General features: G+C 50.7%; 1 protein-coding gene and 1 pseudogene across 6 annotated transcripts; one reads left to right on the top strand and one right to left on the bottom strand.

Annotated features, from left to right (window-relative positions):
- Positions 1 to 52,991: 52,991 nt before the first annotated feature.
- On the bottom strand, positions 52,992 to 53,307 carry LOC116900006 (annotated as a pseudogene).
- Positions 53,308 to 58,206: 4,899 nt separating this feature from the next.
- Ppp1r26 (protein phosphatase 1 regulatory subunit 26) lies at positions 58,207 to 66,685 on the top strand. Of its 6 annotated transcripts, none has more exons than XM_032902973.1 (4): positions 58,207 to 58,433; positions 59,778 to 59,874; positions 60,558 to 60,758; positions 61,639 to 66,685. In XM_032902973.1, exon 4 carries the CDS (start codon positions 61,697 to 61,699, stop codon positions 65,180 to 65,182), a length of 3,486 nt encoding a protein of 1,161 aa, XP_032758864.1. In that variant the 5' UTR covers positions 58,207 to 58,433; positions 59,778 to 59,874; positions 60,558 to 60,758; positions 61,639 to 61,696; the 3' UTR covers positions 65,183 to 66,685. The 6 variants fall into 6 exon arrangements, with proteins under 6 accessions (XP_032758864.1, XP_032758863.1, XP_032758860.1 ...); XM_032902972.1 differs by lacking the exon at positions 58,207 to 58,433 and adding an exon at positions 58,740 to 58,824; XM_032902969.1 differs by lacking the exon at positions 58,207 to 58,433 and adding an exon at positions 58,992 to 59,217.
- Positions 66,686 to 71,131: the final 4,446 nt, after the last annotated feature.

The following is a 71,131-nucleotide window of genomic DNA, read 5'->3' as shown; positions in this document are numbered from 1 at the left end:
TGTCCCACTTGTTGCCAGCTGTTGTGGATCCAATAGCACCCCCCAAAAGTATGTCCCCACACTGCTGCTCCGGAACCTAAGACTAGAACACCATTTGAAATAAGTCTGTGCAGATGTGACCAAGAATCTCAAAACCCTAATGCCTATGGCTCAGGGAGGGAGAGAATGGAAGTGAAGAAAGGGGAGGAGGGGAGGGATAGAGATCAGAGAGGGCAGGACAGGAGACACTGAGGATGAGGGGGAAGTTAGAGAGATAAAGTCTCAAGTCAGGTTTCCTGGCTCAGGAGTTGTACATACAGAAGGGACATCTTCCCCAGGGCTCTTAGAGGGCACACTGCTCAGCCAAGAGCTTAATTTTGGACCTCTGGCCTCCAGAACCAGAAGGAAATTCCCTCCTATCTCTTTGGGTCCTCTGGTCTAGAGTGTTTGTTCCCATGGGGAAGCTGGGCACAGGATGGACATGTCTCTTTCCGGGACCTGAGTTCGGTCTTGGCCCTACCCTATTCCCAGCTGTCCTTCAATCTGTTATATCACATCTCTGAGCCCGCTTTTACAGCTTAAAATGGGGACAAGTACCACAAGCTCCAGGAGATCAGAGTGATGTCATGAAGTGACACGCTATTAAAAGAATTGCTGTCCTTCCAGCCCCATGCCACAGAGGTCCTACCTATGCCATCCATGCCCGAGGACACAGCCTCTACCTATGCCACCAAAGGCTGCTGGAGACCCATGTGGATAATTCTGGGGCTCCCCGTTTGTGAGCACCACTGCCACCCATGTCAAAAAGAAAGGCAGATCTGTCTGGGACCATGCCCAACCTCCCAAACCATGGTCTCAGGGGGACCTTGAAGGTGGTGACAAAGCAGGGATAACCTGTGCCATTGGTGGAGAGGGACATGAGGAGAAGCATCTGCTGGTCTCCGGGGAGTAGGCAGCAGACACGGCAGGAGTAGGTACAGTCTGGCCCAATGAGCCCTACCACCACTCAGTTTAGGGAGGGGAAGAACCCTTTCGACTGACAACTGACAAAGCAGCAGGGTGTTCTTCCGTTGAGCCTTGGTTCCCCTCACCACGCTGAGGACCAGACCCATAGAGACCAGCTGAACAGCTGAGGAGGGGCAGCCTGTGTTGTCCCAGGTGAGCTCTGCAGCATCAAGTGACTGTCAGGAGTTCCTCCTACTCTTTTGTCCTCTGGTCCAGCTCTCAGTGCCTGTTTCCAAGCCAACCTTCCCAGCCCTACCTACACTTCCTGATCCTACTCCCTCACACCCTGGTCTGTCTGACATCCCTAGCTAAAAAGGGATGTCACTCCCTGCCCCAGTCAGGCCAGCCTCTCACTGTCCCTCCCACAGCTCCACAGCATCCTTTCACAGACCCCATAACAAGAGCACCAATGACAGTCATCCCTGTGAGCTTCTCACACTCACAAGCGTATTGATGCCTCAGAGAAGGGAGTAGGGTTGATGCTGTTGTTTGCTGTTCCTAGTTTACAGGTGAGTAAACTGAGGTACTTTCTCAGAGTGCTCAATGGGTCAACTGAGTCTTTATCAATGTCAACTGGATCCATGAGGTTGCCTCTCATCTTGAGACCTCTCAGGTTGTGCTGGCCTCATTATCTATTGGCAAAAATGATTTTTTTGTCTAATGTTGCAGGAGTGAGCAAGTGAATAAGTGACCCCATTCATTCATGGATGGATGAATGGGTGATGAGCAATTAATGAATGGATAGATGGACAACTGTATAAATAAAAGGATAGATGGTATATGAATAGGTGGATAGTTTGGCAGATACCTGGATGGATGGATGGATGGATGGATGGATGGATGGATGAGTGGATAAATGGATGGGTTATAGATTAATGAATAGATGGGAAGGTGGATGCATGAATGGATTATACATGGATTGGTGGATACATGAATGATTACATAGATAAGTAGATGGACAGATAGATGAAAGATGAATGAGTGGGCAGATGAGTAGGTTATGAATTAATGACTAGAAAGTCAATGAGTGGATGGGTGGGTAGATCTTTAGGCAGATGGATTGGTAGGTACATAAGTGAATGGAGAGGTGAGTGGGTGGATGGATGGGAAGATTGGCCCATGAGTAAATAAGTAGATGAACAAGCAGGTTGATAAGGGGATGGACAGATGAATGGGTGGGCAGATGGATGGGTGGGTGGGTGGATGGATGGGTGGATGGATGGATAGATGGATGGATGGATGGGTGGATGGATGGATGGATGGATGGATGGATGGATGGATGGATGGATGGATGGATGGGTGGAGGATGGATGAATGGGTGGGTGGGTGGATGGATGGATGGATGGATGGATGGATGGATGGATGGATGATATGTGGGTAGATGGATAGATGGATAGATGGATGGACAGATAGATAGATGGATGGATAGGCAGTGCATGAGTGAGCAGTGGTGAGGAGTAGAGGACTGGAGGATCAGGCCTACAATGGAAGGTGCTGGATTGTCAAGTTACACACTCATGTCAAAGGAATGGAGATAGATTTGGAGTTTGAGGCCTGGGTCCTGCCAAACCCAGTCACCCTCTCAGAGTGAGCTGTTGGACTGCCTCATATGTTCTGATACTAAGCCTGTGACCAAAGGCTCAAGTTCCAGTTTCTTCCTGTGTACACATAGCCATCCACAAATCTCAGCTTGTGTTTGATGAGATCTTCTCCGTGGAAGAACTTAATCAAGTCTGGGGCCCAGCAGTTCTCCTCGGTTCATCAGTCAGGGATCTCAGGGGAGAGGCCCGCTTGCCCAAGATACACAGACAGTACAGTATAGTGTGGGCCTTGGAACTAAACAGCCTCTGCACCCCCAAGAGCAGATTCCTTCTACATGCGACAGCCACATTGGAAGCTGCACCGGTTCTGAAATACAGGTTCCACTCTGTCCCTTTACAATCACCAGCTGGACATCAATGGATAAGCAGACCTCTAGGAAGCAAACCGAGATGCTAATGTTTTGTTTATTGTTTGTTTGTTTGTTTTCTAGACAAAGCTTTTTATGTAACCCTGGTTGACCTAGAACTCGCTCTGTAGACCACGTTGGCCTAGAACTCAGAGACCCACCTCCCTCTACCCACCTCCCCACCTCCCCGAGTACTGGGATTAAAGGTGTGCACACCATACCCGGCTCCACAGTGCTTTCAGGTCTTTAGCAAGTGAATACAAGGAAGGGGAACAGCACGCATGCCAGCAAGCTTTTTACCATGCTGACTGCAATGCTGGCACAGTGCTGGCTCATGAACCATCCCTCTCTTCGGGAAGAAGTTCCCTGTGCTCCCTACAGCTCAGGGCTAGACCCCTATTTCCAAGCAGGGCCTGAACATCACTGGGAATCATAGAAGCAGCCTCAAGGGCTACACAGCCAAGGAGGGAGGCACCCTCCCTTGGGCAGCTTCTCAGTGCATGCCTACAGCCGTGTGGCAGCAGAGTGGGCAGCGCCCCCATCAGATCCTTATGCACATGAACTCTCTCTTGACCATGTGCATGTATTCTCTAGGGCCAGAGAAGTCCCTGGCTTTAGCTGCACAGCCATCACAGGAGTGTAATGAAAAGGAGCTCAGAAATGACCTTCTAATCGCCCAGGCCCTCCTGGGTGGACCGCCGGCTTCTGCTAATTGGAGAGAGCTGCCACCAGGCACAAGAAGTTGCAGCCGCTGGGGTGGGGAGGGAGGCAGCCCTGGACCCACCCTTGCCTTCAGCTTTCTCCACTGGGCTCCTTTTGAGAAGATGAAGTGACTCCCAACCGACAGTCCCCCTCGGGGGCAGAACAGCACAGCAGGGGTCCAGGCAAGCGAGGTGCCATCTGAGCTCTTTGCAGTGAATCAAAGCACTGTGCGCCCCTCTTCACAGAGGCAGCACGGTGCACCCTTTGCCCAGTGTGGAGGACTGGACCCTCTTAAAATGAGGCAGCCCTGAGGAAATTTGAGTGAGGAGAGGAGGCCTCAGAGAGCTGTCAAGCAGCTTGGTCTCCTTCGTTCTTGTAAGGGAGCGGGGGGGGGGAGGGTGGAGGGGGTAAGGGGTTGGGGTGGGGGATGGGGGGTGGGGGGGGGGGGGGGGGGGGGGGGGGGGGGGGGGGGGGGGGGGGGGGGGGGGGGGGGGGGGGGGGGGGGGGGGGGGGGGGGGGGGGGGGGGGGGGGTGGGTGGGGGGGGGGGGGGGGGGGGGGGGGGGGGGGGGGGGGGGGGGGGGGGGGGGGGGGGGGAGGGGTAGGGTGGTTAGGGAGTGTGGGGAAGGGGTAGGAATTTGGGGTCTGGATCACTCTGTTGTTGGGTCCAGGGCAGAGGAGCATCCACAAAACCAGACAGCAGGCTTTGTGAGCCTGGCCCCCCTGGACTCTAGCAGAGACGGAGTCAGAATAGGTGAAGCCTGACGCTCAGCAGCTGGCAGCAGGACAGCCACGCTGCTTATACCTCTAACTTCGGCCTGCGGCCTGCGTCAGATGGTAACTCTTAACATAAAAAACCAGGGGGGAGGATGGGGAGGGGAACACCCATAGAGAAGGGGAGGGGGAGGGGTTAGGGGGATGTTGACCCGAAAACCGGGAAAGGGAATAACAATCGAAATGTAAATAAGAAATACCTAAGTTAATAAAGATGAAAAAAAAAATCTGATCAGGAGAAAAAAAAAAAAACAGACATGGAAGGCCATGTGAATTTAGGTCTGAAAGACCCAGGGAGACCTGAAGGGCGTAGGCTAGATCTAAGGGCCCTAGGGTAGTCCTGGAGTCAGGGCCCCAGGTGACTGTGAGTATCCAGGCTTCCAGAAACTCCAGGAGTTTGATCTTTCCCACTCTAACCACAGCAACCTAAGCCTTGACATGGCATTGACTATTTGCCTGCTGGAGTAGAGTCTCCCTCCACCCTGAAAAGCTGGTTCCTGATCCTGCTCCAGCCCTCAAACTCCACCCCCATACACACATACAGTTCTTTAGCTGTGTATCCAGTCCCCCTGGATCTTTCCCTTCACCGTGGAGTTTCCAAGGATCGAACTCAGGTTGTCAGGCTTGGTGGCAAGCACTTATATCCACTGAGCTCTCTCACTGACCCCTCAGTGCCCCCAGATCTTATAAGCACAGGTAAAACATGACGACTAAGCAGGTCGAGAAGATCCCTACCCCCAAGTGGCTGCTGGGAATACCTGCAGCGTCCTGGTCCTGACCACTTAAGGCCAGAGCCCAGCCAGCCTCCGCTGATGGCTAATGCTATCCACAGCTCCAGACACCATCCAGAGCAAACCCGAGACCCCTGAACACCACCTACCAGCAGTCCAAGCCCATGAAAATACGCTCCAGGAAATTCTGATAGAGCTATGGTTCCAGGGACACCCTATCCGAGTGCAGTCAGTGAAAAGTACTTTTCAGAGCATGGAGCAGCCCTTGTGTTCTAGAACATGGGATCACTTCTGCAGTGAGTTTCTACTGGTCTGTCTCCCAGGAAAGCACTCAAGTACAGCCTTGACCCTTTCTTTACCAGCACCCTGACAATTTATCTGTCTACCAACTTCACTGAGATAGCTCCTCCTCCAGGAAGCCCTCCAGACCCGCAGACAGGCTCACTCCCCACATCATATCCCTTCCTTTCCCAGTACCCAGAGTCAACCACTCCCCCTAGAGGGAGAGGCTGGACTTGACCCCTTGAGCCTACAAACTCAGGAGGTGGGCCTGTCCACCCCACTGAGATGCCTGCCCTGTGGATAACGGGGACAGAGAAAAGGCTATGTGATGTCATGTCACTAGTGGAGCCTCCGCCCCAGCCTAACTTCCTCCATCCCTCCATCCACCTCATAGAAGCCAGCAGCCCCTCAAGAGGCAGAAGAGAACAGCACCATCATGTCAAACGGTCTGGAAAGTGAGTAGATTAAAATTCTCAGAGCCAAGGGTGCATTTGTTTGTTTATTGTGGTGCTAGGGATAGAGTCCAGGGCTTCATACATGCTAAGCACGTGGTCTACCACTGACTTACATGCCCAGACACACTCTCATGCTTGCCTCTGTGTGTGTGTGTGTGTGTGTGTGTGTGTGTGCGTGTTCGTGTGTGCAAGCATGGGCATGCACTAGGGAATGTACATGTGGGTACAGGCACCACTGGAAGTCAAAAGAGAGAGTTGGACCCTCCTGGAGCTGGAGTTACAATTAATTATCAATGCTAGGAACCAAACTTGGATCCTCTGCAAAAGTCGTATGTGTTCTTAACCCATCTCTCCAGCCGCAACAATGAATATCTTCTGAAGATGTTTCGTTTTGTTTTATTGTTTTATTTTAGGGAAGGGGACTAGAGAGAAGGCTCAGAGGTTAAGAACACTGGCTACTCTCTAGAAAATCTGGGTCCAATTCTAGCATTCACATGGTGGCTCACAACTATCTGTAACCCCCGCTGCCCAGGACCCAACACTCTTTTCTTCCAGGTGCACCAGATATGATCTTAGTGCACAGACGTACAGGCAGACAGAACACCCATACACTAAAGTAAAATAAAATAAAATAAAATAAAATAATAAAATAAAATAGAGGGTCAGGGACAAGGGCCAGCAAGATGGCTCAGCCGATGAAGGCATTTACCAACAAACTTGACGGTCTCGGGGTCCCACACTGGGGAAGGAGAGAACCAACTCCTGCAAGTTGTCCTCTGACCTCCATGTGTGTACCAAGTCATATGCCACACACACAGACACATATGTAAATGAGACAACTCCTCCAGGTAGCCACCCTCAAGCAAGAAGAAACCTCTGACCAAAACAAGCAGCAGAGAGCAGAGTCTGAGGTGCTGTGGGTCTGCACCTCACTTCAATGACATATGGCTGAAACAGACCCAGGGACTCCCTCTTTCTTAAGCTTCTAATCACCTTCCAATCTCTGCAGCCTCCTAGACCATCTTCTCTCTGCCTTTGGCTTCTAGGGCCAACCAACACCGTCTTTTGTGGTTAGCTCCACACTGTGGATCATCCAAGGCCACCCAGATTCATCAGAATTATTCTCCTCACGTGTAAGCTGCCGTCAAACGCCTGGTCAAGCCATACCTCCTGGCCTCCTCTACCTACCTCTCCCTGGCTTGTATTTGACACTCTAGAGGGCATAGCCAACTTTTCCCTAGAATCAGTTGAGGAAAAACTCCGTGGTGCCAAGCTTCTTAAATTGCAAAGCCAGAGGCAGGGCTCTTCCAAGATGAGCAGAAGTCATCTCAAGCCATCCCAAGCCTCTGACGAAGCTGAATAAAGCTTCTTATACAGGAAAACAGAGGCAATGGAATTGGGGATCAGGAGAGAGCTGCCAAGCAAGCAGCCTGCGAGAGGGGACTCTCCTCACATCCCTCAGCACAGCAGCCACCCCCAGGGTGGTTCCATGGGAACAAGGACACCACATTGAGAAGTCAAGGCAGGACATTGCTGCTGGGAAACAGCTTGACCAATAGAGACATTGGTGACCCAGCAGCAAGACAGATCACCACCCTGGACGTGAAACATGTGGCCAGGACTTTGTCAGGTGTTTACCGGTACAGCTCTCCTCAAAGAGAACACCCCGGTGCAGATCTGCATTTTAACTCACTAATTCATATTTGTCTTCCTGTTCTTTTCAGCCATTCATGAGCATTTTCCTGTGTTCAGGGACCGCACACTGAATGCCAAGAGAGCCAGTGTGCGGATAGATTCCAGCTTCTGCTGACCACAGGGGTGCGTATGCACACTTAAGCCTGGCTATTGATCCTGATTTGTAGGGACAGACCTTCCGATGGGACTAGGAGCCTCTGGGATGAATAGAAGTGCTTTCTACAGAGAAGAGTCTTCCTCCTTGTACATGCCTGTCTGTCAGTCTGTGTACGGCTCAGAACTGCTCCTGGCCAAGGAGAGAGCAGCCTCTGCTACAGGACGCAAACATGCTAGGCCTCAAGGCGCCTGAGATCTTGTTGCCCAGAGGTCCATTGGAAGTGTCCTGGCTGCCATGCCTGTTACGGATCCCCAGACTCCATCAGTTAATCAGGCCCTTACCTAGCATGGCCTCTGCGACTAGAGACATACAGACGCAAGCACGAGCTCACTTTCAGATGATATACACACAGCCGCTGGCAAACGCCATTTAGAGACAGAAAGGAGTTCCAGGCATTTAATAGTCATGTTAACAATGCATTATTGGAAAGTGAATTCAGTCTGACAGCATCCCAGCCAGCAAGAAGCAGGGCTCTATGGCCATAGAGCTATCACTCATCTCATGGCTGAAGGAGACAGGCTTGCCAAGGGGCGGCACTCGTGAACACAGCACGGCCCTGGCTCAGGGCTCTGGACAACAGGCCTCCACCAAGGGGAGCCCATGAAAATTTAAAGACATCCTGCTGTCTGCCAAAGAGCATCGTTTTAAGGCGGGCAAGCAGGGGCTGCTCTTCCTCCAACTTCCTTCCTCTCATGACTGGGAACTCCTGTCACTACCCTCCAAGGTGAGAAGATGTCAGGGGGCATCTCCCAAACCTGGACTTCTCAAGCCTCTTTTTCTCATATCCAGCCTTCAGGCTCCCCCCACTGTGTTCTTCCCCGGAGCCAAGAAGAGGGCACTGCTCCTCAGCCCAGGACTTCTCCACCGGTGGCCTTCAAGGCAAAGTGCTTGGCCACCGGTCCAGTGACCAGAACCCTCCAGAAAAGGCTGCCTCACACCTCCGTGCCCTTCCAAGTCGCTTTCCAGAAGTAATTTGCATGTAATGAGAACACAGGGAAACCTCACTATTTCAGACACCGCTAATTAGGGCTTTGTGATTAGCCTGCCTAAGCCAGCAGAGACTGACATTTGCTTTCTCTACAGACACCACAAATGAGCAGCCAGACAAGATCACCGGGACCTTTTAAAGAGCCACAAGCAGCTCAACCAACGGCCATCAGCTGTCATTACACACCGTCCTCACAAAGCATGCTAATTGCTGCTCTGTCCTTTAGAGAAGCTCCCCCGCCCCAAGAGTGGGGGCATCCAGTGCAGCCAAAGGTACCTTACCCAAAGAGGTCCCGGACACCCACATGAGGATTATCCCCATCCCTCAGAAGGGAAACTGAGGCTTAGAGTGAGGGCTTACCCCGAATCACCCTCCTTGATATGCTTATAGCCGCCTGGCCCAGCTTCCTCTTTGCTAGCTCCAAGCTATCAAATGGCACTGTCTGGAGGTTCCATGCAGATAGGGCCAAAGGCATCTTCTCCCTTATAAACTATAGAGCTTCTAGAGGCCCCCAAGTGGGACAGCAAGGGCATGGGGGCTTCCTGTGAGCAAAGAACCTGTGGCTGGAGATGTCCCCAAAGGTCATACATCTGATACCCCAGTGGTCACAGTGGGGGCTAGGCCATGGAGGGCTACAGAGCAGCAGTCAGTTCTGAGCCTGTGGAGCCCAGGCCATACTATTCCTAAGCTTCCCATGCCACTGAATGTGAAGAGAGTGAGAAAGGAGAAGTGTGGGGTCAATTTTGCCCTGAGAGCGTCCAGGCTGCAGGAGGGGCATGCACTGGGCTGCAGCTCACGAGCTCCTTGCACCCCAAAGCCTCTCCTCTCCTTGTGGAGGCTAGTCCTCTGCCAGGGGATCCCTGCAGCGCTCTTCCCATCCCATCCCTTAACCCTGTCCAGTGCTCACTCCTGCCTCCATGGAGAGATGGGAAATGCAGCCCTGCTTACACTCATGAACACATTAGGGTCGGGACCCCTGGGGTCTAGACGGTCTGATCCATCCCAAGAGGGTCCACTCTGAAAGAGTCATGTGAGGGTGATGGACAACCTGGTGAGGGGCTCCATGAACCCCCTAGAGAATCCCACATACATCATCCTGCTCCCTCTGACAAGTGTACCTGATGCTCCCAGGGTATCTAAAGAGACAATTCAGGATATCACAGGTAAGGGTGGGACAGAGTAGGGCTTGATAGGACAGGACAGAGGAGGGTAAGGTGTGACAGAGTCAGACAGATAGAGTGGGCATCCTGGAAGTGAAGAACATCATGTGCCCTGAGGCAGCCTGTATCCCCCAAAGCTTGACCTTTCTGTGCCCTCAGTCCTAAATTCTTATGCAAGACTTGGCAGGGCTGGCATAGAGTTGAGCTTGGAGCATTTGGGGACCAGAACTGAGTCTGTGGGTTTTCCTTTATCAAATATCTGTCTCTTTTTTGTTTGGTTTGGTTGGGCTGAGGATTTTGTTGTTGTTGTTGTTGTTGTGGTGGTGGTGGTGGTGGTGGTGGTGGTGGTGGTGGTGGTGGTGGTGGAGGAGGAGGTGGTGGAGGTGGTGGAGGTGGTGGTGGTGGAGGTGGTGGTGGTTGTAATTTTGGTTGCAGTTGGTTGGTTGAGGTTTTTTGTTTTGTTTTGTTTTGTTTTGTTTTTTTGTTTTTGAGACAGTGTGTCTGTCTTAGGGTTTCCATTTCTGAGAAGAGAAAACTTGACCAAGGCAACACCTATAAGGAATAACATTTAATTGGGGCTGGCTTGCAGGTTGAGAGGTTCAGTCCATTGTCATCATGGCAGGAAGCATGGCAGTGTCCAGGCAGACACAGTGCTGGAGAAGGAGCTATGAGTTCTACGTTTTCATCCAAAGACAGGCAAATCTGTCTTCCAGGCAGCTAGGAGGAGGGTCTCAAAACCCATCCTCACAGTGACAACTTCCTCCAACAAGGCCACACCCACTAATAATACCACTCCCTGAGCCAACCATATTCAAGCCACCACAGTGTCTTAGGGTTTTATTGCTGTGAAGAGACACCATGACCAAGGCAACTCTTACAAAGGAAAACATTTACTTAAGGCTGGCTCACAGTTGCAGAGGGTTAGTCTATTTCCGGCATGCTGGGAAACATGACCTCATGCAGACAGACCTGGTGCTGGAGAAGGAGCTGAGAGTTCTACATCTTGATCCTCAAGCAACAGCAAGGAACTGCCCCACTGGGTGTGGCTTGAGCATATATGAGACCTCGGAGTCTGCCTCCACAGTGACACACTTCCTCCGAGGCCACACCTACTCCAACAAGGACACACCTACTCCAACAAGGACACACCTACTCCAACAAGGACACGCCTCCTAATAGTGCCATTACCTATAGGCCAACCAGTCAAACATATGAGTCTATAGGGTCCATTCCCATTCAAACCACCATACAGTTGTTTTACTGTGTAGCTCTGGATGTCCTGCTACTATGTAAACCAGGCTGGCCTCAAACTCACAGAGATCTGCCTTCAGCGTGCTAGGATTAAGGTCATGTGACACTATGGCCATCTAGGTATCTACTTCTTGTATACCTGCTATGCTGCACATCCAGTGTAGGTCTCATGGCTCTCTGCATCCAGTGGTTCCCGGTTTTCAGGTTCCTGAGAACCCTGGCAATGAGTTCTGAATGTGATGATTAAAGTGGCCAGTAGGGACAGCAGGGCTGACTGAGGCTTGAGCCTCACCAAGATGGGCTTTAGCAAGAAGAAAAGTGCCCCTGAAGAAGAGAGGAAGGGCACGGAAACAGGGATGGAGAAGCAGCAAGGTCAGAAGAAGGCAGTTTATGATGTCAGCCACAGTGGGGAGCCCGAGTGTGGGAGACCTTGGAGAAAGGCCTTCCTGGAGCGGGTTTGGACCAGTACTGACTTCCTGAGACCCAGCTTGCCTCTCCTCTAGGACTCCTCAGCCACCACATCAGCTCCAGCGTGCCCTGCCCACAAGTCCTCCCCTCACTCCAAGATCGGGACCTCATCTTCTCTCTCCCCTGCCCTACCCTGACTACCTCTAATCTGAGAAACTATTCAGGTTGAATCTATTTGAGCCCCCAGTTCTGGACACACATACTCTCCATTGCTGGGAAGATTCCTCCCTCACAAATATCAGGACACAGTGTGACAGCTCTTTAGCAGAAGCCAGGTCTGAAGACAGATGAGGACAGCGGTGGCCTTTTCAACCAGCTATCTCTACCAGAAAAGGGAAAAGTCAGCTGAGCTCCCACTGGAGAAGCACACATGGCCTGCCTACCCTATAGGGCTACCTGTCCTCATGTACTACAGGGGCAAGGCCCCTAGTGCTTACTGTTACAGACTCTAGGTTTGTCCTCCACCTATATGTTTGGTTCTTTGCAGTGAGCAGACTTGTCTGTGTCTCTACAGCTGTCTTGGTTTCTTTCCCTGTTGCTGTGATAAACAAAAACACTCCGGCAAAAACAACTTAGGGGGGGAAAGGTTTCTTTTCACTTATAGTTGTAGGGTACATCTCATCGTGGAAGGGAAGCCAAAGCAAGCAGAAGCTTGAAGAAGCTGGTCATACGACATCCACAGTCAGAAGAAAGCGATGGATTAATACATCCAAGTGCTCAGCTCCCTTTCTCCACTCCTATACTGTCTACTAACTAGGGAATGATGCCACCCATAGTAGGCAGCTCTTCCAAGCTCAAAGAAATTACATTAATCTCCCACAGACATGCACAGAGACCTTTCTCTCAGGTGATTCTAAATTTGGGCAAGTTGACAATTTGTATTAACCACCACAGGACCTTTAGATAGTCTTTACCTGAGAGAGGCTCATGTTTCCCCAGTACCCTGCAGGGTGTGGCCCTTCAGATGCCCACACACCCTGGTGGTAGATGGGACTCTGGTGGGAAAGCAAACCAGGTAGCTCCTAGGCCAGCAGCCTACGAACCACCTGGACACCCCAACTGCCTGCCAGCCAGGTGAAGCAGGGCTAAAGGGCCACCTGGGTTCTCTTTATCACTAGCATCCAAGATGGCAAAGTCCTCCTGGCCTAGGGACTGCCAGTCTTAAGTCCTATGCTGCTTCCATTTTTTCTCATTTCAATAATTCTTGCATCTCTGTTGTGTAAATAAAATTATTCTCCCCCCCAAAAAAACCATTAGCATTGCCCGACATTAATTCCCCTACAGTCTGTGTAATTAACTGCATGTTACACAGGGCATCGGAGGATCCGCCCGCTAATCACCACTCCCCCGCTCCACGTTCCTAATTAAATCTCCTTCCTGTTTACCCACTTACAGGATCCTCTGCGAGGATGGGAGCTGCCGGGGAAAGCAACCGCAATAAATCATCGCGGGGTAATTTTCAGAGGTTGCAGTTCCACGTGGCGCGCTCACTTCCCGTTCCCACTGCCGACGTCTCCCCACGCACAGCCCACTGCAGGCTGGATCTCTATGGCTGTAGAACACGCAGGGAAGATTTGCTCACTGCGAAAGGCCCAGCCCTCTGCTTCCTAGAGAGACAAGCTGGTCCTCCTGACACACCCAAACCCCAGTGACCCTGAGGAGTAACATCTTTCCAGGCTCCTATCTCCTTGGTTACTAGAGGGACCGATTCTGTCTAGGGCAATCCTGGGAAGAAAGAGAGGTGCCGACTGTGGTGGCTGGCATGCAGTAGGTGCTCACTAAACGGCATTAGCAGGACGATGGGCAGAGGTGGGAAGCACTGGGCTGAGGTGAAGATGACTGTGGCCTTTGCAGACTCTGAACATCTTTCTAAGTCAGTTCCTATGCCGGACGTCAAGAGGAATTCAAAGCCCCCATCTGGTTGAGGATTTAGCTCAGAGGTAGAGCGCTTGCCTAGCAAGCGCAAGGCCCTGGGTTCGGTCCTCAGCTCCAGAAAAAAAAGAAAAAAAAAAAAGAAAGAAAGAAAGCCCCCATCCTAGGACTCCACCTGCCAAAAAAAGGAAGTGACACCCTGTGCTGCTGCACAGCGGTCCAAGTGGGCAAGCTCAGGGGAAGTCAACCGTACCGTTTGCTCAAGGCCACAGGGCCACTGGCACAGAGACAAGCCTCAGCCAAAAGTGGTAGGTAGCCAAAAACCAGGTTGGTAGGGTTAGGAGGACACTGCCCAGGACTTCTGGCCAGCGCAGGTTTCTTCTGCCAGGGTGGAGGCTGTCTTGGCACCAGGCAGGTGTGAGTAACCAGCTATGAATAGACCCAAGGTTCCCAAATGGTACGCTCAGGCTGTGTGGACCCAGGGCTGTGACATACTTCACACAAGTCTGAGCCACGACACTGGACCTGAAGCACCTGATCTCCTTTCACTTCAGAATGCCAGGCTCCTTCCTCCTCAGCGGCTGGGATGTGTCGGGAGGAGCAGCTTGTCTCTCCAAGCAGCAGAGGCCTTCACCAGTGCAAACCCTCCCTGCATCTCCATAGCCGTGGAGATCCAGCCTGCAGTGAGCCAGGCACGGGGAGACGTCGGCAGTGGGAACAGGAAGTGAGCACATCATGTGGAACTGCAATCTCTGAAATTACCCTGTGATGACTTGTTGTTGCTGTAAATATTATTCAGGGGTTTCTACCCCACCTTGGATCATTTGGTTCCCAAATAAAAGACGTGAACTTTTTAAGGCATATTTATAATATAGATATAAAAGCACCGGAGCTGGGCAGATAGGAACCCTCTGTGCTATTTGGTCTACTTCCTTGTCAACAACCCCAAGATATCACTTGCTATGTTCTGGCTGGACCACTCCTACTCCATTAGGCTGGCCCTCATGACTATGCGCTCACAATCCACCTACCCATGGTGACTTCTTTCTCTCTCTCTCTCTTCTCTCTACTCTCTCTATTCTCTCTCTCTCTCTCTCTCTCTCTCTCTCTCTCTCTCTCTCTCTCTCTCTCTCTCTCTCTCTCTCTCTCCCTCCCTCATGGTCCCCTTGCCTCAGATCCCAAGCCCGGAACTGCAGCCCCTGCCTACCTCTCTTCTGCCCAGCTACAAGCTGTAGGCATCTTTATTACCCAATCTCAGATAACTTGGTGGACAAGGTTTGGGCAATAAAAGTTGGTACAGGTGAGAATCTGCTCATTTTGCAACAACCATACCTTGAAATACATAGAATTTAGCATTGAAAACCAGCAGCAGGGGTTGGGGATTTAGCTCAGTGCTAGCCCTGGGTTCGGTACCCAGCTCCGGAAAAAAAAAAAGAAGAAGAAAACCAGCAGCATCAGACCAACCCACTACAATGTATTGTGGTGGCTTTCCTGGCAGCTCTCATCTTCACAGAGGATCCTGTCAGTGGAGTGACTAGAGGCTAGCAGATGCAAGCGGCCCTTAGTGACCGCATGGGAGACTTGTGTCTCTATGGGCAGACTCTTCAGGATGAAAAGAGGCAGGATCTTTGAAGGTTCTGGGATGTGCCATCCAACCAAGACCCTCTTAGGCTTCCTTCCATCCCGGGGAGTAGAGACTACAGCTTTGAGTCCTCTGCCCATCCCCAGCAGTGAGAAAACCCAAGGCCTGCAAGCCCAAAGCCCTCGGGGAAGCTTCTAAAGTTGTATGTCCAGGCGAGGGGCTTCTATACAGACCAGCATGATCTGTAGACCAGCCCTGTGCCGCCATCCTCTTGTCCGAGGTGGAGGTACTAATCCAAACCAGGGCTCCTATGATCAGCTGTACAACAGACCCCAAGGCCATCGCGCCCTAATCCCTGGCACCTGTGAATGTGACCCCCTGTGAAAGGAGTCTTTACCAATATGAGGGGGATTGAGCCAGGATGGTCACCTTGGGCTAGGCAGTAGAAACTGTGTAGTTGCTGTGTGCTGAGCAGTTGACCAGAGGGACATTCAGCACCAAAGAAAGCCATGCAAAGATGGAGCTAGGAGGAAGGGACACTGGAGCCAGCCAGAGCCAGAAAAGACACCAATCTCCCCAATCCACTCCTCCACTGCTCCCCACTTCCACCCCTGCCACCCCTACCACACCCATTGTCCCTGCTCCCCTGGGCCCAGTCCAATCTCTACGTTGAGTTTGGACCTTAGCTGCTGAATCTGAATAACTGTGACAAGACTCTGGGTTTGGTACAGAAAAGCAGGAGGGCCTCCTGGCACAGCACGACGGGAGTCTGAACTCACCAGCAGCAATGGTACAGCCACCTCGGTGGTAGACTTGCAGGTGCCAGCCCTGTTCCCTACACTGTGCATGCATGAGCATGCGCGCGTGTGTGTGTGTGTGTGTGTGTGTGTGTGTGTGTGTGTGTGTGTGTGTGTGTGTGTGTGGTACACTGCTTCTGACCTCCATGGGCATCGGGGGGGTGTGTGTGTGTGTGTGTGTGTACACCCAACATTGTCTTGTTAATCTTTGCCCTACTATTCACAAGAACCAGGCCATCATTTCAACCCGGGAAACTGAGACGGCAAAGCAAATCACTTGGCACAGCATTGCCTGCTGAGGTACTGAGCCGAGACTCAGACTCAGGGACTCTAGAACCGCAGGATCAAACCTCCAACCCTCGGCACCCCCTCGCACATAGGGCCAAGGAGAAAGGCTGCCCGGTCCCCAAAGCATACTTCCCACCCTCCCATCATGGATGAGGGTTAAATCAAAATGTTTACAAGACTCCCGTGAGGAGATGCAGGAAATGAGCCACCAAAGAGTGTGCAGACAAATTTTATTCCCATATTTGGTCAGAATGGAGCCAGCAATGTGGATGAAGGGTCCATGGGTAGCTTCAGTGCCACCACTAGCCTCAGGCAATCTTAGGACATAGGGTCCCATGGTAGGAGTGGAGATTCAAGTCCTGGGTCTTGCCCTCAAGTTCCCCCAGACACCTCTTGAAGCTGCTCAGGGCTAATCCCCATGGAAGACTCTGGATGGCTTGGTATCCCGTGGCGATGGTCCTCTGAAGGTGTCTCTGACATGGAGATAGGGGATGAAGAGGTCTCCCAGGAGCCTCTGGGATGATGGCTACTGTGTTGAGCTGACTGGGGTGGTGGGGAATGAAGAAGTAATTCACACACATACAGAGAAGCTGGGACTGGGTGGGCCACGCTCTCTGGTGGAGACGTAACAGTGGCAACCCCAGTACTCAGTTTATTATCTACAGCAGGAACAGGGAAGAGACGTCTACACAGAAGCAGGAATCCCAGAGCAGGAAGCTTATAGTTTATAGAGTTCTGCACACATTGTCCATATTTGGATCAGGGAAAGGCTTTGTCATTCCCATGAGTCTAAGGCGTTGGGTCCTTGACATGACTCTGCTCATGTCAATATTACTCATATTCGCAGGGCTGTGTCTGCTTCCTCACAAAACCCTGTAAGGAATAAAAGAGAATCGGTGGGGAAGAGGCTGGGCTGCCTAGAAGCTGGGGCTTGCATCCTCGTGTTCAACCTTGTCCCAAATTGGGACCAGGAACCATGACACTAGAAACCCCATATCACCCACTTGCAGGTCCTGATGTCCTCAGAAGATGCATGAGATTGACCTAGGATGTTTTCTTTGGTCAAGGGCAGGTCTCAATAGAGTCAGGCTCAGAGATATTACTGGCTACCCGAACTCTGAATACAGGCTTCTCTTGGATGGAAAACCAAGCAGTGGACCCAGCACCTGCCAGCCATGCCCCTGTGCTAACCAGTTTGCATTCCAGCCCAGCAGCTCACTTCTACTGAGTCCTCTTCCTCACCCTCTTCTGGATCACCAACACAGGAAAGCCCTCTCTTGGTTGTCACAGGGATGTGGGGTACCACCGTGGGGCAGGTCACCGGTGTCTCCTGTTACTGTCATCAGCCCAGCCACAGAGCTGGCACAGCCAGCCTCTCCTTGCCCATCACTTCTACGTTTAATTATAACCAAATGCGGGCTGTTGAGTAATTTGATGCATTTTTGATGTCTGCAGAGATTTCGTTCTAATAATGCAAACACGAGGCTCTAATGGAGCTTAACAGGAGTCATTACTGCAGTGCAGGGAGGCCTCCAAAGTTAATACTCCACACAATAGCAGGTCAGGTACTGCCGAGCTGAGACTAGACAGTCATCGTCCAGGTCTGGGCTTCTCGGACCCTAGAGGGGAGCCTGAGAAGACGCCCGGTAGGATTTCCCAGCTGCAGTAACTGACTCCAGAGGGTGACCCCAAGCAACTGTGATGCTTGCAACTGAACATCAAATGACACATAGAATAGTTCCCACTCACTGCTGCCACAGACAAAGATGCTCCTTGCTGGGACAGAGAAGACCCATGGCATCCTCCCCTGCATAGTCCTCTTTCCTCAGAGAATGGTGGACATGGAGAAAGGAGCCGTGGGTCCAGTGAGCCTGAACATACATGAAGTCTTTCTGAAGCTCGCTGCTGTCAGTCTACTTCTTGTTAGTATAAGAACTAACCTGAAACTTCACACACTTTAGCTCCTGGATCTTGAGGTCCCTCTGGTGATGATCTCTTACAGGTAAGTATCCAGGCCTCACAGATAGCTCACGGCAAGGACTACAGAGGCTGTGCACACGTCTCTTTTGTTCCAGACTAACCTATGGACTCTACTCTGATGACTTCACCCAATCCTAATGTCACTGAGACTACCCTCTGCAGTCTACAGCTGGGTCAAGTTCCTACCCTCCTCTTTCCTTACAAGGTCATGAACAGTGTGTGTGATGTTCAGTTTGAATGTCAATGTGCCACAATCTAGAACCACCTGGGAAGAGGGTGTCAATGACAAATTATCTAGATTAAATTAGTCTGTGGGTGATTGTGTTGGTTATGTTAATTGATGTGGGAAGACCCAACCCACTGTGGGCAGTGCCATTCCTTACGCAGGAGATCCTGGACATGAAAGTGTAGAGGTGGGGCTAACCATTCACAAGCATGGACTTATTTAGCTGTGGATGTGACTACCTGCCTCAAGTTGCAGCCTTGACTTCCCCTCAATGGTGGACTGAAACCTAGAATTGTGAGATGAATAAATCTTTTCTCTCTCAAAGATGCTTCTTTCAGGGCATTTCACCCCCACAACAGGGAAGGGAACGAGGACAGTTCTGCTGGAAAGGCCCTGCGAGCTCAGGGGCAGAGCGTGCACGTCCCAGCTCAGGGACGGGATGCACCCATTCCAGCACGAGTGGCTCCAGAGGCCTCTTCAAAGAGATCGTTCCCTCCCTCTGGATGGAACGATGGGTCTACTAAGGCCTCGTGGTGCCTGCCACCCCTCCATGTGACCCTGGCATCTTCACAGCCTGTTACAGCAGGGGGCTGAAGAGCTAACACAGGCCTAGGGAAGATGGAAGTCAGTGTCGTCCACTCATGTACAGTAGTCCTCAACCCCCTTGCCCCATCGTGAGCTTCCACTGCCGTCCCCTGAAGAGCTGGCCCTCTAAGACGCTCCAAGAGCTCCAGGTCTGCTCCAGGCGTGTTGTCTGTTCCAGGCGTGCTGTCTGTTCCAGGCGTGTTGTCTGTTCCAGGCGTGTTGTCAGTCAGGCAGTCTCGAAAAAGGGCTTTTTTTTTTTTTTGCAATAATTTTTTTATACACTTTACATCCCAATCACAGCCCCCTCCTCATCTCCTCCCAGTCTCACCCTTACAAATTCCTCCACCCCCATGGCTCCCTCTCCTTCTTCTCAGAGAAGAGGACCCCCTCTTGGGTACCACCCTGGGACATCTAATCCCACCAGGGCTAGGCACATCCTCTTCCACTGAGGCCCGACTAGGCAGCCCAGGTAAGGGGAATGCTCCAGCGGTAGGGAACAGAGACTGAGACAGCCCCAACCCACTTGTTAGGGGACCCACATGGAGACCAAGCTGCACGTTTGCTACAAATGTGTAGGGGTCTAGGTCCAGCTCCTGCATGCTCCCTGGTTGGTGGGCCAGGCTTTATGATGCCCCATGGTCCCAGATAAGTGACTCTGTAGGTCTTCATGTGGTGTGCTTGACCCCTCCGACTTGCCCACGTCTGTCCCCTAGTCTTCCACAAGACTCCCCAAGCTCTTCCTGATGTTTGATGGGGAAGACTTTATCCACATATGCTGCTCTAACGAAACGCCCAAGGCTGGGTGGCTCACCAAACAAGTTTCTCGGAGCTCTATAACTGCAGGGCCACAAGCAAGGTGCCTGCAGGCCGGGAGTCCTTCAGGGGCTGTTCCCTGCTTCCCAGGAACCGCTACACCGCTATGTCCTCCAGAAGGTGATCTCAACATATATCAAATATCTTTCAGAAGGATTCTAGGCTTCATGGTGTGTGTGTGCCTATGTGTCTCTCTCTGTGTGTGTGTGTGTGTGTGTGTGTGTGTGTGTGTGTGTGTGTGTATCTATGTGTGTGTCTGTGTATCTGTATGTCTATGTGTCTGTGTGTCTGCCTGTGTGTGTTTCTGGGTGTGTCTGTGTGTGTGTCTCTATGTGCGTCTGTGTGTGTGTGTGTCTGTCTGTGTGTCTGTATGTCTATGTGTCTGTGTCTGTCTGTACGTCTCTGTGTGTTTCTGTCTGTGTGTGTCTGTGTGTCTGTCTGTCTTTATGTCTGTATCTGTGAGTCCGTGTCTGTTTGCCTGTCTTACTGTGTCTGTCTATCCGTGTCTGTGTGTCTGTCAGTCTGTCTTCATATCTGTGTGCATGCCTGTGTCTGTGTGTGTTTTGTCTACGTACATCTGTGTCTGTCTGTGTGTCTGTGTGTATGTCTGTATGTCTGCATGTCTGTATCTGTCTGTCTATGTGTTTGTGCAAAGGCATATGGAGAAAGGATTAAAAGAAAGAGAAGAGGGAAGAGGAGGGGGTGGGAAGGGAAGTGGAAGGAAGAAAACAGCATGGGACAGAGCAAACCTGTGCTTGTTTTGGTTTGGAATTTTTGTTTCTGATTTGTTTTGCAGTCCTAGGCACGGAACCCAGAGTCTTGTGCTTTCTAGATGCAAGAAACAAATCAAGTGGTTCATTTTCAAAATAAAAGTCCCTTGAGTCAGGTCCTGTTATAGATAAGCAGGGAACCCCGGGAGCCTAAGTAAACTAGGTACCCCCACTCAAATGCTGCTAGTCCACCCAGTCCCACCCAAAACTATGGGTTCAGAGTAGAAAATCATGAAGAGCCAAGTTTGTCTAGTTGTCTGCAGACAGGACAAGGTCATGCATCTGATAAACTGTTAAAATATACAGAAGAGCCACTTAGGAGGCAGAGTCAGGTAGACCAGGCCGGCCCTGGTCTATGTAATTCCAGGCCAGAGCTGCTGTCTAGTGAGACCCAGTCTCCAAAGACAAATAATTTTTTAATTAAAATAAAATAAACTGGATGTGAAATTTAGAGTTGAGGGCTTGAGAGATGGCTCAGAGGTTAAGAGCACTGACTGCTCTTCTCGAGGTCCTGAGTTCAATTCCCAGCAACCACATGGTGGCTCACAACCATCTGTAATGAGATCTGATGCCCTCTTCTGGTGTGTCTGAAGACAGCTACAGTGTACTCACATACATAAAATTAATTAATTAAAAATAAACCGCAAAAAATTAAACAGCAGTGGTGAATTTATACACATCTTTTGTTGAAAAGCAAATGTAAGTAGCAGAAGGAAAGATGAGACTCGGGTTACATGTAAGACTATGCCCTTCTGACTACCCAGTCATGAGGAAGGGAGGAAGGGACCTGTGTCCAAGCCCACGAAACTGTTCTCTGTACTCAAGGCCCAGTCATTCTGGGGTGGCACCAGGCTTTGCGAAGTCACAGAGCAAGCTTCCTCTCTCTCTCTCTCTCTCTCTCTCTCTCTCTCTCTCTCTCTCTCTCTCTCTCTCTCGCTGCTCTGGGGCTCCAGTGTTCTTATTATGGAGTGGGGATCTGCATTTCCCACACTCTGCAGCCACACCTGAGCTGCAGCTCCTTCAGTGCCGAGCCCAGTGCAGACCCACATACCCGTTGATGATGGGTAAATAAAACAGCTCATTGCACAGTGGATGAAACATTGACAAGCTAGGTGGTCAGGACATGAGTTCCAGTGTAACCAAAGCTGAGGCTAAGGGCTAGGCTGCAGGCTGGTCCCCAAACAACGAACGCATAGCGGTCACTCATGGCCCCTAGAGTCATAAGCACTGCAGAGACAGAAGGCTTTGGAATGGGGATTCCAGAAAGTGTGGAAGGGTGGAGCATCAGGGTTCAATGGGGGACAGTTTCCCTTTGGGAGATGGGAGAGTTCTGTGGGTGGATAAGGTGATGGCTAAGCGGTGATACAGCAAGTTATACACACTGGTGTGTGAGACTGGAAGGGGTAAGGAGGGGTTGGGAGTGTAGCTCGGTTGGTAGGACGTATCCAGTACACGCCCAAGGCCCTGGCTCCCACCCCTGACACATCATAAAAGGGGGGAGGGGAGGGTAGTGTAGTACACTAGGCTTCAAGTCAGCGGCGTTTTGCCTTAAGAGCACACATTGGTTATAAATGTCCTTGGGCACAGCTCACTCTAACAAGCTCAGTGCTGTCCTGCCTGCCGTAGTAACCGCCAGCTATAGCAACCCTTTCCAGGATCTGCTGATAAGTTTTCCACAGAGACACCACACAAGTCGGGAACACATGCAAGCAGGCAGATCAACCTGTATGGTGGAATGAGGCTTGCAGGACCTGGGGAAAGGAGGTCAGGAGGTCAGCTGCAGGTCAGCATCAGGTCTGCTTTGAGCACGTGACTAAGCACTTGGGAAGGAAGCAGAAAGATGACTTCTGTCCTAAAGAACAGTAAAGGATGCTATGCAGGGTCACAGGACCTCTGCTGGGCCCCTGACCTTCTACACCCCAACCTTGGGTGTAGCAGAGAGGAACCAGCAAATCACTCTCGGTTGTAAGACCAAGTGGGCTCTCTGGCCATCCATAAATGATGAATGGTTGCCACAGCAACAGCCCCGGCCCATATTTCATCTCTTGGAGACTCAGACAAGCTCTAGCAAGACTGTAAAAAGTCAAGCTGGAAGGGAAGGGGCGTCAATCACCCGCCTGGTGCCGGAGAGACCCTCGGGGCTCAGAGTGTGGGGCCAACATGATTCTAGTGAGACCTGAGTCAGGAGGGAGCACAGGGACGCAGATTCAGGACAGGAGCACAGTTTGGGAGTAATAGTAACTGAATTCAACTCTAGACTTTGGCTTCTTCAGGTGTGTTCTATTGTCCAGGTCACATGGTCCCCCTCCACTCTCCTGGCACAGCCTGGGGGCTCTGGGCATTTTGGTGTTGCACTCCGAGCCTCTGCCAGGATCCCTGCCCAGCCCACACTTTCCTTACCTGCAATGTAGAGAGGGAAACTGAACCACATTAGTCTTTTAAAAAAAGATTTGGGAGTTATATTTATGTATTAAGTGTGTGTGTGTGTGTGTGTGTGTGTGTGTGTGTGTGTGTATGTGTGTGTGTGTGTGCATGCATGCACATGCAGACCATAACACATATGTGAAGGTCAGAGGACAGCCTGTAGGAGTCAGTTCTCTCCTTCCACCGTGTGGGTCCCACTATGCTGCTAGTTTCTTGTTTTTTGTTTTGTTGGGTTTTTTGTTTCGTTTCTTTCTTTCTTTTTTTTTTAAATCAATCTGACACAATCTGAGTTCCTCTGAGAAAAGATAACCTCATTTTTAAAATGCCTCCATCAGATTCATCTGTAGGCAAGCCTGTGGGAATTTTCTCGATTAATAATTGATGTTGGATGGCCCAGCCCACTGTGGGTGATTCACTGCTGGGCAGGCTCTGTGTTGTTTAAAAAAGCAGGTAGCCAGCCAATGAGCAGCTTTCTCCATGCCCTCTGCCTCAGTTCCTGCCTCTAAGTTCCTGCCTTCAGTTCCTTCCCAGACTTCACTTCGTGGTTGACTATAAGCTGTAAAATGAAATAAATGCTTTTCTCCCAGAACTGCTTTCAGCCATGGTCTTTGGGACAGCTAAAGGAACCTAAGCTGCATCAGCCCTTACTTGCTGTCTTATTGGGGTTTCACTGCAGTGAATGACCAAGGCAACTCTTAAAAAGGACAGCATTGAATTGGGGCTGGCTTATGGTTTCAGAGGTTCAGTCCATTATCAAGATGGCGGGAAGCACGGCAACATGCAGGCGGACATGGTACCGGAGAAGGAGCTGAGAGTTCTGGTAAAGGTAACCAGGAGACCCTATCCTTAGAAGGCAGACAGGAGAAGGAACTCTCCCACACTGAGTGGAGCTTGAGCATAGGACCTCAAAGCCCATTCTCACAGTGACAAACTCCCAACAAGGCCACACCTCCTAATAGTGGGCCAAGCATTCTAATCTATGAGTCTATGGGGACCAAACCTATCCAAACCACCACACCTGAGGAGCCCTCTCAACAGCCTGCAATGTGATAGGATTTGTCCAGGGATGGGTATATACAAGTATTCACAATGTCAGTCTCCCTCTCCTCCCCAGCGGGCCTGCATCTGCAGGATACCATAGTAGCTATTATGGTCATAGGGCTAGGTCGCTTCTTCCCAGCCTGCTTCCCATGATCTCCCCAGTGACCATGAGCCCCAATAGAGACAAGCCACCAACCTGTAGCCCATGGGACTCCTCGATTAAAAAAAAAAAAAGTACCTCGAGGCCATGAAATGTTTAAACACCATATTTCACTACTAATGAGAAGGCAGAAGCCAGCACCTTCTGAGAAAGAGTTTCTTGGGCATTTTATAGATCAAATGTTTTATAGAATAAAATAAGTAGGACCAAAGATGGCTGTGAAGAGATGTTCTGTCCAGGAAAACACCCAGAGAAGAAGGTAGAGGAAGCGAGGGCTCAGAAGCATTAAAGCGCTCCCACCCTCAGTCAGCCAACATCTAGGGTAAGCAGGGAGGGAAAGAGGGCCCCAGACTGGTTCTTCCCACTCAGCTGGTGAGAACTGCAGTCTACCAGGAACATGCCATCCTCCTATCCATTCCTTAGAATGGAAGAAACCAGGTCCCTGGATCCCTTATGACAGAGCAAGTTAGGGGACCAGCTTGCTGAGGCCAGGCCTAAGTCTCTGTGAATCCAAACCCACCTCCAGCATCAGAGCAGTGGCCGCTCACTGGATGACAACCGGGCAGTGAGGTCTGGCGTCCATGTTCTCTGAAATAAACTTCATCCACGTGTGCTAGGCGTGGAGTTCCAGAAAAATGTGGAACATTCTGACCACAACCCCCACCCCCGCCTCCTCCTTCTCCTTGTTCTCCTCCTCCTCAAAGCCACCAGGTGAGCTGAGGACAGGTCCCCAAAATGGCAGCTTTATTATGTGAGGCAGTCCCAAAGCTGCCTCCAGCCAAGGCCAGACACAGAGTTGAGCTCCAGAGAAGCTCGCACGGAGCCATGGGCCTCCCAAAGGGCAAGTGTGAGAACACACAGGAGAACATTCTGCAAAAGAAGGTAAGGGAGAGTGCAAAGGTCACTGCTCCCCCTAGAGCACTTCACCGCTGTATCCTCCTCTGAGCCCCAGACACCACACTACACAAGCCTAAGCCACACCCACGTGTGGCCACTTTCCATACTGTGTAGCACTTACCCTCCCCAGCTCCCTGCAGGACCAGGCTGAAGCTAACCTGCTGTGGGCACTATCTCAGCCCTTCCCTTGTCCATAAGTCTGAGCCACATTGGAGTGGCCACCGCTGGGCCTCAGTTTCTACTTCCCAGAAGCATCAATGAGCCCCAAAGTTCCGTCTCCAAAACAGCCCCAAGAACTGACTACTGTACTGAACATACAGACATCTTAACTGTAAAGCTCTGTGCCTTGGGAGCACCACAACGGTCGTGCCAAAGCCCCCAGGCAGATCCTGTTCCAACCAGTCCGTGAGAGCAAGTGCTGGGCACAGCACAGGGCAGGAATCCAGGCCCACATGTGCAGCTGGCGACTGTGCTAGGAGCTATGCAGCCCGTGGGCTGCAGCAAGCTTGGGGAAGGAAAGGACGAGGCAGATGGCTCGTGGGAAGGCTGGTGGCACCACCCCCATGTGGGCGGCAGACGCAGACTTCTCCTGGTGCTGTCTCCTCCGCACCAGATCAGGAGATGCCATGGGAGAGCGGGTTTGGCACAGGAGATGAGCCTCCAGCCTCTCAGTGCCGCCCTGGCCTCTAGGAAGATTATATACATTCTTGCACTCCACACAGTCCCACTGACTCCTAACACCCTGTCCTACCCTCCGTCCATCCTTCCTCACATGGATCACCCTAGCCATTTTCTTATCTGTCACTCAGCAGACTGTTCCCATGGGAGAGCTGAAGCTACTGGGCTCTTCACCCTTAGGATCTTTTCCCAACCAGCCCGTCTTAGAAAGTGGTTCTAAAATAAGATGGATGGAGGGATGGATGGATGGATGGATGGATGGATGGATGGATGGATGGATGGATGGATGGATGGACAGATAAATAGATGGATGGATGGACGGATGGACAGATGGACGGACGGACGGATGGATGGATGGATGGATGAATAGATGGATGGGTGGGTGGGTGGATGGATGGATGGATGGACAGATGGACAGATGAATAGATGGATGGACGGATGGATGGATGGATGGATGGATGGATGGATGGATGGATGGATGGATGGATAGATGGATTGCTAAATATGTGGATATTAGGTGAATGGACAATGGACAGAGTGGATGGGTAGACCCATGAATGGAGCTGAGTGGATGAACCCCCCAAGTAGCATGAATGGATGGATGGACAGAGGATGATGCAGGATTAGATAGTCGGGTAGACATCGATTATGTACTTGGCACACAAATGGAAGGACAATGGATGAAGAGGAGGACAGAGACAGGGTGGGACCTGAGCTTAGACCCAAGGCTGGAGGTGTGAGGACAGGAAGCCCAGGGAGGCGGGACTGTTTACCAAGCAGAGCGGGAGCAGGAGTAATTAAGCTCATGTGCACTTCCCAGAAGCCCCAGCAGCCCTGGCTTCATTAAGGCGCGGCCAGGGAAATCTCGTCAGAAATAGAAATTGAGGTTTGAGCTGCTTCCAGCGGCACTCGCTCCAATTCCAACCAACCACAGCCCAGGATGGCCCGGCCCACAGAGTCCAGAAGCAGAGAAGCCGTGGACACCACAGCAGGGAGTGTCCCTACCTGGATGACACCCATGCCCTTCTGAGGCCCCACTGCCCTCTCCTTCCGGAAAACCCAACAACTCAAATGCCAAGCGTTTCTCGCAGCGCCCAGCTCAGGCTGCTCAGGATCACCTTCTGTGACCTCAGCCCACCACCGGGGCCCACACATATCTGTCTGTCCTTCCTCACATCCAGATGGATTTGATAGCCAGACATATCTGCTCTCCACATGTCCTCACTTATGTGAGTCCCACGCAAGACTTTGAATCAGGTTATCAAGGCTTCAACTTCCACATGGAGAAACTGAGGCGTCCCGGCAGTGCCTTACCCAGGCAGGATATGGAGTCCCAGGTGTCTTGGCTGGTCAGACTCAGGGTCACCAGAAGCATCTGGACAGCACACATGCATGGCCAGCATCAACCTTTCCCATCATCTGCAGAGGTGGCACACGCTGACTCAGAGGGACCCAAATGTTCACTACCCAAGGAGGCCGAGTGGTCTAGGTCTTGACCTTGAGTGCTCCTGGCATCTCAGACCTGCAGTACCAAAAACCTACCCTAAAAACCTGTGGCATCTGGACACATGTCCCCCTTCCACGCACCTTGTGCTCACCTCGTTTTATAGGTAAGAGAGGCCTCTGTGTATAGCTGAGTAAAGCCTAGGCCACATGACTGAGGTGGGACCCAGCAGCCTTCCTATTGCCCAATGCATCAATATTCAGCAGGACACAGGCCTGCTGCTGCTGCTGCTGCTGCTGCTGCTGCTGCTGCTGCTGCTGCTGCTGCTGCTGCTGCTACTGCTGCTGCTGCTGCTGCTGCTGCTGCTGCTGCTACTGCTGCTGCTGTTGCTACTGCTGTTGCTGCTGCTGCTGCTGCTGCTGCTGCTGCTGTTCCTGCTGCTGCTGTTTCGTGACCCAGAGGCACCCCCTTCCCCTCCCTCGGCCCTCCCATCACCTTCTCTAGAGGAGGAATGGAGAGGAACCCTTCTGAGCCCGCTCAGCACGATCTAGTCTGTTCAGCGTACCCAACATTTCTGGACCTCTCCGGGTTCACGCCCACATGTCTAAAGAGACAGCCCCAGAGCCTTCCCCGTATTGCAAAAGGAACAAAAGTTGTTCCGTGAGCAAGTCTTGGAGCCAGCTATAGAATTCTCTGCCTAGTGACCCAGTTTCTCAAGGGGGCAGGGGGGAGGGGGTCCGTGTCAAGTTAGAACAAATTAAAATACATTTGTCTTTCATTCGGAAGGAGTCCAGCGCAGCAGGAGAGCCAGGCACGGCCTCATTCCAGCATGCCTGGTGCCAAGTCAATTTGCAAAGAGAAGCACATGCATGGCTTGAGGACAGTGTGGTAGGCCCTGGGGGCGGGACAATGGCTCATCCCAAGGCCACTGGCGGTTTGCCATACTCTGTCCAATGTGATGCTGACCAATGCCTGTGTGTGACGTTCCCCACCTCCCCAGAGTGCCTCTTCTGGGCTGACAGAGATGATAGCCTACTCTGGTCAGCACACTGCATCAGAGTCCCAAGTGTCACAGTAATCACAGGAATAACAACAGTATCACTCACATTCACTGGCTGCTATGTGTAGGCACCGGGGGACACACCAAGAGCTGGGGCATCAACGTCATCCAGTCAGTCAACAAACATATCTCTTCCTCTAAAATCTTTTTCATACAATCTATGTTGATGTTTTCCCTCTCTTAGCTCCTCCCCGATCCCCCCCGCCCATCTTTATATTCTCTCTCTCTCTCTCTCTCTCTCTCTCTCTCTCTCTCTCTCTCAACGAAGGAAGGCAAAGCAAAAGCACAAAACCAAACCAAAATAAAACAAAAAAAAAAAAAATACCAAAAAAAAACAAAAATGAGAAACAAAATATAAAGAAAAAACCCTGTGCCCAGGCCTGCCCTAGAGTGTGGTTGATATACCCAGTAACACTCCACTGGGAAAAACTGATTTTCCCTTTTCCAGTAGGTATCAATTGCAGAGAACTTCTTGATTAGGGCTGGGAGTCTGTGGGCCTCTCGGTGCTGGGACCCCATCTAGCTTGAACCTGAGTAGGCCTTGTGTGCAGTCTCTGTGTGTCCGGATGTACGTCAGTCCTGTTGTGTCTGAAAGACAGTTTCCGTGGAGTCGTCAGCCGCCTCTGGTTGGCTTTTACAATCTCTCCAACTCCTCTTCCACTTAGACTCCAGTTCCGTGCCCCGTTATCACAATAAATCTGGGCCCCAACAGACAAAGGGCAAAGCTGCTCCCCCGGGCTGCCCCGTGGCAATGGAAAACACAAGGTATGTGCAATGAGCTCTGTAACCAGAATGAGGCCACAGGACGGGGCCCTGCCTGGTGAAGCAGAGGTACCAGGAGAGGCCATCAGACGGGGATGAAACAGGAAGGCACATGGGGTCCTGAGAGCCCTCCAGATAGACATGCCATGGTGTGCCTTGAAGGCCAAGTCAGGTCTCAGAGTGCCTGAAGCCATGAGTTCCTAGGACACGATGGGCCAAGCACCCAATGTTCGCAGAGTCCTCATACTGACTGTGTAGAGAGGAAAGGAGGGCCAAGATAGTGTGTGTGTGTGTGTGTGTGTGTGTGTGTGTTTTGCATGTTCATGTGTGTGTATCTGTGTACATGCATCTGTGTATGTCTATATGTCTGTGTATGTGTGTGTGTGCATCGTGTGTATGTCTGTGTATCTGTGTACATGCATCTGTGTATGTGTCTGTGTGTGTGTGTTGTATGTTCATGTGTGTGCGTATCTCTGTGTATCTGTACACATTCATCTGTGTATGTGTTTCTTTGTGTGTGTGTGCATATGCACATACATGCACATATGCATATGTGAGTCTCAGTCTCTCTCTGTCACTCTTTGCCCTCCCCCGTCCTCTCTGCTCATTCAGTCAAGGCCCTCCGACCTCTCCAGACCTGATTCTTATGTCAGGAAAAGCTGTGAACGGCCACAGTGTGATGGAGACCCCTGCTCTAGGCCTGTCCTGTGGGTGTGCCCTCATCCTGGCCTACGCTGACCTGTCTCAGGAGGAACCCACTGCCAGCCTCGTCCACGGCGCTCCATCTACCCCTCCAAGCTGCAGATCATCTCCTGCCTTTCTTGTGCCCTTGAATTCTACATGCTCTTCCTCCAAGTTGTCAGACTCCGTATGGAGACCCTTGTCCTCCTCTCTGGCCTGACCTGCACTGAACCCCTTCTGGCTTGGATCTCACGAGACTACTCTCAGCCCCATCCGAGCTGAACTGTACCTCAGGCTGCCCCATGCAATACAAAGACTGCTGAGGGACCCGCCGAGTACAGTGGGACAAGCAAGGTGACTTCTGCAGCTCCCAAGCAGCCCATAGTGACCACGAAAGCTTCCCAACTAAGAGCATGGAGCCTTACTACAGGGCAGTGTAGAGGCCAGGACACCAGACCAGAAGGCAGAAGAACCCACCAAAGCCATTCAATGGACAGCACTGGGCTGGACCTCTGTCTCCAGGTTGCAGGCCCCTGTTCCATGCCCAATGGTTATTCAATACACATCCTTGTCCACCCCAAACTGCACCAGAAGTACCCAGGCCTGACACAGGCTGAGGCCTGTGAAGCTCCTTATCCCTCTGACACTGAATAGCACTGCAGTCCCAGAGCCCTGTAACCTGCCTCCCTAAGTCACTAGCCACCAGCCACCAGCCACCAGCCACCAGCCACCAGCCACCAGCCACCAGCCACCAGCCACCAGCCATAACTAGCAAGTCTTCGGACACCAGTCACTAGGCACTAAGCGTCATAGGTAAGCTCACAGCACCCCCTGGTGGATGACTGCAGGCTGACAAGCACTTTCTGTCCATCCTGGCACACCCTCTCCAGTCAGCCAGGGGCCCAGAGGAAAAAAGGCAAGAGACTGAAAATGGAAGCCTGGTGCTGTGCCTAAGGAAACATGGAAAAATTCCAGCCTTACAAAGACAGTCTTCAGACTCCTCCTGGCTGTGAGTGTCCATGGCTCTAACATCATGGAGCGTGAGGCCCTAGATTCACCTTTCACATACTCGGTCTGACGAAAGAGACACTGGGTTTTGCTTTGTGCTAAGACTTTCCTGGGGCAGCCTGTGCTACTCTGGAGAGATCCACACACAGGGCTCTGGCTGAGCTTCCCTCCTCAGCTAGGCAGGACAGAGGGCCACTCTCCTGAAACTGCCCCTGAGGAGAGGTCTCAGTAGCCAGACTGAAGAGCTAGGGACGGTTGCGGCTGACTTAGGCAGCCTAGAGTTGGATACAAGCTGGGATGGGGTGGAGGAGAAAGGAGGCAAGGAGACTAGAAGTTATTAAATCCCTCCATCTTGGCAAGTTGGTGCGAGACTACGGGAGCCAGGGTGGGGACCCCAGGAGCAAGATTGAAAGGATCAGGAGTCTGACAGTCTCTCTAAACTGGAGGCAGAGGGCAATGGCCAACAGGCACTCTGCAGGGCTCCGTAGTTGTGGGGCCACTGTGGTCACCAATTCACAAGGCCACAGGAAGGCAGAGGGTGTGCCAGGCTAGGGTGTGGGTATAACCTGGTGAGAGTCCAGCCAGGAGGAGGGAGCAGAGGTGGTATGGAACAGAGAGGGTATGAGGAACAAGATGGAGCCCTGGCGTTAGGTCCACAGCTGAGGGACCAGGATGTCACTTAGCAGAGAGGTCTTGTCGTCTTTGTGACATGACAGCAGCCTGAAGCACCTGGCCTGCCTCGGTTTCCCTCCAGGAGGAGAACTTTGCCTGTCCAGAGCAGAACCCAGTGAGTGACCACGGCCTGGCTTTGGCCAGCAGCCTCAGTGACAGGTGACCCATGCAGTGACCCCCGAAACAAGACTTCCACCTCCGGAGCAGAGGTCTGGGAGAAAGTTCTGCCTCTGACCATCTGGGACAATGTTGAGACGCATACCCCTTCTCCCTTCTCGTACCACAGCATCAAGAGCTGCTCCCAAGCAGACCATGGGGCGGGAAGCAGAGTGGTCAGGAAAACAAGGTGTGTCCCAAGCCAGCAGGAGCACCCATGGGAACCACTGCGAGTGCCTTGCTGTCCCTTGGGGATCCTGGGCATCCAACATTGCAGGACAGACAGGGATGACCTTTGCAAACCTGGTTCTCTGGGTGTGACTGTCCTCTAACACCGTACCCAGCACACTTCAGAAGGCGAAAGGAGCCCGGAAAACTCATTCTACTAATACAGTTCTGGAACCAGGCCATCTACGGCACTGTCCCCCCCGTGGCCAACAGGAAACTTACTCTGTTGGTTGTTTGCAGTTGCTGTTGTTGCTGTTGTTGTTGTTGTTGTTGTTGTTGTTGTTGTTGTTGTTTATTCTAACCACTCGGAACCAAGCACAAACTGTACATCGAAACAACCATCTTGATTCCAACCAGCCTCCCTTCCCCTACCCCCCATATTCTAGAGTAATATATGAGTTCATATATTACTATGGCTACAACAGGACTTGGACATCTCCCTTCATTTACCAGAGCCAGATAATGGAAGCCAGGGAATCTCGATGAACTCAAGTTTGAAGGAGAAGCAGGACCAAAGCAAAGACCATCAGGGAGGGACAGTGCGACACCCCCCCTCCCCCACTGCCCTCCTGGGCTCACCCTGCTGGGCTCCCAAGGGCTGGTGGGATGTCTGATTGTTTTTCAAATGTTTGAGCAGTCCAAGGAAGCACTCTCCTGCCCCCTGCTGGTCACTCTCCTTCCTATACCCAGTAGCAAACTAGCATTCCAGCAAGGGCCTGTTCCTGGAGCCTGCTCGGAAGGCCTGGATCCACTGGGATCAGGTTTACCAAAACATCAGAAGTAGGACGGACAGGGACCACTGTGAGGCGAGACAATGGTCTCAAGTAGAGGGCAGGCGCAGGAGAAGCTAGAGAGTCACCAAGATATAAAGTAGGTAACAGTTGACGGATCAGACTGGACCGGGTAGTGCAAGCTTATGATCTCAGATACTCAAGGTGGGGCAGAAAGATCACAAATTCTGGTCCTGCTTGGACTACAGAAGAAGTTGAAAGCCAGCCTTGGGGTTTTAGTGAGACTCTGTTTCGAAATGAAAGGTAAACTTGAGCCTAGCTCAGCGGAAGATCGTTTGCCTATCATGAACAAGGTCCTGGAAAAGCCAGCCTGGAGATGAGACTAGGGGTGAGAGCGCTTGCCAAGCATGCATAAAATACATGGCTTAGATTCCATCCCAGCACCTCATAAACAGTTGGGGTGCACGTCTAGAATCCCCACGTTTGGGAAGTAAAGGCAGGAGGTCAGAAATTCAAGGCTAGCTTAGGCTACTTGAGACCTTAGCCCCCTCTCCGCACGATTATCATGTGCATGGGAGGGCACATTAGAGACAGCCTGTGACCTTGCCTAACTCTCCCCCAGTCCTGGAATAAGTCTGAGGACTTGACTCGGATCCCTAGGACTATATAGAAAAAGAAAACCAGTTCCCAAAGGTTGTCCTTTGACCTTCACACACTACGGCACAAAACACACACACACACACACACACACACACACACACACACACACACACACACACACACAATAAATAGATAGAACAGAGATAGAACAAAGATAAAAAAGCTAGCCAGGTGGGGGCTGGAGAGATGGCTGAACGGATCAGGAGTGCTTACAGCCAAACCTGACAACCTGAGTTCAGTCCTCAGAACCCAACTAAAAAGGAGAGCCGACCCTTGAGAGCTATCCTCTGCCTCCCCGTGTATCCTGCAACAAACACTTTCACAAGCACATGAGCGCACGCACACAAAATGAATTTTAAAATGTAATTTTTCTGATCTGCTTCTTTAAAGAGATGGCTAATTTTATATTACATAAAGGTTTGTTTATTAATGAGAGGGCGCGTGCATATGAGTGCGGGTCCTCCGAGGAGACCAGAGGCCCAGACTCTTCCGCAGCTGGAGCTCCAGCTGATGTGCACTGCCCCGTGTCGATGCTGAGAATCAAGCTTGGGTCTTCTGGAAGAGTTTGTGCTCTTAACCACTGAGCCATCTCTCCAGCCTCTTATTATGTGGGTTTTTACTTTGATTTTTTTTTTAAGAGTTTTCTACCGTGTGCAACATCCAGTGACTCGGGGAGTAAAAGAACTTACCAAATTTACCAAATTCATGAAAAGATAAAGTGAATCTATTGAAACACACATTTTAAGGGCACGTAGCAGGGAGTCCACAGAGAGAGAACTCTGGGGGGAGGAGGGAGAAGTCCTTTTTTAATGTGAGGAGAGACATTGTGTGTTCTTGTCTCCTGGGCCGCCTGTGCACAGAGGTGCAAGCATCTGACTGTCTTATTGAGCTGTAAATTTCTCCATGCACATTGTCTGCCTGGAGAGTGGCCGTTTGGGTTAAGGCTCTGCGATAGTTTGGATGAGACGTACACCCTACAGGCTTGTGTCTTTAACACTTGGTCCTTGGTGGGTGGAGATGTTTGGGGGAAGTTATGGAACCTTTAGGATGTGGAGCCTTGCGGGGAGAAACATGTCACTGGGCGTAGGCTTTGAGAGTTTAGAGCCTCACCCCACTTGCGGTTCACGCTCTCTGCTTCCCGTGTGCTTCTGAGATTTCGTTTCTCAGCTTCCTGCTCCTGCCGCCACGCCTTTCCCGTCGTCATATACATCCAACCTTCTGGAACCAGAGGCCAAACCATGCTCTCCCTTAAGCTGCCTTCCCCCAAGGTGCTTTAACACGGCAACGGAGAAGTCACCGGCACGGGCCCCGAGGGAGTTAGGAGTTAGATTCCGCACATTTGTATTAGACTTAAGTCACTGGGGTCAGGCACCGTGGTGTCAAGGCCTAGTTGGTAAGGTATGGGATTTCCGGCTTGTTTCTTAGTCCTTTCCACCACCACCCCTTCCCCCAATTCTTCCACCCTTGCAAAACGTAGGGGTTCATTCAAGAGGACTTTGGTTCTCATCACTCAGAGTTGTCCCCTGAGCAGCCTGAGAAACGAGCAAAGTGTTTCTTCCCTAAAGATATTAGCATGAGGGGCTGGGAAGATGGCTCAGTCAGTAAAGGGCTTGCTTTGGAGCTGGAGGACATGAGTTTGGTGGTGGAATAAAAAGTCTGATCCATGGGCTGGAGAGATGGCTCAGCGGTTAAGAGCACTGACTGCTCTACCAGAGGTCCTGAGTTCAATTCCCAGCAACTACATGGTGGCTCACAACCATCTGTAATGAGATCTGATGCCCTCTTCTGGTGTCTGAAGACAGCTACAGTGTACTTATATAATAAATGAATAAATCTTTAAAAAAAAAAAAAAAAAGTCCAATCCAGCGGCACATACCTGTATCCTGGGGCTGGGAGGACCAGAGACAGGAGAGACCCTGGAGCCTGCTGGCCAGCCTGGAAATGCAGCTAAAAGCATTTGGTCTCACAGGCACCCAGGATCTGTCCCCAGCAACTTAATAGTGGCTCGCAACAACGTAACACCAGTTCCAGGGTATCTGGCGCCCTCTTCTGGCCTCCACAGGCACCAGGCATGCCTGTGCCACATCTACACAGATGCAGGCAAACACTCGTACACAAAACAATAAAATAAAATAAACCTAAATGTTTAAATGTAATAAGGTGGGGCCTGGCACAATGGCATATGCCTTTAATCCCAACACCCTGGGGTGATAGAAACACCATATCTCTATGAGTTGGAGACTAGCCACATCTATATAATTATTGCAGGCAGTAAGACTCTGGCTCAAACTAAATCATACAATGGAGAGTGATTGAGGGTGACAACCAGTGCTGACCTCTAGCCTACACACACACACACACACACACACACACACACACACACACACACACACACACGAAGAATTTGCGTGAAGCCATGCCCCAGTGGGGATGGTGAAGCTGAGGATCCCGACATCTCTGGCCTTCTGCCCACTCTGTAGCGGTGTCTGTCCCTCCCCCTAGTGAGCTGAGACTGCTTCCACCAGCGGGACGATGAGGCCGTGTGTGTTTGGAGGTAGACAACAAAGGCCAGACCATTTCACTGGGCTCCCAGAGGTGGACCCAGGTAAGCACAAGCCACATGGGGGAACTTGAGCAGGTCCACCAGTCAACAGCTGCCACTCAGCTTCCTCCTCCATCACATCAGCGACACAAGCTGGACCATGAACCTTGACAGGCACCCATCCCCGTTAGGGGAGCCTCCAGCCTCCTCCCTGGTTCATCCCCGTGGTAGGAAAAAACTAATAAGAAACCTATTCAAAGCCCAACAAACGACCAGAGGCTGGAGAGAGAGTTCTGCAGTTAAGAACACTGGCTGCTCTTCCAGAAGACCCATCCATGTTCAATCCTCAGCAACCACACACCTTGTCCAAGAGGACAAGAAAATTTGGTGCCACCTTCTGGCCACTTCAGGCACTGCACATATATGGTACAGGGACATACACGCAGGCAAAACATTCATTCACATAAAATAAAAATAAAAAGTCTACTGCAAGATTCCACCACACCCTGGCATTGCATCCTCTCTAGGATCCAGGCCTTCTTCATGTGCTTACTTCCAGAACCTCCCATGGTGTGCTGCTCTGACTTTAAGCTCCTAATTCCATATTCCCATGTGTGACACTATACCCCGAAGCCAGGTTTGGCCACCCATTCTTGAGAAGCCAGCTAAGACTTCTCAGTGATCTCCTTCAGTCTTTTGTTCTGACATGAGGCTCATACATACATGGAAGGACAGGGTCGAACACATCCAAACAGCCCAGTCAAGGTGTGACCCTGCCCACTCCACTGCCAACACCTCCTTGTCTCTGTAATGCTATGAATTCCTCTCTGCTGGAGAGAAAAGATCCCCTTCTGGCTAGGAGGCTGTCTTTCTTCCAGCATAAGATTCGGGGGTATTGTTCCCATTTCTTGGGGTCATTGTTTTAACAGTCTGAGAGCTGACGTGTCTCTTTAGAATATACTCATGTCTGACATTCCTGTTAAATACCTCCTTCATTTTACCCAGAGCTTGGGACTGGTTAGGATTTGGGTGGGAGGAGCCTTCTCCTTCCCAAACGGTAACAGGAACGTTGTGAGGGAAGTCTTCTCTGATGAGCTGCCTGATTGATGGAGGCACTGCCCTTCTACTCCCTCTCCTGGGGGCTGTGGGGTGAGGAGGCAACTCCGGAGGTCTGGTGGATATCACAAGCCAACCCAGTGAAGATGGATGCCACCTCTGGAGTTCATCGTGGCTCTACATCTTCTGTCAGAAACAGATGGAGGCCTTTGTCCTAAAATTCCTGAATCCTACAGCCCTAGTGTCAAGGCCACGACCCTGCAATGTAAGGGGTGGGGAGGCTTCCCTGTGTGCACTAATTTCTGGTGCAAGCCCACTCTGACTCTTCCTATACCTTGGCCCTGGCTCCAGTTGCCCATACCCACCCCTGTTAGTTTTTATGGTTTTGCTTTTATTTTATTTTCCTTTGGTTGGTTGACTGATTAGATGATTGATTGATTGATTGATTGATTGATTTCTGCAGATGATGGAGCCCAGGGTTTCCTGTAAGCAGAGCCCAGAGTTTCAGCTCTGCCCCTCTCATTATCTCTTTCTTGAGGTATTTTCTGTGAGGAAGGCAGGCAGAGTCTTTTAAAGAAGACATTGGAATCGAGGGAAGTATTTGCAATGAGAGCTAAAATTGCTTCTCCAAAGAGCATTTTTAATGACCCCTCTGAGGCTGGGAAGCATCCTGAGAGTCTGGGAAATGGAGGAGGCTTTTTCTAACTCTAGTTACGCTGTCCTCTGTGCCAACCTGGTTTATTCTCCATCTGCTGGCCCTGTGTGGTCCTTCCTGAATGCCCTGGCCTGTGACCTCAGGCTGTCCCCTGGGGGCTCCCACCTCCCCTCCCTGCCCTAGCAGCCCCTCACTCCTGTGTACCCTGCAAATGTCTATTGATTGTCGTCTGTGCACCAGGCTCACGTGTCCATCACGGGGACTTGCCTTCAGGTTGGAACACTTAAACCAATTAATTCGCTGGCCGCCTTAAATCAATCACAATGAAAGAGCAGGGGACGGATGTGTGTGTGTGAGTCACAGGATGCACCGAGAGACTGCCATTTCCACAGGGGTTGACGGAGTCTTTTCTCTTTATAATAAACATATTTTCCACACAAATAGAAAATAGAAAAACGCCTGCGTTCTTTTCTGCCAAAAGCCAGATTTGTCTCTCTTTCCTAAAAGGCCCATTTAAGGCAAAGGTTTCTGACAATAAATGGCTGGCCTTGCAGCTGGATAAATTGCTAGTCTTGGGGACCAACTTAACCCCACCTTGGGACCACATCCCTCGCCTCCACTTCCAAGTGCCAATAGCCCCACACCCCAGAGTGAGCACTGCAAATACATGGTGTAATAGAACATTTTTATTTTGCTGTTATTGTTTCTTTGGGGTTTTGGCTCTTTTATGCAGGGTCTCGTGTAGCCCAGGCTGGCCTCCAGTTCACTGTGTAGCCAAGGGGCCCCCACTTCCGGTGCTGAGAGTATAAGGGGCCCCCACTTCCGGTGCTGAGATTATAAGGTGTCCACACTCCTTATTTTGTTTGAGACAGGCGTGGAACTCACAGACGTCCTCTGACACCAGGCTACCAAGCGTGCCCACCCAGCGCGGATGACCTGAGTTCTCACAGACCACGCCTGGGTCCTGTTGAAGCCCTGCCTCGCTCCTAGATCAGAAGCATCAGTTCCGGTTGCTGCATTGGGCTGAGTTTGTATTCGCCACACATATTCAGCAGTCTCTTCCACTAAACACGGTATGAATGAATTTCCTGGGAGGCGAATTTTAACCCCGAGCCTTTCATCTAGACTATAACAGGAACGGATGGCTGCTATCAGAGGGAGCCGCTGAGAAAAGAGGCCGCATGTAATTGCTTCAAAAGGAGAAGGCCCTGGAGGCCACATGGGAGCAGGTCCCCTCTGACACTCTGCTTGGATCTGACTCAGCCCTGGGTTAGCTCCTCTCGGTGAGTTCTAGTCCCTCGTGGCCTCTCAACCTCCCACTCAGCCACAGTGGGATTTCCTCACACTCCCTTCACCAGGGTAGACAGCGCCTGACACAGGGCCCAGACTCTCAGTGGGGTGGGCAACCTCCACACCTTTCCAATTTGAAGGATCAGAAACCAAAAGGACACTTTCCCCTGTTGGCTGCCCAAGGAGCAGCAGGACACCAGGTGGGGAGGGGAAGGGGAACAGAGCCAGGTTAGGTCGGGTTTTTTCCTTTTTAAAGAGAGATCCTGATAAAAGTTGTCCTTAGTTCCTTCTACTGACAGGGCTACATCAATCATTGACCTTAGTAATTCACAAAATGTACTTAGTCCCCCCCGTAACAACTGGGTACAGCGAGTGAGCATACGATATGGTGACTCAGTCTCCATATACTCTGTGAAACAATGACCACAATCCAGGACTAATTTACCCAGCCCTCTGGCTGTGCGCAAGTGTCAGCATATACGTGTATACACGTTCGTGAGAGTATGAGTATGTATGCATGTGTGTACACACATGCATTGTGTAAGCTTACATGTGTGCATTTATATACATGTCCAAGCATATATGCATGACGCTTGTGAGTGTATGTGTTAGCGCTCCTTCTAGACTCCGCCCTACAGTTACCTGGCAACAGCCAGGCGTGCCTAACTCGCTATTAAAAACAGGGCTGCTTGCCCCCTCCTCTCTCTCTCTCTTGCTCTTTCCCCGCCCCGCTTCTCTCCCCTCTCTCTCCATTTGTTCATGACTGACTCTCTCTCTTTCTCTCTCTCTCTACTACCCCCTCAACTCTCCTCCCCATGCCCTAAATAAACTCTATTCTACTATACTGTCATATAGCAGGGGAGAATAGTCAGCATGGGCCCACAGAGACACCTATACCCTGCCTCCACCAAACAAAGAAGTCCCTGGCTTCTTTTTCTTTTTTATAAAACACAGCAGTGTGACGCACGTGTAAGCGTATATGTGTGCTTGTATGCAGATGTGTACATGTGCATGTGTGTACACGTGCTGGTGTGCACACATGTGTAAGACTGTGAGCATGTGTGCACGTATGTTCTCATATACATGTGCAAATGTGTGTGCTAGTGTTGCAAGCACAGTTAGGGAGTCAAAATCTACTACTCTACAAAATTCAAGTGAGCCTCTCTACTGTCAAACACACGCATGCAGTGCACGGTAGCTCCCCCCCCCCAAAAAAAAACTAGTACCTGTGAAACTCGTTAGTCAAAATGGAATCATTCATGTCAACCCTCACCAATAAATTAATAAATGACACTTGTCTGGTCTGCACAAGACCCTAGATTCTATCCCCAGCACTGAAGGAAAAGGAAGGAAGGAAGGAAGGAAGGAAGGAAGGAAGGAAGGAAGGAAGGAAGGAGACCTGTGTTTGTTTACACATGACCACTATAAAAGACTAGCACAAAAAGTCCATCTGTGAGAACATCTGTCCAACAGCTGCCTGTATAACAAGAGTTGAGACAGGCTGCACAGAAAATGCTGTTTTGAAAAAAACTACTATTACTAATACTAATACTAATAATATTATTGTTATTGTTGGTTTTAAATCTCGGCCCATGACGGGACAGAACACACCCAAACACCACGGTTCCACGTGGAGAGGTTTAATGAGAGAAGAGTAGAAGAGTGGAAAGGCGGCCAGCCAAGGGCACATGGGGGGGTTCGGAGGCGGCAAGAGCAGCGAAAAACAAAGAGCAAGAGGGGGTAAGAGGGGAGGAAGAGAAGGGGGCAAGCAGCCCTTTATATAGTCAGGCACAGCTGGCTGTTGCCAGGCAACCATGGGGCGGAGCCTACCTGGCTGTTCCCAGGTAGCAGAGGGGGTGGAGCTTAGAATACCAACAAGTATAGTAATATTTACATAGTAATTATAATTATATCCTATATACAGATTTTTATTTTAGTATCAGCCCTTTTATTACAAGTTTTTTGGGGGGTTGGTTGGTTTTCTTGGGGGACCGGTGCAGCCTGTCCTAAAACTCCCTGGCTGTCCTATAACTCGCTCTGTGGACCAGGCTGGCCTTAAACTCAGAGATCTGCCTGCCTCTGCCTCTCCAGTGCTGGGAGTAAAGGTGTGCAGTAAAGAGAGATAAGAGATTTTCAAAAATGGAAAGTAGGAACACGTAGAACTAGAGACTCGTGTGCTGGCAGAAGCTGTCACAATCAACTGAATTTGAAACTAAGTGTTCTGTGTTGCGGCCATTGAGCTGAACTGAGTCTAAGCCCTATGCAGGATATATAGGCTCAATGGACTCAATCCAAAGAGAAAAGGAGATTAGAGAAGGAGGAAAAGGGTCTCAAACAGGACCTCCACCAGTGGGAGGATTCCAAGGCAGAGTCCCAGGAGAACTAAGAAAGCCGTCCGATGTATCTCCAGGACTTAAAAAGCAGACTCCAGCAAGCCAAGGAGGTCACAGAGAGCAGGCAGCTCCTGGGATAGGGGGTGGAGAAGCATTAGGAGGGAGCTGGGAGCAGTCAGGAGCAGGGGATCCACATGAGACAGTTCCAGCTCTGGGGAGGAGCTGAGAACGTGCAGGTGGGAGAAAGGGATGGGGAGAAGAGTAAGTGTCCTGGGGACAAGACTTCCAATCTGGGGTGCTCCTAAGCAGATGGAGAGACTTGTCAGAGAGAAATGTCCCAAATCACAGGTGTCCCTTTCCACCGGTAACACAGGTAGCACAAGAGGAGCTTCCCGGCACACTGGTGTGACTTTATAATATAGTTGGCTCCAGGAGCTAACAGAGTCAAAGGAGGCAGCTCTGAGGTGGCTCAATAAATGAGGAGAGAGGGCTGGAGGGATAGTCGGGGAGAGACAGAGCCTTTCCACTTGACGGATGCCCAGGAGGGTATAACCGGCATCCAAAGAGCATGAGAGCTACCCAGAATCCCAGTGGAGAAGCATAGCAGGTGGAGAGGCAGACTCTAAAACTTGGAGTAGAATATGGTGGGCAGCAGATGCCAGCAGAAACAAATGGTCCACACATACCTTAGGAGAGTCAGATCAGCTGCTTGATTAAGCTAGGAGGATTAAGCCCAGGACACTTGGAAAGGGGCCTGTTTATGCCCCACCTGGAGGTTTTCAACACCAGATCTGTAAACTGGCAGCATGACTGCTCCATGGTCTGGTTAGGAGGAATGTGTTTGTTGCAGATTGGAGGGAGAATGAAGCCAGAAGCATCCAGAAAAGTTCAGAGCAGAGACAGATGGACAGAAAGACAGACAGACAGATGGACGGACAGACAGACGGACAAGACAGGACTTGGCCATGGAGGGGCAGGGTGACCAAAAAATGAAGGCAAAGAGAGGACCATGGGGTTGGGGATTTAGCTCAGTGGTAGAGCGCTTGCCTAGCAAGCGCGAGGCCCTGGGTTCGGTCCCCAGCTCCAAAAAAAAGAAAAAAAAAAAAAAAAAAGAAAGTGGGAGACCAGGGGAGAGAATAGCCAAATTATCAGGGTTATATAGAGAAATGAGTAGCTGTGGGGGGAGGGGTCTTGTGGAGAAAGTTTGGCAGAGGGGGTAGGAGGAGGGGGGAGAAGAGTCAAAGTATCAGCGTGAGCTCTACAAAGTGTAACAAGTTCTGTGATAGTCAGAGAGCCCGGAGGCCAGCATGAGCTTTGGTATGCTAGTTCGCACGCAGATAAGCAGATAACCATTTGTCCCCGCAGTCAGTGATAGGGAAATGACTTCTTTTGGTTGAAGGGAACCGGCTTCTCAAGTTCCTGAAGAATGCTGGCTTCTATCTAACCTGCAGAACGTCTCCCAAAGTCCAGGCTGTGAATACTTGGAGTGCCTTTTGGAGTGTTTGGAACTGGGATTTCCTTTAGACCTAGCAGAGGTGATCCCTCCTTCTTAGCTGGCTGCAGGGTGGGAGAACCAGTTCCAGACCTGAGAACTCCCCTACCTTGAACACCCTCCAATCAGGTGTGATGGATGGAGCTTTTAATCCCAGTACTTGGGAGTTCCAGAATAGCCAGGGCAGAAAGAAAGAAAGAAAGAAAGAAAGAAAGAAAGAAAGAAAGAAAGAAAGAAAGAAAGAAAGAAAGAGAGAAAGAGAGAAAGAGAGAAAGAGAGAAAGAGAGAAAGAGAGAAAGAGAGAAAGAGAGAAAGAGAGAAAGAGAGAAAGAGAGAAAGAGAGAAAGAGAGAAAGAGAGAAAGAGAGAAAGAAGAGAGAGAGAGACAGAGACAGAGACAGAGACAGAGACAAGAAACACAGAGGGAGACAGAGACAAAGACAGGCAGACAAGCAGACAAGCAGACAGGCAGACAAACAGACAGACGCTCCCCTGGCCCCTATAACTAGGCTCTTGAGTACATACTGTTGTATCTTTTGAGTCTTCACTTGTGTAGGTTAGAAAACTAAGAGGTATTATTGGGTTGACACTGTAGTGAACTGTCAACATTTTTACAACTTTTATTAAAACAGTATAGCCTTAGGCTCAGGGTGGGCATCTGGAGTAACTTCTCTCTGTCACCAGCAAGGTCTGCTCCTGGCAGAGGCAATCGAGCTTCCGTCTGGCTTTACACGTTCCTCCAGAAGGTACCTCCCCTCCACACTACAGTCTCAGTTCTTGGTTGACTTTTCAGTATCCTTGCAGGAGCATGGAGTCCACAACCAAGGAAGGGGCCTTGGGGTTCCAGCAGCTGCCCCTCCCTTCTAAGGACCCAGGCTCTTGGCCAGCTGGCAGGAGTTCTGCGCCTGTGAGGTGAGGACTCCCTGGGTGCCCTTGACTCTGTTACAAAGGGATGTTCTCTCCCTTCACTGAGCGGTAAAGGCCAAGACCTTGAACTGTCAGCTCTGGATTCTCCACCGTGTTCTCTAAGGATCCCCTCCTCTATCTGTCACAAAGATTCTTTCCACAGACCAGTTATGGGCTAGGAAAATCCTGCAGAGCCAGGTATAGGGCTGCACCTCTTTTGGTTTGGTTTGGTTTTGCTGTGTTGTTTCTGTTTTTCAAGGCAGGGTTTCTCTCTGTAGCCCTGGCTGTCCTGAAACTCACTTTGTAGATCAGTCTGGCCTCCAACTCCGAGATCCACCTGCCTCCTTGGGAGACAGAGGAGATTTGCAGGCCATAGTCAGGGTGTGGCGAGATCTTGTCTCAAAATAGGGCATGGAGAGAAGAATGAGAAGAAGGAAAAGGGGAAGGGAGGAGAAGGAAGAACAAGAGAGGAAGTGGGAAGAAGAAGATGAGGATGAAGGGAGGGGGGAGGAAGAGGAGGAAGGGGAGGAGGAAGAGTCCTGGCAGGCTCACAGCAGGAAGTGCTCTTTTTCCCTGGCTCCTAAATGGTGGAGTTTAAACAAAGCTTCGCTGTCCCAGCTTGGTCAGGTCGAGGGGATCCCAGGGCAAGCATTAGATATGAAACTGGCTTCTCTCTTTGTTGTTATTTTCAAAGGCCCAGCTTTCTTGCTTTGTGATTTTGGATAAAGCAACTGCTTCTTCAACAGGTCAAGGGTAGAGGGTGGCTCAGGCCTGGAGGGGAGCAGTGGTAACAGGCCCAGCAACACTCCAATAGCCCGTGGGCCAGGACATTCTCTCTCTCTCTCTCTCTCTCTCTCTCTCTCTCTCTCTCTCTCTCTCTCTCTCTCTCTCTCTCTCTCTGAGACAGAGTTTCTCTGTGTAGCTCTGGCTGTCCTGGAACTCATTCTGTAGACTAGGTTGGCCTTGAACTCACAAAGATCCACCTGCCTCTGCCTCCCAAGTTCTGGAGGACATTCTGTCTTAAAAGCAAGAGTATCTTTTAGAGATTTTAGACATCCTTGTCCCTTTATGGCAGAGATTACAAGCACTGTCAGTGACAGGGGACACACGAAGGTCTGAGCAGTGGGCGCCTCTTCCTCATCCCCATCTCCATGCTTCGGAGCCCTTGGGTGTTAAAACTCATTTCGCTGAAGAGCCCCTTGGGTGCAGAGTTAAGCAGAAAGTTTCTGCTGTGCTAGACAATCTGGGAAACCCACAGCATCAGAAGTTAACTATGAGTGGACCAGGCAGAACTCAGCAAGCCACACCTCTGTTGGTGGGACTCGGGGTCCTAATGGCTTCCCCACTAATGGAGACCACTAGAATACTCTGGTTTGCTCGGTACCTGCATTTTGCTTTGAGTAATGCCTGGGGAGTCTTCTTGGTTGGGTTCAGAACAAGGCTGTGAAATGCAGCAGTTGCCACCACTTCAACCACTCAGATGTCCCCATTCAGTGAGCTTCCCAAAGCCCTGCCAACATCTCCATGGTTATCGGCCGGCAGCATCCTGTCTCTGCCCTCCTCCCACATCCTGGGTGCCTAGGCAGCTTGGATATCTATAGATCTACACAGTACCACCTAGTCTAAAAACCCACATGTCCCTTGGTCTCCCTTACGACAGGACACAAGACACTGTGGAGCAAAACCTAAACATATACCTGGGTGTGGTGGTGCGCACCTGTAATCCCAGCGATCAGGAAGTGAAGTCAGAAAGGGAGGTGTTCAAGGCCTGTCTCAGCTACGTGGTGAATGGAGGCCAGCCTGAGCGACGTGAAACTCTGCCCCAAGAAACAAGTCAGGGGAAGCGGGGGTCGGGGATGTAAGGAAAGGGAAAGGAATAAAAGGAAAATGGGAGGCCGAGGCTAGCCCACTCGTTTCACTTGGCATGAAATCCCTGTACCATGTTACAGGACGGCAAGAGGGCTCTCACTGGATGCTCTCAGGCTTCCTGGCTTCCAGACCTTGAGCTGAATAAGCTCCCTCTCTCTATCGATCACCCCATGCCAGATACTGTATTATAAGAATCTACAGCCTTCCACCTGCCCTCCATTGGCCTCAAACTAATCGCTACAAACTTCAGTTTACCAGCCCATGTCTCAAGCACACACACACACACACACACACACACACACACACACACACACACGTGTCCTAGTGTCCTATGTTGTCTTTCCCAATCGTCTCCCTGTTGAAGGGCTGTGGAAATAGGATAATCTTCAAGGGAGGCTTGGGAGAAGTGTATACTTCCTGCTTTCCTCCCTGCACCTCACTTGCTCTCTGTGAGTGGGGACGGTGCCTGTGGTAACTTCCTCAGTCACATCTGCCGTGGGCATAATCCTGCTAGTTAAAATTCTATTTTAGGTTCTCATACGTAAGTCATACAATCTTAGAATGCCTGACACATTTTCCACAGCCTCTTCCACTGCGTGTAGTTTCAGCAATGCGCCTCAGAGTTCTACAAAATTAACGAAACCTTAGCCTAAAATAGAGATGGCGCCAGCTCCTGCCAGAGACTCGGAAGTCGAAGATCCAACACCTGCTTCACAGGCTGGGAGGGTCATGGGGGACACAGGCTGGCTGCCCGGAGCCCCTCAAAGGCTCGGCAGTCGTCAGTGGCCAGCGTTTAGCTTGTCACTAGTGACAGCACACCCTTGGGCCTGCTCATTCTGACAGTCCAGGGAGAGGGTCACTCACTGTGCCTGCTGTAAAGGGCAAGTAGCACCTTCAGTGGGGGCTCTTTAAGGGGCTGCCACTGTTCCGGAGTGCCAGGCATCTTCGCTGAGGCCTCCAGAGTGTGAGCATGACAACAGAGCTGTGGGACTGCTCACTTTTGCCTGAGGGTACTTCTGGGAGTGGAGTGGGGAGTGGGAAGTGGGGCTCACCCTTCTCTCTGTGTGGAGACCTGTTATGTGGGATTCCTGTCCCAGAGGTTTGCTTGGTCTCAGAAGTACTACTTCCTCAGACCTTCCCCACATTTACTTTGCCTCCCCAAACTCTCATGCCTTTGCAGAGGGGCCACCCCTCCCTATTCTGGTCCCTTTAGGCCCCTCTGAGCCACCTTGCACTTAGGTCTCCAAGGCCTCGCTGTGAGGGGAAGGAATGAATTGTCCAAAAATCAGTTCATAAGAAGCAAGGTCTAGAGGCTAGAGAGATGCTCAGTGGTTAAGAGGGCTTGCTGCTCTTCCAGCTCGGCTTCCTGTCAGACAGCTCTTTACTGCCTGTAGTTCCAGGGGATGTGATGCCCTCTTCTGGCCTCCAAGGGCATCTGCCCTCACACGCAAACACAAACACACATAGACATACACAAATTCACACAATTACATTTTTAAAATAATTTTTTAAGAAGGAGAAGCAACAACAGGGCCTTCCGCCAATTTATTTTCTTCAAAGAGTCAATGAGGAAATAACTCTCCCACACCGTGTCTTGGAAAGCACGCCACCCATGAAATAATCTGGTCAAGTATCCTGCTTTTCCCTGTGTGCTGCACGCTGCTCACCCGAACAATTCTCCCTCAGGAATCTTGCTTTCTTCAGTAGCTTGAAATGCTATTTAGAAATCGACCTTCTAAGGGTCAAGTTGTCTCCCGAAATTATAAGAAATGAGTTGAGTAAAAGGCTAGCAATAAATGAATAAACAAATAAATAAATAAATAAATAAATAAATAAATAAATAAATAAATAAATATATCATCTAAAATCCCAGCTATTTTAGTTAGGCTGTGAGCAGACATCATCGCCAAGGCAACTCTTGTCCTTATGACATTTCATTGGGGCTGGGATACAGGTTCAGAGGTTCAGTCCATTATCATGAAGGCAGGAGCATGGCAGCATCCAGGCAGGCATGGGGCAGGCAGAGCTGAGAGTTCTTCATGTTCATCTGAAGGCTGCTAGCAGAATACTGACTTCCAGGCAGCTAGGGTCAGGGTCTTAAGCCCACATCCACAGAGACACACCTACTCCAACAAGGCCACACCTCCAAATAGTGCCACTCCCTGGGCCAAGCGTATTCAAACCACCACACCAGCATTAAGCAATGCTTTGAAGACTAGGGAAACAGCCCAGTAGGTAAAGTGTTTGCCTTGCAAGCAAAGGGACCTGAGTTCAAGCCCCAGAACCCATGTAAAAAAAGCAGGGCATTGGACTAGAGAGATGGCTCAGTAGTTAGAAGTATTGGCTGCTCTTCTGGATTTGATCCCCAGCACCCACATGGTGACTCATAACTTTCTGTAACTCAGTTCCAGAGGATTCAGTGGTCTCTGGCATCCTCAGGCGCTGTGCACATATAGTGCACAGACAGACATGCAGGCAAAGTAACCATACAGATAAAATAATTAAAATAAATTTTTGCTTTAATGGCACATGTGCAATCCAAGTACTGAGGCAGCAGAAAAGGGAGGATCCCTGGGGCTCACTGGCCCTCTCAACACCCCCTCTCCCTCTCTCTCAAGACTGATTGATTGATTGATTGATTGATTATAAGTACACTGTAGCTGTCTTCAGACACTCCAGAAGAGGGCATCAGATCTCATTCTAGATGGTCATAAGCCACCATGTGGTTGCTGGGATTTGAACTCAGGACCTCTGGAAGAACAGTCGGGTGCTCTTAACCACTGAGCCATCTCTCCAGCCCAAGAAATGCTCTCCCCCTTCTGTGGCCTCCGAGGAAGCAAGTGCCACCACTTACTAGTTTTCAATTCAGAGATGGGTACACCTGTACGAATGACTTTGTTTTCCTATGATTGCAGAATTGTTTACTAAGAATTTAAATAAAAAATGGTAGGAAAAATATTTCTTTGCAAAATCTTTTTTTTAAGATATATACATATATATATGTGTGTGTATATATATATATATATATATATATATATATATATATATATATATATATATATATATATTGTAGCTGTCTTCAGACACCAGAAGAGGGCATCGGATCCCATTACAGATGGTTGCTGGGAATTGAACTCAGGCCCTCTGGAAGAGCAGTCAGTGAGATATCTCTCCAGCCCCACTAAATCTCTATTTAAAAAAAAATAAAGAAGTATATAAGCTGTGTGTCACTGAGCACCCCTATAATCCTCTGGAGGCAGAAGCAGGAGTGTTCTGACAAGTTCAAGGTCAGCCTATTTGACCTAGTGAGCCCAGGGCTATACAGTGAGACTATCGAAAAAGAAAGAAAGAAAGAAAGAAAGAAAGAAAGAAAGAAAGAAAGAAAGAAAGAAAGAAAGGAAAAGAAAAGAAAGGAGATGTTGTAGGAAGAAGAAAAGAAAGAAGATGTTGTAGGAAGAATCTTGGCTTCTTTAAAAGCTCAGTTATATTATATAAACATTTTCTGTTTTAATCCCAGGCTTGGGATTTTGGGGCTGCTCCAGACTCTCCACAGCCACTATGATTGTCTTGTGCTCTAGGAAGGGTGTCATTTTGCCAGCTACAGATAGATTAATTCTGGGGACTCTGGAAAGAAATAAATGGGAGGTCCCCGAGAGGGACTGTGGTACTGCTGCTCCCTGCTGCTGCTGCTGGTTCCTGACGCTGTGTCTGACATTGCTGGATGGACATATTCTGACAACTGAAATTGCCCTAAGGAACTTGATACCCTAGTCAGCAGGAAGTAGTCTAAACAGGTCAATGCCCCCTTTCCTCTCTAACCTTCTTTCTCTCCTACCAAGTGTTAGAGGGTTGGGCGGTAGATATAAGAACCCAGTAAAGTAAAAAAAAGTCAGACCTAAGGACATTCAGTGAGTTTTTCTCTAAAACTCTTGTTTGGGGGTTCAGGGAGCAAGCAAGATGGTTCAGCAGATAGGGGCGCTTGCCACCAAACACAATAACCTGGGACCTGCATGGTGGAAGGAGAGAGCCTTTTTTTTCTATTTCTTGAGAACTGACTCTCAAAAGTTTTCTCCTGACCTCTGCAGGAGTTCAAATGAATGAATGAATGAATGAATGAATGAATGTCACTCTTTTTTTGAGACAGGGTCTCACTACACAGCCCTATCTGTAAGGGAACTCAGAGATCTGCCTGCCTTCAAATAAATACATATAAATGTAATTGCTTATCATTAATGAGGGAATGAAAAAAGAGGGGATGGACAGATGTCTCAGTAGTTAAGAGAACTAGAGTTTGCCTCCCAGTGCCATCAGGTGACTTACAACTGCTTGTGACTCTGGGTATGGAAATGCTGACACCCTCTTCTGGCCTCTGCCAGGACCTGCCTGCCATGGGGGTATTCAGAGACATGGCGCACTGGGCTGGACTGGAGGGAATGAAGCTTAACCTGGGTGGGTGGTTCAGGCAGGATCCCGGTTGGTGTGAGTGCTGAAGAAACAGCCTCTCTGGAAACTGTTTGCTGTGAAACAGCTCTTTTTATTGGGAGTGAACAAGCGATATGCAAGCCTTGCTGGGTAGGTAGAGGTTTAGGAGCAGATGCTCACCATTGGCTGGGGCTGAGGGGCTAGGAATGCTTCATTTGCATGGAGAGGAAGTCCAGCTGTGAGATAGCCAAGATCTTATAAGGAGAGGAAGTTTAACCAGAAACCTAACCACCAGGCACTTCAAGTGCGTGTGGCAGAGGCAGAGGTTGTAAGCTTTATGTGCACCAGGACATGCTGGGCCAGAGCAGGGTGGAAGCAGTTCTCCTGCCAGTCTCAGAACAAGATTTTTGGGGTTTGGACACATCTCGACCTCACTCTTGCTCCCTTGTGGTCATATGGCTTTCCAACCCCACACACGCACACGTGTACAGACACACACACACACACACACACACACACACACACACACACACTGTAAGACTCAAAGTGAGTCTTAACTTCCAGGAGACACACATCACACTCCCCCCAAGTGAGACAAGAGAACAGAGGTTGATTTTTCCTGTGCGTCAGGGTTGACCCTGAATCAGCCCCTCATGGTGAGTGACTAGGAGATCCCAAATATCTATAACAAGCAGTTTTTATACTTTTTGGGGGTACAGGTTACATCAGCAAGATTTCAGTTTAAACTTATTGGCTAAGCATATTGACCTTTGAATCTATTGGCTAGCAAGCATGGGCAGTTTATGACATGCATTCTAACTCCATCTGGGACCAGAGGGTCCGGTGACCACCAGTCAGGACATTCTGTGGTTTTTCAAGAATGTTCCTGCTCCTCTCAAGAACTGTGGGTGGAGAATGGAACCTGGTCTAGCCTTGACCAGAGGCAGGTGGGTGTAAGGCTGGAGAAAGCCCCTAGGGTCCTTCAACACACACACAGGCGAACGCACGCGCGCGCACACACACACACACACACACACACACACACACACACGCACGCACGCACACACACACACACAAACCTTTTTCCCAAGGTCTCACTATGTAGCCCAGGCTGTCCTTGAACCTCGGATTCACAGAGATCTGCCTGCCTCTGCTTCCTAAGCACTGACACTAGGATTAAAAGCATATACCACTGGGGCTGGAGAGATGGCTCAGTGGTTAAGAGCACCAACTGCTCTTCCAGAGGTCCTGAGTTCAAATCCCAGCAACCACATGGTGGTTTCCAACCATCTGTAATGAGATCTGATGCCCTCTTCTGGTGTGTCTTATGACAGCTACAGTGTACTTATATACGATAAATAAATAAATCTAAAAAAAAAAAAAAAAGCATATACATACCACGCTCCTTTAATTTTTTTTAAATAGAGCATTCTTTGTGTTTATGGAAGTAATAGTGATCATGAAAAATTACAAAATGTAGAGAGAGAGAGAGAGAGAGAGAGAGAGAGAGAGAGAGAAATCACTTACGCCACAGCTTAAGTACCTCTGGTATAGACATGGTCGTGGCTGAGATAGTTGTTTTGGATCTTTTCCTGACATGTTTTAACACGCCAAATCTAGAGAATGTCAGGGGCCTTTCAAAGCACAGCCCACATATAGTCTGTTAGGATTTCCATTCCAGAAGTTTGGATCCACGATCAATTGGATCCATGTAAGCATTCCTCTGGCGAGGTAGAGCGTCGCTGTGAAACAACATGGCAAAGCAAAACTGTGAGAAAAGGCGGCCAAGGCTCAGCGGTAAGAGTGCATTCTGCTGAGCCTGACCACCTGAGTTCAGTCTCTGACAGAACCAACCCCTGAAAGGTGCCCTCTGACCTCCATTTGCATGTCATGGCGCATTCATGCACACAGAATGGGGGCAGGGAGGACCGGAGAGATGTCTCATGGAGGTATTCTTACTTTTTGAGCATGAAGACTGACACATGAGTCTCCCCATGCGTGGAAAGGCCAAGTGGATGTGGATCTCCTGTAATCTCAGCACTTGGGAGCAGGATCCAGGGGCAAATCTGCTACCTAAACTAACTGAATAGGCAAGTTCTGGGTTCGCCCAGAGTCCCTGCCTCAGTAAATAGAGAGCAGTAATCTAGGAAGATGTCAGATGTCAACCTCTGGCCTCCACACATATGCATACACATATCCACATACCTACACATACATGTTCCCACACATGTGAACATGCACACAGATACACATTACATTCTGTTGCACAAAAAAGTATTGAGAGCATGGATATTCTTTATTTGACAAGGGTCTTGTTATGTGCTTTGAACTGGCAATCCCCCTGCTTTGGTTTCTCAAACCAAGTATAAGCTAGTAGAAGCCACCGTGTCCATCTTGCATACATGAATACTTATGTACTTGCCTTAAGTATTTTCAGCACTTAAGTTATCCAGATGTGAGATCACTGCTCATGATTATAAGCGTTCGTACAGCATAAAAGACAACACAGCAGGGTGCAGAGGCACGCGCCTTAATCTCTAGCAGGCAGATCTCTGTGAATTCAAAGCCAGCCTGGTCTACATGCAGAGAAACCCTGTCTTAAAATACAAAATAAAACAAAAAGCAACACGAACACGAGCAGGATTCCTATCTTCACCCCACGCTCCACTGCAGGGCACTGTCCAGGATCCATCCCACCATTCGCAGCAGGATGCACCGCCAGCAGCTGTGGGTGGCCACGCCCACCTTCCTCGCCTGGACTCCTGCCTGATGCTGCTTCCTTTTTTCTGCCACACAGGTTTGTTGTTGTTTGTTTGTTTATTTGTTTGTTTGTTGCATATGTCTATGACCCTGGAATTGCTCCTCTTGCCAGGGCCCAAGACAACCCTTCTTTAAAACAGTCACTGCCACCAGGGCGAGTGCCAACGTTTACTACTTCCTTCCTGCCAGTCGTCTGTTAGGGATATTTATGTTGACGAGCAAACATATTTATGTTTGCAGCTGTGCACTTGGTCAGCGCTGTGCTCCTGGACAGTGCTGGGGGCCTAATTTCAGGACAGTGTTCACACCTCGCAGACCCACACAACTTGAACGTGAGTGCATCTTGTGACACACACAGTCGAGGCGGCATCCCAAACACAGTTCTTATTTGTCCTCTCAAACGGGGTCTTCTCACTGTCACATCTTCTCAGATTGGGGGGGGAGAGGGGATGAATTGGAGGAAAGGTGTTAGTGGTAACTATATTTTTCAAGTTTCAGAGTTTTACTCATCAGTGAGATAAACTCAAAAAAAAAAAGAAATCAACATGATTGCATGCATTCAGAGACGTATTTCCCGCGTAAAAGGAACTGTGTACGGCTTCGGAAAGGCTTTCATTACCAGCAGTATGGCGGTGAACTTCATCGGTGAGAAGTCTGGGCCTTCTTTCTTCAGATTACGGTTGTCCACACTCACTGAGTAGAACTCTTATTGTTCATTGGGATCCAGTTGGTTCCAAGCTCAGGGTTATTCTTCTGACCTCTGGATTGAACAACGCCAAGCGCATCACATACAGCGCTGCTCCAGAACCCCTGCTCCAATAGACACGAAGAAGAATCAAGCTGGGATGCTTCTGGGCTTGCGCAAGGATGGCAGAGCAAGCGTGTTTGGCGCATCAGGGCTAACTGTGTTCCGGTGAGTTCTTTCATAACGTAGGACCCCTAGAGTTTACCATTAGGGCCCCACCCAGGTCCCTATCCTTCTTTATGTTTAATGGCCCAAAGAAGGTTCCAAGAGGGGCAAGCTCAGTGAGTAAAGACACTTGACGCCAACCCCAATGACCTGAGTTCAGTTCTGAGATGCTTATGGGGAAGGAGAGAGCCTCAAGTTGTCCTCTGACCACCATATCCACATGACAACATGCATGCATGCAAACGCGTGTTTGGTTTCAGACCCCAGGAAAAGGGACTGAGGTTCATACTTTACATATCAAAGCAGACTTTCTCAGTATTCTGTCTAAGCTCCACCCCCACAGCTACCTGGGAACAGCCAGGTAGGCCCCGCCCCACAGTTGCCTGGCAACAGCCAGCTGTGCCTGACACTATAAAAGGGGCTGCTTGCCCTCTCTTACCCTCTCTTCCTCCCCTCTTTACCCCTTCTTGTTCTTCGATGTTCTTGCCCCCTTCCTCCCCCACCACGTGCCCATGGCCCGCCACCTTCCTGCTCTTCTATTTAAAACCTAACATTGGTGCCAAAACCCGGGACTGAACTAGGAACCCTAACAGACCTGGCCTCCAGGTTCTTCCAGCATCCCTGGTCCCTCCTACCTGGCACACCCTGCTCCCAACCCCGAAGGTTCCAGTCCCAGGGGCTGGGCTGCCCTTCCTCCTGAGGCTCTTCCCTGTATAATCCAGACATTTTGCTATCTCCCTCTCTACTCCTTCTCCCGGTCTTCCCCTCTTCCCCTTCTTTCTTCTCTCTCTTCCCCTCTCTCTCTTCTCACCTTCCCATGGTGACTTCCCTGGCCTCCTTCCTTGAGCCCTGAGAACTGCTGGAGAGCAGCTTCCCACTAAACCTGCATTTTATCTAATCTAATCCGGTTTGAACTGGCTCACTTCACTGGCAGAGAAATAACCTATCAACATGCACATGTAGAGAGTGGGGGCACCAAATAAAGAAGCAAAGAAATGTCATTTTAAGAAGTTTAGAGGTCCCGAGAGGGTCTCTTCTATCTTGCCAGGGGCCAAGAGAAGGCTTTGAGTGGCATTCTACCCCGAACTTGCCCAGGGGCCTCCACATGCAGTGTCTAGACCCTTTTCCTACCTCTGTTACCTGCAGAACAGAGAACTGCAGGATAAAATTGCATGCACATACATACACACAGGAAAAACGCTCAACTATATGAAAAATAAACCATTTACTAATTAATAAAGTAAGAAGGGATATGGCAGTTCACATCTGTAATCCCAGCACTCAGGGAGCTGAGGCAGAAGGATCACACATTTAAGACTAACCTGGGCTACAGAATAAGTCCAGGGCTAACCTGAGCAACCTAGGAGAGTCTCTGAATGTGTAAACACTAAACAAAGCGCTAGACACATGGGTTAGTGGTATACGCCAAACAAGGGTGGACCCTAGGTATAACCAGGACAAAGGGGCAATGGGTCTAGAGACAGAAACTGACATCAGCAGGGGAAAGGAGCCCAGCCCCCTCCTCTCACGCTATTTCCAGGCTGCTGTTAGGTGAACAACTGTCTCCACCACACCGTTCTGCCATGGTCTACTTTGCCACAGGATTAAGAAATGGGGCCAAGCAAGCAAGAAGGGCAACTTCCAAAACCCTGAGTCGAAATAAATCTTTCCTGCTTTTTAAAGATTGATTATTTTAATTATTTGTGAAAGTGCATGTGTGTGAGAGAGTGTAGGTGCCTATGGCAGCCAGAAGAGGTTATCAGATACCCTGGAGCCAGAATCAGCAGCTGGTCCTGAGCCACCCACCATGGGAGCTAGGAACAGAATTGGATCCTCTACAGGTGTAGTAAGCGCTCTTAACAGCTAAGCCGTCTCTCCAGACCTGTTTTTCCTTTCAAAGTTGTTCAGCTCACGTATTCTGCCACAATAATGAAAAACTAACTAATAAGCACATCATGGTCAACGCTATTGTGGGCTCATGCAAGCCCAGCTATCAATCATCTGACAAATTAAACTACAAAAAAAGAAAAAAAACTGCATAGCAAACAAATAGATGGAAACAGTAAACAAATAGATGGAAACAGTAAACAAACAGATGGAAACAGTAACCCTTGGCTGTGGGTGGGACCCAGTGGTAGAGCTCGGCCCAGCATATGTGAGGCCCTGGGTTCAATCCCCCATACCACAGAGGAAGAAAGATGGGGAGGACGAGGAGGAAGAGCAACTCCAAAGTAATGTCAGCTCTCCAGAGGCCGAGGCAGAAGAACTGCAAGTTCAAGGGTAGCCAAGGCTACAGAACAAGATAAGCATGGAAGGGAAGGAGGAAGAGAGGGACAAGGAGATGACAACATGAGAAACTAAGTTTCTACTACAACGTACTATGCAAGCCCATGGAAGAGACAGGATGGGATTCCTAATATTTAAGACGACTAGAATCCCGGCTGGTGAGAGGGTTGAGTAGTTAAAGGCCTGGCCACTTCAGTGACATACACACACACACACACCACAGCGCTCACACGCACACACACACACACACACACACAGACACACACACCACGGCACACACACCACAGCACACAGACACACACAGACACACACAGACACACACACAAATAACCCTTCTAGAATCAATAAGGCAGAAAACATAGCCCAACAGAAAACTTTAAAAAAAAAAAAAAAAAGGCAAGGAACATAAACAGGCAATTTTCCATTAGCCAATAAAAGAGAGGGATACTCAGTATCATCAACAGTTAAGAGATTAGCATTAGGGTGACAAAGACTCATTGGTATGGTAGCTTTACAGGCTGGCAAGAAGTGGGAAATGGGACTGCAGAGATGGCTCAGTGGTTAAGAGCACCGGCTGCTCTTCCAGAGGTCCTGAGTTCAAATCCCAGCAACCACATGGTGGCTCACAACCATCTGTAATGAGATCTGATACCTTCTGGTGTGTCTGAAGACAGCTACAGTGTACTTATAGAATAAATAAATCTTTTTTTTTTTAAAGTGGAAAATGGCATGTCTGCAGGCCCCAAAGACAGTGAGGTAGATTCCTGTGGTAACCGAAATGAAAATGGCCCCCCACAGGTTCATAGGTTTGAATGCTTGGTCCTTGATTGGTAGAACTGTTTGGGAAGGATTAAAGTGTGGCCTTATTGAAGGTGATTCACTGGGGGTGGGCTTTGAGGTTTCAAAAGCCCAAGCCATTGCTAGTTTGCTGTCTGTGTTACACTTGTGGATCGAGATGTGAGCTCTCAGCCACTGCTCCAGCACCATGGCTGCCTGCCTGCTGCCGTGCTCCCTGCTGCGATGGTAATGAACTCACCCTTTGAAACCATAAGCTTAATAAACTTTCTTCTATAATCTGCCTTGGTCGTGGTATCTCTTCACAGCAATAGAAAATAACTTAACAGTCCCCATCTCTGAGGAGCACCTGCCAAGTGTCAGCATCTCTGCCAAGCAGACTGCTGGCTTGTAGGCATTAGTCCAGAAGACATGCTCAGAGTGGCTCCAGGGACACCCAAAGATGTTTCTCACAACACTAAGAGCATGCCAAAATAGGCCTACAGCCACATCTTGTTGATGGCATTATTGGTTGGGTAATTCTCTCCAAATACTGTTAATATTTCTTCATAGTAACAATAACTCAGGCCTTTATTCCCACAGCTCAGTAGACAGAGGCAAGTGGATCTGTGTTAGTTTGAGGTCAGCTTCATTTAAATAATGCCCCCAGTGGGGGTGTCACACAGTGAAAGAAAAGGAAGTGGGGGCTGGACACTGGTTCAATAGCTAACTGCTATTCTGCTCTTGCAGAGGACCTGGGTTCAATTTCCAGCACCACATGGTGGCCCACCTGAAACTCCAGTTCCTGAGGACCCAATAACCTCTTCTGGTAGTTCTTGGGTACCAGGCAAGCAAGTTGGGCTTGCGTACATGCCGGTCCAACAATCATGCCCATAAAATAAAGTAAATGGATCATTTTGTTTCCAGTCAAGGTTTCTCTGTGTAGCCCTGGCTGTCCTGGAACACTCTCTGTAGACCAGGCTGCCTTCAAACTCAGAGATCTGCCTGCCTCTGCCACTTGAGTGCTGGAACTAAAGGCGTGTGCTGCTGACACCCAGCTAAAATAAATGAATATTTAAAAAAGAAAAAGAAACAAGAGAAAGAGATAGTGTGTTGGGGGGGCAGTCATGAAGCACTAAATTGTCTTGTGTTTCTTGACCCCCAACCTCACCCCAATTCCCCAAGCTTAAAAATACATCTTCTTGTACTAGGCATAGTAACAATTTTAATCCTAATATTAGGGAGGTAGAGGCATGAGAATAAGAGCCCCAAGCCAGCCTGGGTTACAGAAAACCTATCTAAAAATAAAAAACAAAAAAACCAGAGAAGTGCTGAAGCACGGGTGAGGAGAGTGGGAAGGAGCTCTTCTCTGGAACAAAGTCTCTGGGGTTTTCTTCAATCAGATCCGGACACTCTCTAATCATTTCCTCTGCCTTATCAGACAGGGTGTGTGCCAGGGGCCCCGGGTGAGCCTGGCTTGTTCCTGACATTATCAACACAGTTATCTCCAGACCTGTCTAAAAAAATAAAAGAAACCTAGGAAGATTTCCGACGTCACAGAGTGTGCCACAGTACCAAGGAATTCCACTGTACAACCCTGACAGCGTTCTGTTCGCAGAAGCTGGTCCCGCCCCACCTGTTCCTGCACACCACAGGTGAGAACATGCAGCAAGGTCATCTTGCATTACTCCGGTTTAGTTCTTCTCGCCTCAGGGTCCCTATCTCTAAGCACCATCTGAGGTCTGCCTAAGGTGGGGTAGGGAGCATTGTGCACAGATGTATAGAACCGTTCTACAAAGTAAGGGGACTTGGGCAGCCCAGAAGCTATGGGCGACACCAAAGACCCTGGCAGAAGGCTCCGTGGTGTCCAGCTCAGGCATCAGGCATGCTAAGCGCAATCTCGAGCTGGGTGCAAACAAACCCCAGGCAAGGAAGTACACCTCTGCTGCTTTGAGGACAGGGAGAGCAACTGTGAGCAAATGCCAGGCACGCGGGGGCCACTGGATCTGGACCAGCATAAAGCAGTTAAAGGTATGTGCGAGGGTCCAGCCGCCCTCCTGCTCTCCACGGCCACGCCCCTCGCCGTGGCCAACTTGGCGACGCGCGCGACCTCCAGCACCCCTGGGCTGCGCACGCTCTCGGCGCGGGCGCTGCGCCAGGCCCCGGGTGGGAGGACAAGGAGGGTCGCCGCGCAGCCTCCGAGTCCCGCGGGTGCCGTGGCCGCTTCCGAGCTGGGCGGTGCGCTCCTTCCGCGCGCCGTGCGTGTCCGAGCGCGGGCACTCGCGGTGCAGGTGGGCGCGCTCTCGCGGGCGGGGGTCCGGCCGGGCCGCGCGCCTCCCCCGGAACTCGGCCGTGCCATTCCCATGATGCCCAGCCACCGGGCACGGCTTCCGGAGCGCGGCCGCCGCTGCAGCCGCCGCGGGTAGGTGGCGGGAGAGACCGCCCGGGGGGAGGGGGTCGCCCCGCCCCTCGCGCGCCGGCCCTGCCCTCCTCCCGCGCTCCCACGCGCGCCGGGCCCCTGAGTCCCGGAGGGACTCCGCAGGCCCCGGGCGCCGGACCGAGGGAGGGCAGGGGCGCTAGTGGCCGCGCTTCCCGCCTCCGGGCCTGGCGCCTCCGGGACGCGGGGCGCCAGGCGGGCAGCTGGGCCGGCTTCGCGGTGCAGGCCGCGGCGTGCGAGGTCCGGATCGGGTTGGTGGCTGGGGCAGGTCGCTGTCACGGGAGAGGGTCATGGCCCCCGGGAGGCGCCTCCGGCGCGTGCCTGGCGCTTGTTGCGCCCTGCGTTCCTCGAGAGCCAGCGGGCGCAGGTCGGGCCCAGGTGAGGCTCAGGTGAGGGGCGGGCTCCGGGTCACCGAGGCCTGCCTGGCCTTCAAAGCTGCCTTCTCGCCCTGCCATGAGCAGCTTCGAGGCTCCTGGATTCCCTAAACCTGGGATCCCAGAAAATGACTCCGAGGATGGATGGGTGGGATCACAGACCAACAGGAGGCCCTGCCACTGCCTGGAGAAGGTTGGCATTAACCTGCTGAAGACCAGACTGCTGCTCCAGCTGCCTCTCAGGCAGCAAGATGAGCAGTCAGTACTCCGGCAGCAGCGGGAATCCGTCTCCCCTTGCTTTCAATGTGCACGGGGAATGGCAAACAACAGTTTTTCTGGAGGCCAAATCTTGTCAGCACCTCTGGCTTCTAAAGACCAAATCTTATCCACACCCACTTTAAGTTGGAGTACAGAGCCCTCTACATCATAACTTAAGTGCAGAGGCCATGCTGGGGTCCAGGGGCTGATTGTACCCACAACCACCCTGAAAACCTGATTCCCCTTAAAGTCCCAATCCTGGCTTCAGCTCACATTTCTAACTCTCTGAAGTTCATGGTTCTCCAGAATGACAGCTCCCAAGATTGACCAGGTAGTTGAACCAACAACCATTGAGACTGTCAGAGAAGCCCAGCTCTGGGTCCATCGTATAAGCTGTGAGCAGGTGAGTGGAAATAAACTGATTTGTTCCCTCAACTCTGCACCTGCTGTAATGGTCTCCTTCTTGTTAGATAGGAATGTTACTCACCCCACCCGCCCCGCCCCTCCCCTCCCCTTCCCTCCCCTCCCTCCCCCCGCCCAGGAGAACACGTTTGGTCATGTTTACTTTGGGGGGTTGAGACTGGATCTCAGTAGCCCAGATGCTGTCTTTGAAATAGGTAAGGAACCAGTGCTAGCCTTGAACTCAAGATCCTCTGGCCTTCACCTGAGATTAAGGCATACCTCCACCACACCCTACTTCACAGTTAAGCTGAGCAAGTGTTTTGTGATTTCTGTAGTAGGTCCCTGAGCCAGTGAAGAAGTTCCTCTCCCCATTAGTTCCCACTGCCCTGAGCCTGGTGTCTCAGGAAGACAAAGTTATTGTTGAGGTGGCTGGCCGGCCAGGATGTGAGCTCAGGTAGAGGAAAGCACCTCCCACCCTGTGGCTCTCACAGGAGAGGCAAATGAGCTGCAGTTGGTGTAGTTGGTGTCAGAGCTAGCTTCCCCCAATTGGTCAAGCCTTTCTTTACATTAATGACATCATAACAGGAAAAGTATTTGTAAGTCGTGCTCAGTTTCTAAATTAGATGTTACTGATTATAATCTGGTAGTAAACGCTGATATTTATTTATTTATTTATTTATTTAGACAATTTGGTCTCACTAGAGAGCCCTGGCTAGCCAGGAACTCACTATGTACAGAGCAGGCTGTCCTGATGCTTGGATTGAAAGTGTGCATCACCGTGCCCAGCCCTCGCAGCCCATTTTAAAAGCTGGCGGAAGATGCTCTGAAGTGCAGAGCGAAAGAGTGAAGACCTCATCCCCGAAGCCGTGCTCCTGAGACTTTCAAGTAATTACAGTAGATTTATTTTTTATGTTAGTTTAACTCTCGAAGCACACATTGGGAATCGCCACGAGCTGCCGCTGCATTCGCAGTGTCCTCTAGTCTGTTGCCTGCCTCCCCGAGTAGATTTTGGTCTAGATGGCCAGCCCCAACTCTTGGGGGAGGGATTTAAGTCTGTCTACGGCACACCGCAGCCTGTCAGAAAGGCGGGTCCCAGTTAAATAGTTGGTGGAGAGGACAGAACATAGAAGCAAAGCAAACAGCAGGCCAGGCTCTACCATCTGGCCTTGGGTGAGGGGCGGGACAACCTTCCCTGCCTTCCCTCCCCGGAACTCAGCTCTGTGTCCTTCAGTCCTGCAGGCGCTCCTCCATCTCTGGGAGGCAGAAGGGCGTCAGAGAAGCCTGAAGAGTTGAGAGCTCTACAGGGCAGCTGGTATTTTTCCATATGACTCAATGCCTCCTAGATAAGGCTCCTCTTTCTGGTGACTCTGAACTCTCTTAGTGTTCCTGACACCAGCCTAGCTGATATGTAGAGACCTGGCTCTGACCACACGTGGCACTTCACAGCATCCTGGGCATCTGGGCTGACAAGCCCATGATCTGTCTGCATGCCACCCAGTCCTGTGTCCAGACCCGCCCATATGATAGGAACACCAAAATGTTGGCACGACTTTCATGCTAATTGGCCACAGTTGGTGTCAGCCTTTGAGGAGCATCTGTCAAATACACATTTGACGTTTTCCACATAAAACAGCGTAGGGCAGGCAACTCTGCAGAAGGCTTGAGGAAGCGTCTTTTGAGTCCTTCACGTGGTGCAGCTTTGGCTAAAGGTTTCTGGCCATTTCCTGCTTAGCTATAGCCTTCACTGTGCTTTCTCTCTTCCCAGGATGTGAAACAGGCTGCCGGATAAGCCCAGCCTCTCAGTCCCCAGCCTGCCTGCTAGGATGTTCCTCATGAACGCCCCTCCAGTGGTGGCGCTCCAGTCCAGATGGGAGGCCTTTGGCCAGCCCAGGAGCTTCTGCTTTCCAGACTGCTTCTCAGAGTCTAAAGAGGACACCTCCAGGGCTTCAGTGAGTGCAAGGGTACAGATGCTTATCAGCACCCTGCAGAGAGACGAGGCTGCCCTGGGCATGAACCATGAGCGTGTCACACAGAGAGGCCAACGTGCAGAGAGGTCCCGGGACACCAGGCTGGCCCCCAAGCCTGCTATGTGCAGAGAGCAGCCAGAGTTCCCTGCCTGTGGTCTTGTTGCAAACCGCAGCCCCCTGGAGAAAGATGAAGCTGGGAGACGTGGTCCCTTAGAGCTGGACTCTGACAGTGATGACTCGGTGGACCGGGACATTGAGGAGGCTATCCAAGAGTACCTGAAGGCAAAGGGTGGGGCTTCCGAACCTGTGTCCCAGGGGGTCCCCTCTGTCCCAGAGCCTGCCCACAGCAGTGCCCTGCCCATCCCGTGTCCCTCACAGCTCACTCCTGGCTCAGGCAGCGTTCCTGTGGGTGCCAGTGAAGACCAGGGCTCCACCTCCCCAGCTAGCATGAGCAGCGAGGACTCCTTTGAACAGAGCATCCGAGCTGAAATAGAACAGTTTCTTCATGAGAAAAGACAGCACGAACACCCAAAGTGTGATGGGTCTGTGGATAAGAAATCAGGCCCAAACGAGAGCCCTGCGAGACTTAGAGGAAACCGAGAAACCTCAGCCAGGGCAGCTCTGATAGGAACCTGTAAGGAGTTCCTCTTCCGAAAACCTCCCAGGTTAACAAAGGTGAGCACACAGCCGAGAAACTCACAGCCTAAGCTCACCACGGAGCCTGAGACCCCGGCGAGCACAAAGCTGGCCGCCCACAGACCAGAGGCTGCCCAGAGCAGGGGCGGAATGAGGAGAGGGGTGCCTGCCAGGCGTAGCAAGCGCATCAGGAGCTCAGCCCCGGTGCACCAGGCATCAGACTCCAGCAGTGACGACGGCATTGAGGAAGCCATTCAGCTGTACCAGCTAGAGAAAACCAGGAAGAAGGCCAGTGGGGACCAACCTCTGAGAGCCCAGCCGAAAGAGGAAAGCCCTGGTAGTACCCAGCCAAGTGCCTTGCCTGAAGCCCACAGGAGACCCCCTAGCAAGAAAAAGCTGGCAGTTCCAAAGGTTATAGACACCACCCAGGGGGGCCTCCACCCTGACCCCCTCTCTAAGCTCCTAACAGATTCGAGAACCTCTGTACCTTCAGGACACACAGCCGCCAAGAGTGACGCCGTGCTGCACCAGGCCTCATGCCTAGCAGACACATCCACCGAGCTGATGTGCGCAGAAGCAATCCTGGACATCTCCAAGACCATCCTGCCAGCCCCCATGGAAGGACATGACAGGCCACCATCCAGGAACCTACTCTTCTGTCCCCAACCCATGCCTCCCCGCTCTGAAGGTGACAGCAGCAACGTTGACAGTGACGACAGCATCGAGCAGGAGATCCGGACCTTTTTGGCCCTCAAGGCACAAGTAGGGAGTCCTCAGCCTGCCCAGGATCCACTGCCCTCACCTGGCCCCAGCGGCCAGCCTGGCGTCCCCAAGGCTAAAACACCAGATCTCCCTCTGGGCTTCAGACGGAAACGGAGAGGTGGGGGCAGCACCACAGTGCCCAAGAAAATAAGGGAGGGTAGAGAAAGCGCCCAGGATGGTGACCACATCCAGGGGAAGGTCCAGCATGGCCATGATGGCTGGGACCCTCTCGGGCAGAGCAAAATCACAGAGACCCCAGGAGGAGAGGCTGAAGCCAAGGAGCCGCCCGTCTCTTCCAGGACAGTCGGGCTCAGTGATACACACCTATCACAAGGCCATGGAGCCCTTGGGAAGGCCAGTGAGAAGGAAAGCTCTGAGGATAAGAGCAGTTCTCTGGACAGTGACGAGGACCTGGACATGGCCATCAAGGACTTGTTAAGATCCAAGCGGAAGTTTAGGAAGAGGGGCCGGGACCCACGGGCTTCGTGTAAGAAGGTCAGATTTGGCAGCGCAGAGACTCGGTGTGGGGAGAAACTGAGCAGCCTTCCAGGGGACTGGAAGGACCACAGACAGCAGGCACTACGGAGCTGTCTGCACAAGTGCAGAGGGGACAGCAAAGATGTCCCGGGGAGAGGCCCAGGAAGCACCTGCAGCAGCGTGACAGAGAGGGGGAAGCTGGGTGGCACAGGGGTTGAGGATGCCATCCCCACCTTTCTCTCCAAGAGGAAAAGTCCAGAAGGGGTTCCTCCCTCCAAGGACACAGGAGTTGGCCACCCTCCTTCAGCCTCCAGCCCCACATCCGAGGACAGCACAGTGGACAGTGATGATAGCATTGAGCTGGAGATCAGGAGGTTTTTGGCAGAAAAGGCCAAGGAGTCTGTACGCAACTCGGAACCTCAAGGAGTCCCTGCCAAGCCGGAGATGCCCTGTAGGAAAGAGCCAACGCCGGGGTTGCAGCCTGGAGTGTGCACACGGAGCCAAAAAGCCAGGGGAACCCCTCAGCTGGCAGAAGGAAGGAGAGGCCCAGAGAGAGCTCGGACACAGGCAACCAGCCTCTCGAGCCAGACTGGGAGGGGCGCCCTCCGTGCGGAGCAGGCCACCCACCTCACCTCTGCCCTGGGCCGAAGCGAGCCAGCACTACCCAAGAACACCAGCAAGAACAGCTCTGCCAAAGCCTCTCCGCCCAGCAGGAAAAGTGCTAACGTTCACAAAGACCACAGCCCACAGGGGATCCAGACTGCAATGGCAGAAAGTGTGTTCGGTCAGCTGCCCAGCTGTGCCACAGTGGCTGGAAGCACCAGAGGGACCTTTCACCTGAACTGTGGCAGTCAGAACTTGCTAACCCCCAACCCCGGGTCCCAGGCTGACCTCTCCCTCCCTTGGAGTGATTTTGCACAGCAGAGCAGGCTCTCCAGCCCATGGATGCTGAACTCGGGTCAAGGCACAGTGTGGACAGGGGTCTTTCGGGGTGAGAAAGAAAAGGGGACCACACCACAGGCTGGGGACCCACCCAGCCTCTCCTCAGGCCCCAGGAAGGGCCTGCCTTTCCTTTCCACGCAGCTCTTCCACTTTGGGAAGAATGTTTCCTGGGGAGGCAAGCAGGCTGGCTTCTTCAGCCCCAGTCTGGGCCTACCTCTGCAGGGTCCAGCTTTCTCAGCCTTCAGGGAGACCCAGCCTGGCCACAACCCTGTATTTGGAAGCCCACACTTGCTAATGAAGGACAGTGGGAACTGGCCAAGCCGGAAGGCTCAGGGGACCCTGAGACAGCAGGACAGGAGGAATTCTGGCTCTGAGGACAAAGTCCTAGACCTGAGATATCGGCACAGGGTTGACAGGGAGCAGCAGGACCAGGAGACCTTGGGCAGTGATGCCAGCGAATTCAGTGACACCTCCATGGAGGATGGGGGCAGTGCCACAGTGAGCAGTAAAGGCCTCAAGTTGTGACAGACACGGCTCTTGCCATAGCCGTGGGAAGCAGTGCTTGTGTCTTATATGATGTGCGTGTGTGTTTGCCTGTCTGTGTGCGTGTGCCTGTGTTTGTTTGCCTGTGTATGCCTGTGTGTGTGTGAGGCAGCATAGAGTAGTAGGGGGTCCTGACAGTTAAAGAGCAAAACTTGGGTCCCTTCCATGCAGCACCCCCTGCCCCTGTATAAATATGTACACTAACCTCAAATGACATTTTTATTTAATGAATGTGTCCTGGTACATAATAGGTTTTGTAGGGATTTTTGTAAATTATTTTAAAAGTGCTGTACAAAATACTTTTTGAGAACGTTGCTCAGTCTCGCAGGGTGTTCCTAGCTGCAACGCCTCTGTGCTCTCCGTGCATGTATGGTAGATGAGTAAACACTTGGTTCCAAGTGTCCCTGTGAGGGTCAGAGACAGAGGCTGGAACCGGTCACCATTTCTAGGGCAAGTATTCAGGCTGGAGATAGCAGCTATCCACCTTGGACGTGCTAATGTGGTTGGTGTGTCGGGATACCACTGGGCCAGACGCTGTCTCTGGATGCTGTAGTCATGGCCTATAATTGGATAGCATTTCAAAGCACAGCAGCCAGCAAATAGCTAACCAGCCGCCCCTGTGTAGGGTGGGAATCCGGCTACTGGCTCTGTAGTTCAGCTGAGCCCAGATCATCCAGTATCCGGTTGCTGGGGGGTCCTTAACATCCATATAAACCCCTTCCTGTGTGAGCTACAGATTCACTTTTAATCATGGCTCTAAAAGGAGATCCCACATTCCTTTTGACTTGTCCTTATCTTGATCTGTGTATGGGAGAGTATTGAGGCCATGAGATGACTTGGTCCCCAAACACCTTAGCGCCCTGGAAACACCAGCAGTCTGCATGGCTTTCTGCCACCCTGTTCCTACCCAGGGAAGAAGGGCTTGGCCAGTGCTGAGGCCAGGCTGCAGGCCTCGGGGGTCTTGGGAGTCAGGCAGAGTGATACACCTTGGCGCTGAGGATGTGCTGGACCCCAGATGTGAGGATTACATCTGCGCTGTGACTACACCTGTCTCCCCTGAGTTCTGCAGCTCAGTATACTGGATTGCTGTGGCTTGTGGCTGAATTCTGTTGGTATTCTAACATGGAAGTGAGTTTCCTACTTTATGTACCTGGGTCTGAATTGTAGATCACTTCTGTGCCCAAATGCTGGCACATACTCCCACCGTCCTCTGTGTCTGCCATGTTGGAGCTTTGACGTGGTGTAGAGCTCTAGGGTCCCATTTTGGTCCTAAATGATCTGGATCTGTGTATAATAAATCTATTGTGCATACTTGTTCATGTGTTTCTGGAAGAAACATCTTTGTGCGTCATCCGTGTTCCCACCTTAAATTTTTAGAGTGCTTTTAAGCCTTGAAAACAAAAAACATCTTATTTTGTATATAAGACCCGTCCAGTTTTGTTTTTTGTTTTTCTAATGAATAAACGAAGTACTATCCACAAATTAGCTTGTCCTTTGTTTGGGAGGGTCTATAAACATAGCCTGGCTTGAGTGGGGCAAACACAGTGTCAAAGGAAAGGAGCCACGCCCTGAAACAGTGTCCCTCAGTCCTGTTCCTGCTCCCTTCCGTTTGTGCTGGTTCGAATATGCTTGGCCCAGGGAGTGGCACTATTAGGTTTGGCCTTGTTGAAGGAGGTGTGAAACTCTAGGGGTGGGCTTTGAGAACCTCCTCCCAGCTATCTGAAGGCAAGTCTTCTAGTGGCCTTCAGATCAAGATGTAGAACTCTCCACTCCATGCTTCCCACCATGATGATAATGGTTGAACCTCTGAACCTGTGCACCAGCCCCAATCAAATGTCCTTTATAAGAGTTGGCTTGGTAGTGTCTCTTCACAGCAACGGCTATTCTAACTAAGACACTGGGAATGGCACCGGTCCAGTCTCCTGAACCCAGGATATGTAATGCTTCCTTCCAAGTCTGCTGTGCTGTGTGCAACAGGGAAGCGGTTCCTGACTCTGGGAAGGACATCACCCTTGGGCTGAGGGCTGTATCATTGGTCAGTTATGGCCAGCAAGTCCCACATGCACACCGGTATCTTGGTTTCTTGTCCTGCCCCTGTGATAAAATGCTCTTGACAGAAGCAACTTCAGGGTTGATTCTGGTTCGGTTCAGAGATACAGCCCATCACAGCAGGGGAAGCCAGGTGGCAGGATCACGAAGCAGCTGGTCACATCACCACTGCGATCGGAACTTGGATAAATGCTTCTGTTGTAGTTCTAGTGGCTTTGTCAGAGGCCTGATTCAGCTGGCCTGTTCTGCCTCCTTGTGTTGCCTCTTCCTGTTCTAGTCCAGAGTGAGGGCCTTGCAGGGGCTCAGCAGACAGCAGGGCCTTGATATGGACGGCCTAGGGAGGCTCTAGAAGCCCGAGCCACCAAACTTCTATCCTCCATACACCTAAGATAATTTGTTATACAAACAGGAAATGGAGTAAGAGGGGTAAATGACATCAAAGGTTTTTTGGTTTTGCTTTTTCATTTTTTTTATTTTTTTATTTTTTTGCTTTCCAGGCATTGTCTACCTTTGTACTTTTGTCAGCTTTGTACTTTCAAAAGCATTTTATTGGACATGGCCAATTAAAGCAATTCAGCGCCCAACCGTAGTGCCAAAATGAAGCCCACACAGCCCGCAGGCAAGCTTGGTCCCTGTGCCAACCCACATTTTGTTTGCCAGCTGACAATCCTAGCCCTGGCCCCATATTACCCTGGGTTTTGGAAGTGGGGACAGTCCAGCCCTCAGTTGCTGAGACAAGTCCACCTCATCCCACAGCAGGCCAGCTCAGTCACCCTGGGCTAGCCTCATGCTCTGCAGGATGGCTGCTGGGAAGGTATCCCCTCTCCACAGCCCTTGGCTCCTGTGGCCTTCTTCTTTCCACAGAAGATACACAGCTGAGTTCAGTACCACACAAACCAAGTGTAGCAGTGGACGCCTGTCACCCCAGCATTCAGGAGGTTGAGACAGGGGTCAGAAGTTCAAGATCATCCTCAGTAATGTGGAAACAGGAGAGGCTAAACAGAGAAGGGCTGGTGGCATTTAACGAATATTTTTAATGATTGTTAACCTATTGTCTTAGTTGGGGTTTTACTGCTATGAACAGACACCATGACCAAGGCAATTAAACAACAACATTTAACTGGGGCTGGCTTACAGGTTCAGAGGTAACCTGTAACATCAAGGTGGGAACATGGCAGCATTCAGGCAGGCATGGTGCAGGAGGAGCTGAAAGTCCTACATCTTCATCTGAAGGCTGCTAGCAGAATACTGGCTTCTAGGCAGCAAGGATGAGGGTCTTAAAGCTCATGCCCATAGTGACACACCTACTCCAACAAGGCCACACTTTCTAATAGTACCATTCTTCTGGCTAGGCATATACAAACCATCACTTCCACTCCCTGGCCCTATAGGCTTGTCCAAACATATGAGTCTCTGGGGTCACACCTAAGCATAGCATAATGCAAAATACAATTAGTCCAACTTCCAAAGTCCCACAGTCTAGAGCAGTCTCAACAGTGTTCAAGTCTCTTCTGAGATCCATCCAAGCCCCTAACTGTAATCCCCCAAGCAGGACAGGAAGCCAACTGGGCAAACTCCAAACTCCGCATCTCCATGTCTGATGTCAAAGCGCTCTTCACATCTCCACCTCCTTTTGCATCTTGACTGCAACAAGCTTCTTTCTCCTGGGCTGGTCCCACTCCCTGTTAGTAGCTTTCCTCAGCAGATAGCCCACGGCTCTGGCATCTTAGGGTCTCCAAGGCAACTTCAATGTTACAGCTCCTTGTTTTAATGTCTGGAATCCACACATGATCTTCTGGGCTGTTCCAAAGGGCTTGTGTCACTTCTCCACCTCTGTCCTCGGTAGCACTCTAAGCTCAGGTTGATCCACTTCATTGCCGCTGCTGTTCTTGGTGATCACCCCATGGTCCTGGCATCTCCAATACACTGAGGTCTTCCACAGCACCTAGGCTTCACCAATAGCCTCTCCTAGGCTCTCTTCATGGTGCCAAGCCTCATCTCCTTTGCATGACCCCTTCAGTCCTGGGCCATCAACTGCAACTGAGGCTGCACCTTCACTAACGGCCTTCCCTGGCCTCTCACAGTGCCAGGCCTCAGCTGCTCTCCATGACCCCTTCATGCCTTCAAAACCAGTACCACCTGGGCGACTCCTACATTACCAAGTCCAGCCACAGCACGAGGTACAACGTCGGCTCTCTCTGGAACACAGCTTCTTTGTGTTCTTAGAAAAAACTCCCCAGAAAATTTCACCTCAGTGATGCTGGTCTCTTCTTAATCACCACTAATTTCTTAGCTAACCAGCATCAATTGTCCCAGAAGTCCCTTCTATTCTGGAGTCTAAAGCCAAAGCCATGTGGCCAAAGCTGCTGAGCTCTGCTGCTTGCCGGGATTGGAACATGGCTGGCCCCCTTGTTCTATTACATTATCACCAGCTTTCTGTTTTCCAACTCCTTTCACTGCCTGGAACGTGCTCTGTAAACTGACTTTGAACTCAGAGATCTGCTAGCCTGTCTCCTAAGGACCAAGATTGAAGGTGTGGTCCACCAAGCCTGGATTTAAGTTTTTCTTTACCTAGAACTTTGTCTGTTCTAGGCTTGCCTGGAACTCAGAGATCTGCTTGTCTTTGCCTCCTGAGATTAAATGTTTATACTGTCATGCCTGGATCTAAACTTAGCCTCAAGGTCACTACTCCCTTAATTCAATTTAATGTCCTTGAACACAGGATTCAGCTCCATTCCACTTCCTGGTGCCCCTTTAATACTCAAACCATATATTTTATATTTTCCCTTTTGCAGCTTGCTGTGCTGGTTGTCTTAGTTAGGGTTTTACTGTGAACTGACACCATGGCCAAGGCAACTCTTATAAGGACAACATTTAATTGGGGCTGACTTACAGGGTCAGCGGTTCAGTCCAGTATCATCAAGGTGGGAACATGGCAGCATCCAGGCAGGCATGGTGCAGGAGGAGCTGAGAGTTCTACATCTTCATCTGAAGGCTGCTAGCAGAATACTGGCTTCCAGGAAGCTAGGACTAGGGTATTAAAACCTACACCCAGAGTGACACACCTACTCCAACAGGGCGACACCTTCTAATTGTGCCACTCCCTAGGCCGAGCATATATAAACCATTCCACCTATTTTCAGCAAGAACCTAATGGTTCACAACTTTAATCCCAGCTCATGAGAGACAGAGGCAGGTTCGCTTCTGAAAATTCAAAGCCAACCTAGTTTCCATAGTTGATTCTATGCTGGCCAGGGATATGTAGAGAGACTCTTGTCTCAAAAAGCCACAAATGGATTGATTCAGGGACTGGAGCGATGGCTGCACAGGGAAGAGCAGTACGGCACTTTCTGATGACCCAGGTTCAGTTCCTAATAAAGTGGCTCACAGCCTCCTGTAACTTCAGCTCGGGGACCCCTCTTCTAGATTCTTTAGGCCCCTGCACGCATGTGGTGCACAAACTCACGAAGGCATGCGTGTGTACACAAATGATAAATTTGTCTATGTGTATATATGTTTTGTCTGCATCTAAGTGTGTGTGGTACACGGTGCTTCAGAGGCTGTACAGTCGCAGTTAGAGCTGTGAGTCACCATGTGGTTGCTAGGAATTGAGCTCATGTCCTCTGAAAAAGTAACCAGTTCCCTTAACACTGAGTCATCTCTCCAGACCTTAAATTTAAAAAGAAAATCGTTTGGAGACAGAGTCTCTCTGTGGAGCTCCGCCCATCCTAGAACTGGCTACGTAGACCAGGCTGGCCTCAAACTCACAGAGATCTGCCTGCCTCTGCTTCAGCCTCCCTAGTGCTGAGATTAAAGGCATGGATCACCTCCTCAAATCCCTAAATAAATAGTATAAAATAAAACAAGACCGACTTTTCATTT

Source organism: Rattus rattus, chromosome 5 (assembly GCF_011064425.1).
Source record: "Rattus rattus isolate New Zealand chromosome 5, Rrattus_CSIRO_v1, whole genome shotgun sequence".
Lineage (NCBI taxonomy): Eukaryota > Metazoa > Chordata > Mammalia > Rodentia > Muridae > Rattus > Rattus rattus.
The sequence above is the reverse complement of the archived record's forward strand: the minus strand, read 5'-3'. Positions and strand labels throughout refer to the sequence as shown.

Excerpts from the sequence above, each read along its gene's own strand:
- Ppp1r26 (XM_032902973.1), top strand. The coding sequence starts at position 61,697 with ATGTTCCTCATGAACGCCCCTCCAGTGGTGGCGCTCCAGTCCAGATGG.